The following is a 60,948-nucleotide window of genomic DNA, read 5'->3' on the forward strand; positions in this document are numbered from 1 at the left end:
TGTTGAATTAACAAAGGACTATAGCACGAATATCAATATGTTCTCTACGAGGAAGGAAATACCTTGACAACCCCTTTTAATGCATGACAAATTTACGGTTGTTATTGTTTTGAATTTCATTTAGCCTTCAATAACAAGACGCAATAATAATCAAGTAAACTATAAACCTGTAATTCATGTTAACATTGTATAACCATCGTGGACATATTCTTACACTTTACAGTAAATCTTTGTTTTTCAATTTAACATTTCATCTATCCTTTTCCCTGTTTTGTGACTTATTAAACGTAAATAAAAATAAAATAATGAAATTAACAGGATGAGTAATTGGAATGAGTGAATGACCACAATCATGAATACCGAAGAGCGCCTAGACTTATTAAACAAGTATGCGGAACATGTTCCGCGCACGAATAATATTTTATTGCGTTCTTGGCACGAGTAATCATATCACGATAACTAATTAAAAATCCTATTTATTGTATAGAGTTCCTCCATTATACGTTGCTATTTTCAAAATAAATGTCAAATATTGTAAACGGCGGATTGATATTCGTGTTTTGACATTTTGTCCGAAAAGAAAAGCCCGAGAGTGAAATTACCAAATTTAGTTAAGTCACTGCTATCTATATAATAATACTTTTTATGACAGTTTATAAAGTGTATTATATAACGATATCATGCAGTGTCTGAAAAACAAAAGATACAGAAGGCTTGAGAATCCTGATATCATATTGTTGAAAGTTAGCAAAACGATCGATCTTGAATGAAACGTTATTACATTCAGAGAATCGATACATTTCATAAGAAAATACCGAATGACATAATTACTATTCTGTTTGAATAAGATATGAAAAAAGGAAGAACAAATAAATCTTTTATATTTTACAGGAATGTCGGACAAAAAGGAACACGAGTCTTGTCAATGAAATGAAAGTGCATATATTTACAAGCCATGATGATATTTTACACATTTTTCATAATTGGCAGTATTGACCAAATCATTGGATTAACGTCCAATAGTTCTGGTAGGTATAACAATTTTGAATAATCTTACTGTTAACTATTCTCACGATTGAACATTCTTGAACGGTTGAGAAGTCAGTTTTATATCTTTTTCCCAAATCCATAGACAGAAAAATAGTTTGCTTGAAAAGTTCAATTCGATAACTGTATCCTTGCATCCTCTGCAGTGAGTGTTGTTCATAAATAGAAGTATGTTTTTTTTGCAATAACTCCTTGCAATTTTGGTATATAAAGAAGATATTTGAACACTCTATCACAATATATAAAACAGCCATTTGTGCATAGTTGTATACTTTTTGAAATATTCACCTAAAGAGTTTTTGCACAATTAATATGAAAACTTGTCAATATCCCGTCGCTTGTTTAAGATAAAAGTGTGTTTCTATTATCACTTTGAACTACCTACATTAGATTTGATTGATAACTTTGCTATTAGCGTAATTGTGCGAAAGTGTATAAAACAATTATTTCTAAGTGTTTGGTTTATACTTTTTATTGTCCATAAATTTCATGAGCAAAATTGAACAATTATACAAAGTTCAGTGGTCCTTTTCACAAAAAATCGTAAGGGTAAAATTAGTCATAAGTAATGACGTCATAGTAAATAAAAGTATTGTGACATCATAACTTACGACTTATTTTACTCTTACGAATGTTTGTGAAAAGGGCCACAGGTCTAATTTTTACCTGTTTCATAGTCAAGAATGCACCATGAACTAATTTACTTTTCAAATATAGATTATTTTGGAGTATCAGTGTTGAATAAAAAAAAAGGAAAAAAAATACGTACATATCTTTCCTTCCAAGTAACGAATATTAAATATGCGATTGTTAATTTGAATTAAAAAACCCAGGAAGGGAACCATGCAATATATCCTTGCATTGCAAAAAAAAACCTTGATAATCCTTTTTTCAAAAGATGTCCGAAATAAACTCCAATAGCAGTTTGAATTGTTATCAAGTGTAAAAATACAATCCATTTTAAGGATGAATTCCCAATATACCCAATACCCAATTTCGCCATCCCGATTCCTCATTGCCTTATGCCAAATGTACCCATGCCCCATGCCTCATTCCTCAAAGCCACATTCCCCGATGTTCAATGACCCATCCCCATTCCCAAAAAGAAACACAGTTAAGTTATTTTTTATTATAAACAAGTTATGCATCACGGGATGCGAAAAAAATATGCGGTGTAGTATTGATAAATCAATATCGCAATGAAAAGCTCGCAGCCGTTTTCGAGAATTACCGAAACCACTTGCATTGTGCATTATCGCTACTCAGAGCCGCATAATAATAATCTTGCAAAATAAACTATTGATATATGTATCAATTGTGAACTGATTCAATTTTTAAAATGATTTTATGGGAAAAACTCAATGGTCTCATATTATAGTTTAAAATATTAAATTTGTCTATTTAACTCTCATGTTGGTGGTTGTGATGCTTATATTTCAGTCCAAAATCTTCAACATGGTATATTTGTGCAAAGTGTATCATGCGAATATTTTCAATATACCTGTCAGCCTGAATCTATTGTATAGAATGTTAAAGTTGTCAATATAAGCGTAAGCATTATATGGATAGCTGCAAAACATGTACTTCAGACCATATTTTTGAAATAATGAAATCTTTCTTAAATTGTATGGGTGCGAACGCATTTAATTTCATTGATGGTATGATATTATTGTTTAAAATGTCAAATTTGATCATATAAGTGTCATGTGGGTGACCATGACAAATGCATTTCTGTTCAAGTTCTCAAAAATGACATATTTCTACAAATTGGATGTGCTCGAACACTTTTATTTCAATTGTTGTCCACCATTATGATATAGAATATTACAAATGGCAATATAAGTGTTGCGTTGGTGGTTGCGGCACGTATATTTAAGTCTAAAAGACATATTTATGCCTATGTAAAGTGTATATATTGTTCAATATGTTAAATGTTTGAACATTTATATTATGCGAGGGTCTATGAAACAAAATTCACCCAAAATTTTCAATAACAATACTTTTTTGAAAAAACATCAATAATCTATAATTAACAATTGTACTTAATATTTAAAATGTCAATGTATAATGAACTGCGACACTTGTACTCTATTGCAAATTCTTTCAATGACTGTTTTTTAAACTCTTCCAATTGCCGTCATAGGAATATAATAGGTCTGTTGCTTGCGGAAAATAACCATTTTCGATTGATCAATAAAAATTATTACCTCGCCCCATTCCGCACTGATCCATTCCTAATGCCTTATTCCCCATGCCCTATGGCCCATGCCTCAAAAAATGGGAAGTTTATCCCAAATAGGTATTGTATAATGGTGGATTGACGGGAGAGAAACCCGTTCAATGTTGGTTTTTAGATGTAGAAAAGGGAACAATACAAATTACAAGATTGATTGATTGATTGATTGATTGATTGATTAATTGTTGGGGTTTAACGCCCGAGCAATAATATATCATCTATAGTCAGGCGATGAACATGAAACTGATGATAAAATGAACATAAAATGATGATGATGAAATAAGAAAAGGGATTGGACACAAGGATTATAATTTTTTATTGCCACAAAATAAAAGGGAGGGATGAGTAGAGTCGGGCAATTTGGCCTCCTGTGTCGGAGCACAAAGGTTCCTACTCCTATCAAATACCACAGCAGTGTTCTTTAACGTGCGGGGAACGTGACATCTTTCCCAACACGGTGCACCACTATGGTTTGCAGTGAGGTTTTCCGTATTATAGCCTGACAACCCCAGCATGTAACACGCCAGGGGTACCCCATTCCACCACCTGGAGCACACAACCCAGTTGCTCTATAGGCAGAGTGCCTAGCCCCCGACTAGGTTTCTGAGCACTATTTAGTCGCCTTTTACGTCAAGATTAGTGAGGCTGCAGGCCTATTCTTTTTGACACCCGGACCTGCAGTGTTGTATATTATGGCAAAAATATACGATTTTAATTGTGTTTAAAAGAATGTTCATGATGCATAATTAATATAAATGGGTTGTTGGTAAAAAATATAAATTAGAATTTAACTGTACTTAAGGATAACTGCATTCATTGTATTGCACACGATTTCGAAAACATTCCAATCATTCAATTTCGTTCCACACTTTATTCCTGACAATTACACATCACGAATTCAGTGTTTAGTACATATTATGTAAATTACTTATTTCATGAAAACTTCATCGAGGGTTATTACAGTGTCCTGTGGTAATTAGAATTAAACATAAAAATCAATTTCTTTTACTATATGAACGCATGCGTTTAATTACGTCTAATTTCTCGGTAATTTTCTGTTTATTCGAATATCAATATTTAATGTGCATTTACTGATAATACTACTTGAAATTTCAAGAAATGTATTTCTAGCTAAAAACCTGAAATTTAAAACAGAATAATGGAAATTTAATTCATATTAAATGTCAAAATTAATGATATGTACTGTTTCTTCAAACATTTACATTAGTTGGTATGATTGGTAGTTATATTTGAGTATAAGTAGGTGTACAACTATTTGATGGCTTGTAGTTTATTAAGACGTTAAATTTTATTTAATATGCAACTTAATGAAATTTACTAGTACATAAAGTAATAAATATGTAATGACTTGAAAATATAGGACAGGCATGTATTATGAGTAAGGAACATATCTCTGTATATTTTATCGTTGATATATATATATATATTATTTGGAACATTACATGTACAAATTGATGAATATCACATGTCATATCCTTTTGCATATACGAATGTACTTAAATCCGTGAGTTAATTATTGTGCGTAGATATATCGGCTTCGGCGATACAAAACTGACAAACGTAATGACCTTAGCCGTCCAATATCTGATAGTCCATTTTGTATTTTACTTCCAAATACCTAGATAAATTGTCGATACTGCTGCATAATACATGTATGACTTCATTGTTAAGTCACAAATGTTTGCCAATTGTCACCATTTAGAACTTTTCCAGCCTTCTGGTTAGAATATACTGTTAAATGATCGTCTAACCGTTTATGTAAAGCATACGTGTATTTCTGATTTGTTTTATATAAAGTCACCATTTGATATATTTCGTATAAAAAATAAAACTTAGAAATGATTCCATGCTTAGCACTCCTCTGAATTGATGCAAGAAGTATCTTCACGAAGTACCGTCTAAATAATTACCATCTTCACTGATGTACCATAATAGAGTAATTAAAATTAAGTTCCTTTATTCTGTGATGAAGTACGGTTTTCATGCTTTGTCAGGTTCTTTATTATTGATTTAATTTGATTTACCGCTATAAAAAAGTTATGCTCATTTGAACTAGATATGACCCCCTCAAAGCGTAGGAACAAATCTTTAGTGAGTGCGCCAATTGAAGGACTTATTATGTCCACAACTGTTTCTTACTAGAGACATCGGAAAATGGACATATCTTAACATTACTTGACATTATCATTGTATTCTTATGTCGAAAAGTAATTTCAATTTATTTGATTTATCTCGCTTTACCCAGAAATAAAATTGTCAGTTTAGCATGCCAGTTTGGTTAAAATTATTTCACCTTTCTAATTAAGCTTGTATACCTGTGTTATGTACGTAAATGACTACTGATTTGTATATACTGTTTTAAACTTTTGAAAATAATGTTGATATGTAAAATGAAATAAAAGTAAAAATGATAATTTTGAATTTACCATAAACATAGCAGTTTATTTGCCAAATTCACACCTAGTAAACTAAGTCCAAATTTCATATACAATGCATTTTAAAATAGTATGTGGTCATTTCGACAAACCATCTCCAACCTATCAACAGCAGCAAGATGTTGCATTTATCAAATGCAAAATTTTATTTTGCACTGTAATCAAACGACTAAAGTATTATAAGGAAAGTTGGGAAATATACAACTCCGTATTTGTACTGTTGAAAGAAAATATAAATCGAAGTACTAATGTACTGAATCAATTTATATCGTTTGTTTGAAATAATTTACGTCTCATATAATCGGCAAAGTGAAAAAATTGGATTATTTCAGAAAAAAAGGAAAGAATTGGAATCGGCTTAAAAAATCTCATAGAACAAGCTTTTTGTTGTAAATTGCTAAAATTAAACTACTAAAATATTAAATAAAAATTACGTTGCATCTCACATGGGCAATTTGCAATTTTCCGTAAAACATAAAACTACCCGACATCCTGCAATATAATTCAATTACAAACTGCAGGTTGTTTTTTCCAGTCTCAATTTCAAAATAGCAACTGTCTGTCAAATCATTCAAACTTAAGCAACAATCGTAGACAGTGGCGGAACCAGGGAATTATCCAAAATAAGAGAGAAGGGGGACTAGGGGCACAACAAAATCCTTGATCAACACATTTTAATGTATACGTTTACACACAAAAATATGCTATCTTCATCTAAAATTTAAATCAATAAGGGGGCGGGCCCCAAGTTCCCCCTCGGATCCGCCTATGGTTGAAATCAATCCTATTCTTTAATAAATATACCTTTTCTAGCTTTAATATATTTCAGTTGATAAGCTATAGCTCAATTGCAAAAATATGTCAAAAAGACACCTGATATAGATTATTACAAATAACAATCGCATCAGACGGTTTTCAAAATTACTATGACACCGTTTAAGCAAGGTTCTTTTACTTGTTATTTTTTTCCGATGTCGTAATAAAATTCTGTTAAGATAAAAATGAGTACACATTTTTTTTTGAATTAACCTAGCAGTCAGGTTTTTTTTTGTTTGAATCGGCGTTATATTTTTTCGTTATACCAACTTTTGGCAGATGCATTTTATTACACTTAAACAATGTTTTTGGCTTTTTGTTTCTGCCTTTTTTTTTGTTTTCGTTTTTGTTTTTTTTTCATTTTGTAGACTTTCTGGCTCCCATTTTTTAATCACTGCTGAAATTTTCCAATTGATATTGATTTGTAAACTGAAGGCGGCAGACACTAAAGACATTGATCCATATTTACGAGCAATAGTAGATTAAATTAGAAAAGCAATCTTGTTTGCCACCTGTGTCACTGAATGAGAGTCTGTAAAGCAGGGGTATACGCAGGCTCCTTCATATCGAAAATAAGTCCGTTTGCAAACACCATTAGACATAAATGCACACGTCACTATGGCTCTGTTGGATATTTGTCAGTTTCCGTTTGGCAATTGTGTTGTGGAATCATCTTCACGACACCTGTGAATATTATACGGACATTAAGTTCAAGTGAAAAACAATGGTATTGATAATACATCCTCTGTACCAAAATGTTATAATCAATGAAATATAGATTCCCAGGAAGAGGTAGAAGAAAACCGACTGGCACCCAGTAACACTGAAGTATGTATATTTAATATGCTTTGATAGAATATATTTGGTAGTAAGGCAGCTGCAGTATCCACGCGCTGTACATAAACATGCATGCGTTTCTATATAACGGTGTTTTAGCAAATATTTCTTACGTAAAGTAGTAAAACTTTAAGGATATTTTTTTCTATATGTATTAAGATCTTAGATTTGAAACTAACAAAATAAATGTAAAATTTAAATATCATTCATTGAAACTTAATCATAATCGAAACTAGGAACATATTAAGAATTTTGCCTGAATAAACGAAACACAATAAAAAGCCTCATTATGTCAGTTTTATTGATGTCTTGAAAATGGAAATCAACGGAACCAGGATTCGAAATGCAATCAAAGGAATATAATACGAGGAAGAGGACTGGATATGGAAAATAGAAACACGAACAAAAAAAATGAATTAACATTATATACCTTAATCTGCCTAAACAGACAGACTGGATATGCATCTTGTTGTTTTTGTTTGCGACTTGAATTAGTTTTATTTTTTGCAAATGTATTTTTATAGAAATAAATCAAAATTTCGTTTCTAAGTTAATTTCGGTTTGTGCTCAGAAAACATAAATACATTACAATATGAGCTTGTACTGAAATAAAACATTAATTATCGTCGAAATAAGAAAATGGTTATTTAACAAATGTGCCAGCGCGTGTAGTTTGTGTGATACAGGTAGTCATTATGTTTATTCTTCAATTTTCTTTACCATTTTTTGTGGTCGTCAAACCAGACTTTGGATGCTTTGGAAAACAAAAGACGAGACTGAGAAAAAAGTTTGGGAAGCAGATAATATAATATAGTATAATAAGGGTAATAATTGGTCCAGCTATTACATTTTGCTAACAATGTATTGCATAAAATTATGTTCAAAAACTAAGAAATATTAAAATGGTACCTTCAACCAATTATTTTTTCCTGGAAATTAATTTGGCATTTCGGACAGTAAAACAATGATTATCACGAATTGTGAGGGGTTTTTTTTGTAAGTTTGGATATGCCCGGTTGTTTCTAAAACACAACTGAAAACTGTATCATTGATTATTTCTTCTTTGATGTTTCTAAATATGTCAAGATCATTATAGATAAAATATTAGAAATTCCTAATTGTGTAGATATAAAGATGTTTTTTTACCAAATTTACTAATACAAAACATTTTAAAGGTATAATAAACATAGATAATGAGCAGTATTTTTCATCATGTATGCATGTATGTTACAATGACAAAAAAAAACAAAAACAAACAATCAAACAAAAAAAAAAAAAAAAAATAGCTGATGAATACAAGTGATACATTTTATTTCATATGAAAATGACAATGTCTTTATGCATTTCCGTTTTTGTTTTTGTTTTTTTTTTTGTTTTTTTGTTTTTGTTTTTTTGTTTTTTTTGTTTATTAAACTGAAAACCATGATTTTTCATCCGGTTTATAGAAACCCAATAACTGAGAAAGCCGGAGAAGAGAAGACATCCATAAGTGCGGAAGAGTACCAAATCAAAAGATAGTGAAAACACCAATAACGTCCTCTGAGGATGCATGCGTGTTCATTGTATTATCCATTAATAGTATTCGAAGACAGACAATGATTTTTTTTCAGGAAAGAGGACAACACTCTTATAGGAGCAAAAACAATAAGTCTTTAAAATGTTTAAATGTTAATACGGCCTGAAACCTAGGACAAGTATAACATTGTTTTATATACTGATATATATCTTAAGAAAATTTCAATGTTATTTTATTAATTATGCTTAAATCTTTTTCATACCTTTTTCTTTTTCGTCATTCATTTATAATTAGATAAATACGCCATTATTTTGTACAACATGTACGTAATACTGCAATATAACAAACTAATGAAGGCGACACATTGTGTTTAATTGTAATATCATTTTTAAAGTATTATTTATATGATAGTTTTTGATCAACTGGTCAATATCTTTTTAGACTATCCACAGGACAGTGGTATTGACTGTTGCTCGGTCATTATCGCTTAGTCAATACCATTGTCCTACGAGCAGTGTAAATAACACGATATGACAACTGCTTGATTACAAATGCGTTTGAATAAGGGGATGTAACTCTAAACTCGTAACCGAGCATAACCACGATGCCATAATGCCCGAGGGCACTATTACATCGTGGTATTGACTGGTAACACTTTTTACAGCAAATTAATTAATACCACATGGAAAAAGATTTTATCCAAAAGAAATTATTAACTTTCACGGATATGAAATAGATTTATTTATTGAACATTAAGGTGAATTTATAAACATGATTATATATATATATATATATCTATGTACACCCCTTGCGACGTTTAGGTTTCCTGCAAGCACGATACCCAAACACACGCTAAACGCTCACCAAGCGCGCGATAAACGAACGCTGATATCGTGCGTTTAAACGCACGATAGACCAATGACGAAAAATAATAAAATTGATATATATAATGAAGACAGAAGAACATAGAAAATAAAATTAATGAAATTATATAAATCAATAACAGCAAAAAAAAATATACAAATAACAGTTAAATCAAGGAACTACTGAAAGTACAAAAATAAACAAACGCTTCTATCGTGCGTTTAAACGAACGCTTCTATCATGCGTTCAAACGAACGTTCGTATCGTGCGTTCCCACGAACCCTCCTATCGTGCGTTTAAACGAACGCTCCCAGTGTGCGTGTAAACGAACGCTTCTATCGTGCGTTTATCATGCGTTTAAACGAACGTAAAACGATGTGTAACGCACGATAAACGATGCAAGAACGCTGAAATGGGAAACGTGAACGTCTCAAGGAGTGTATATTTTTTAATTTTTGATGTAGAGTTAGGCTGAAATTACATGCGCAACAATTGTAACAACATGATATGTTTCTTTTTTTATGTTTGGATCTCTTTTAACCACCTCAAATAAAAAAAAGTAACCATGACACTGTTCTCCTGCTATGTCTGTTTGAAGAAAGTTTGTTTTTGTGGTAGATCCAAGGGGAATATCTTTGCGACAAAAGTGATGACTTTTCATTCAGAATTGTCAACTTTCCTTTCATCTGTGGCAACCTCCCTTCGGCTCCTGCGTATGGAGTGTTCATATCACAACTCATACGTTATGCCGGAGCTTGCCGAAACTACGCAGACTTTTTTTGTATCGCGGTAGAACTCTAACAAATAGGCTTCTGGAACAGGTTTATGTTGCTACAAGATTGAAGTCATCACTACAGAAGTTTTATGGTCGTCATCATGAACTCGAGGATTGCTATTGTGTATCCATCAGCACCATGAAAACTGATTTATTCAACGTGTCATAGTTTTCCTTTCCTCGTTTGTCTACCCCGGACTTGACTTTTTATTAGCAACTCGGCGGGTGTTTCTAGAAAAACAGAGAACGCTAAACCTACCGGTGCACCTGGTCCATGCTCCCTGTTTTAGTGGAGTCCGAGTTGCCCATTTACTTTTGTTACTTTGTTTGTATGATTTTAGTTACTTTATGTTCTTTGTTGTGTATGTCTATTTTCCTTATCTGGTCTTTGTCCCTGGATTACATTCTTTTGATTACCGCTATAACCTTGGTTCTCTTGCTTACTCTTTAGATTACAGTCGAAACTTATAATTATTATTGTTAACTAAACTAAACGATCCAAACAAACACAAATGAATTAGGAATGATATATAAATCGAAGTACTAATATATATATAAATTACCTTCAAATTGTTTTTGTACTAAGGCAATTGGAAGAAGTAATTTCAATTCAATCTTAAAAAACTAAGTATGTCCTGATGGCTACCTTGAATTCTTTTGTATTTTTTGGCTATACTTTCTATTTTTATGTTCCTCTGTATATTTTACTATTTGCCTGAACCTTATGAGTGTATTTTTTTTAAATGTCGTTGATTTAGCTAATTGACATTGACAACAGTTTTTTTGATTTTTTTTTACATATTGCATGTGCGGGATTTTTTTAAGAATCCTTTATATATGTATTTTTCATAAAAAAAGTATTGAAAATCTCGACTTGTAGGCATTCTGTTGAAATTACAATATTACATTATTATAATTATCTTAATGTCTTTTTTTTTAGATTATTTGTAGATTTATAGTAGTGATTATGTATGAAAAAAATGTTTTATTGAAATAAATCTTGTCTACTTTTAGCATTCAAATGCACTCTAAAACACATTTGGTCTCTGCAATTATAGTAATTTAATAGCGGCTCCAAGCATTGACTGATCGGAACAATTAGCAAGGCTAATTTCCATAATTTCCATAATTGATTATGAGAAAAAATATATATAATGTACCTTGTCAAATCGTCATAGGGTAAAGATAAACAAGTTTTCGCTACACTATCAAATTTAAAGTGCTTACTAAAATCGTACTTACCATACAAAGTCCAATAAATTTAAATAATTTTCCAATTAGTATACCGTAAAAAATACTCTATATTTAAAATAAAACTGAGTTTATTGGTTATTTGTTGTAGTCGACACATGTATTCGCACATAAACTCAAAGAAGAAGGTTTTGTTAATCTGGAGTAAATGTCGCATCAATTGACAAGTTGCAAATACATGATTTTACTGTATCCAGTAAATTAATACTAAACTACTATTAAATCTTGATTTTAATCTTTATTTAAAACTAAGTATTGAATTAAAAGTAATTAACAATTACTGTAAACTAAATGTTTAATGCAGGTTTTGGCTATTTGTCCCAAAAGAATTGATGTAAATGATAAAAATATCATTACTGCTAAAATGTTGAAAATGGGAATAATAATCAGATTTGACATGGCAATTTATAAAAAAGAAACAACTTTTGATCATTTCTGTAGATCAATATTTTACCATAGGGTTAAAGAAGAAACCATTAAGTATAAACAAGTACTATCGTTTAAAAAAATGCCAACGCATCAAAATTTTACGTCTAAGTTTCTACATTTCTTCAAGGAGTTATAGAAAATATTTATAAATCCTCGATTTCTTTCAAGAAAATATAACACGGCACGCAATTTCAATTTCTCGATACAGTTTTTATGAACGCCGCTAAGTTATTAGTTTTTGGCCAATCGGGAAAAAGAATTGCTATCGGGTGACTTGCGCAAGGGCAAAAAGCGAAACTATAACGACTGCGTCTGAAAGAGTGACTTGAATTAATAAAAAAAAGCATATGTGATTTATCCCCGATGCCCATGATCGACACATTTTTATTCTAAGATAAGAGTTAAGGTTACTAATTCGTTTAAAGTTTTCTGTGATATGTATACAGTCCTTGCATGGGATAAACTTGGAATTTGCCCAATTGTTCATATTTCTGCAAATTGAAACAGTTTTAGTTTCAGTAATGGTCCAAAACATTGTACAAAATATGAAAAATAGCAATATTAATATCCTGTTCGTGGTTGGGACACTAATAATATAATTCTGCCAATTGAAATGGAACCAACATTTTTAATTTAAAAAAAAAATATGATAGGTACATATGCTGAACATTTTTTTTCGATTGACTAATCAAAGTTATTCCGTCACCACTTTCCCCCTTGCTTTATCCAGATACACCCATTCCTCTTTCTCCATGCCTCATTCCCTATATCACATACCAAGTCCCTCATTCCTCATTGCCATATTCTCCATCCCCTATACCCCATAAAATGGAGAGATTGTCAAAAATAGGTACATGTACTGTAGGTATGTTGTTTTTTTTATCTGCAAAAGTTAGTTGTTTGTAATTCTTGACAAATTCTTTCGTGTTGTCCTGTTCATTGTATAAAGGTTCGTAACTCACTTAAATATATTTCGTTTTAACACAGGTATTATTGGTGAACCGAATCGTGTGTGTACAAATAATTGGACATTATTTGAGAGTTCCTGCTTTTATTTCAGCAATGTTACGAAAAACTTCTTAGACGCGCAGGTAGATATCTATTGCGTTAGTGTGACGATTTACTCCGGGCTCGATATTCCGGAAGACATATTCGTTTGACATGAAAATGAAACTGATTTAAAAAAAGCAACAATCCGTGAAGATATTTAATATCACACAAAGTCAAGCGCTGTTCGAACGTTTCTGGTGTGAATATATTGACACATTATATTTAAAATAATTTGTTCCATGATATCGGAATCTTCTTTCAGGCTGTGTACATTATATAGTCGATGTAAAACTTTACAAAAAATAGTACTTTTTGGAGGGATACTTTTTTTTGCGTTTCGACAACCAAACCAGGAAGTTGCTGAAGTTCATACTTCCTTTAGGCTCTTCATAACTTATCTTTTAAAATTCATACTAGCAAAATCGTTAATAAAGAAACTTTCGACGACGCTTGAAGTATATAAGATAAGCACCAATATCAGGTACTGTGAAGTGCTATATTGTTTTTTCGGGTACCGCATTTTCGTGGTAGGCCAAACCAAGAAATTTTGTTCCAAACGAATAGTAGATTCCCATTGATGTGAATACTGAAAGCTTCTAAACCACGGATTCAAGAATATACGAAATCATGTTTTTGCCTTGATTAACAATTAAAGTACTTTCACAGTAATTCTAATTGATATTGGACATTTTTTTTGTCAAAGGTGTTGCATGTATTTGTATATGTACAATGAAAAATAGCCATTAAGTATAATCTGTGTTATGAAATTAGACTACTCATTTTGGTTACAATGCCAAATATGATAAATTGATACTAGATTTCAAAAACAATTTGTATATTAAATCGTCTTCATAAACAAACAATAACTCGAGTGCCTCTTTTTTTACAACATAAGTTTTCTACAGCTAGCCCTGGATAAAGCGATAACTTGTGTAACCCAGATACTTTTCGAAGTCCTTTTGATATCGGTTTTCGTATTTTTTACGTTTGTTAACCGAATATCTGTCTTCATGAATAACTTTTGTTTAGTAGTTCGTTGATGTAATCATCCTTTTGTTGTCGTAATAACTATGATAATTTATATACCATAGCTTTATAATGAGTTATATATAATGCAGAGAAGCTGTCATAACTTTGGAGGAAATTTGGCCGAACCCAGAACCAGAGTTTCAATAGACTTTTTAAGAAACAGCACACAAAAACACTCTATTGGTACGTGTCAATCAAACATAGTATGTCAATCTATAACATATTTGCAAGTGGTGTTTTAAATATTGTTTGTATTTTCTTATATTTTGTTGCTTTTTTTAAAATATTCCGCATATCGTTTGTTTATGAAACTAACATGTGTTATAATGGTTAAAGTTGTATAAAAAGGAGGAGAAGGAAAAAGCCAGTCAGGGTTTATATTTTCATGAAATGTTACAGTCATATTGCACAGTTTTTTTCTGGACTCTTTGTTAACTTATTAATACTAACAATCATATCAACTTCGAACACTCTTGAGTACCATGAAAACAACAGGCCATAATTTGTGTTTCTAATATACCAATCTTTGCTATGAAAACGCACAAGTGACAAATTTGAATAAATGAAATATGATAAACTGCTATTCTAATTAATAACGAGATAGTCCAAAATTCCCCAAACCTGACTGGTTCCTTACAAATGTACCAGTTAAGTAAACATTCATAATACCTACTAAGCACAAGGTAATAATTTAGTATATTTTATTTCGTAGCTTATCTAAGAGTATACGGATATTGGATTGGTGGTCAGAGAAGTTCAGAAAACGTCACTAGGTACGTATAAATGAAAATTGAAAAAAATATCATACCAAGGTCAGTTGAAAAACATTATGTTTGTTTGAAGTTTTGCTGTTTACTAACAGGATGTGAGAATGTTAACGCGTTGCAGTGAAATATACTTAATCGTGAATCTCAATTAAAAGATAAGTGTCCAGAAGAACCATATTCTGCCTACTGAATTAATTGTAGAACAAAAATAATTTATTCGAAAGAAAACTTTAAAATAAGTTATATCGTAACGTTTTCTAATTGTTACATTAAGTATGTAATTTTCCAAATGCAGAAACAACCATTCGTCTGAGGGGCTATTCAGTACATTAGATAACACTGTTCATTCTTTTGAAACTTTTTTAGTGAAATCCCAGTGAAATTTCATACTTTAACATCATTGAAATTGAAGTATGAAATATAGTCATTCTATCTTTGGAAACGTGGATTTCATTCATGGATTACGCTGCATTTTGATGTCTATTTATAACATCAGGTCTAACTCCTAACGCAGGTTTTATTGTTCCATCGCCGGATTAAATGCTCTGATTTTCGCAAAAACGCGGAATTGTAAGTAAACAGCGGGTTTGGCGGTTTTGAATTATTGCAAAGACGGTTGCAACTGTATCATTTTGATACCGAATTAGGTACAGTCAATAAATTTGAAAAAAAAAAAAATTACAAAACGTTTCCGTTTTTTTTTTCTTTTTGTCCAATTAAGATTTACTAGTAATGCTCTAACTACACAGTTTTCACAAATGAGGTTTTTTTAACCATTCCTGATTTTTTTGTAGCAAAAATGCTCATCTATGGTTTAATGTTTCATATACCTGTCATGTTACATATGTTTCTGTTCCAATACTTTCTTTTCATTTATATAGAAATACTCAAACATCAGAGCTCTCACCCTTTGTTGAATCAGAGATCCAGTTTCCCGTTACGTTTTACTATAAATCGAAAATATCTTCTATACTCCGAAACCTCATGTATTCCCATAATCTTTTTTTTTTTTTTTTATAAAAATCAAGTGTATAGATACTAAGGTTTTGTCGCAAAAAGTAAAGCTAGTATATTGAATGAGACTGACGGACGCGCACAAATTTTACTGAGCATTGTCCACGTCCCCCAGCCGAGAACGAACATATTTCCGACAATATCAAAATTATGTTTTATACTGCATTGGAAAGGCGACAAAAATGTTTTAAATATAGGTAGAATTTATCTATTTATAAATTATTTCTATTGTGTCCTCTCCCGAACTGCATTAATATGTTATTGAAAACATGCAGATTACCCGGGTTCATGATAATCCTTAATACGGACATGGCAAAGCGACACCTTCTTTATGTACATGCAGGCGGTACTTACGGAACGTATGAAATTATATACACTTGATGTTAACTATAACTAAGATTTTTATTTATGTGACAAAATATAATAAATTACAGAATAAAACATATCACGAAACCTCATTGTTTATAAATGTTCTTGTGCAAGCGTTGATTCTAGGTCTGTGCATCATATATAGGACAATTTTTGTTAAACGTTTCAAATTATCTATTTAAGATAATTTTGGTATCAAAATGATACCGTTGCAACCTTCATTGCAAAAATGCAAAACCGTCAAACCCAGGATAAAAATCAAAATTCCGTATTCTTGCGAAAACGAAAGTATTTTTGAGAACACTGTAGACTAAGCGATGATAAAAGAAATGCCCAATATGCATTTGACGCATAATCATGAAAGGTCGTTTTGTGGTGAAGAAGCTATAAAACAAGACAAAATTAGCTTTGTTTACATTTGCTTTTCATGAATGATTGAAAAAAAAACGGTCCACTTTTACCTCTCTAAGCAGGCAACTGCTTTTAACTTGATTATTGTAACCACAAATGCTCATCTTACTATACCGATTAACTAAATCGTCATTCATATCATAGCAATTTACCAAGGCTACCCACATATTTACACAGAAAATGGCCATAAATGAAACAAATGTCGTTAGAAAAACCGTGGAGCCGGCACTGGAACCATACAACCTGTGTTAGGGGTTAAGTACGGTGAATTAAGACACGTTAATAAACCACACTTAAAATCTAACTGAGAACAATTCTACCTGTAGATGTATCATGTGACCTAGTTAAATATCACACAATGTAACACCTGGTCACTCGTGAAATCTTTCCCCGAAACCTTATAATTATTACATTGTAGCACACGGAGTAGAAATGATTGAAGTCGTAGAGCTTTTATAATTTTGTATTACCGTAAGCTTAAGAGTTGCAATTTTTATCAAATGAATATTTTATTCATCGATCTAATGTCGACTTTATTTGGCCAAGGATGTGCCTATGCGTATACGTACATGCACGCATTCATTTGGATAAGTGTCACTGTGCTTCACTTATTTAATAAAATTGATTTGATTTTTGAAAACTTTTATATTTGAGTTCAAAAGCTTTAATTTTTTTTTTATCCATATAAATCTCCACAGTGCATCTTCATTATAATTCATTTCTATGAAATTGGTTGATTGACTGATTGCTGGGGTTTAAAGTCCAAGAAGCAATATTTCAGCTATATTCAGACGATGAACATACAATGGATGACAAAATGAACATGATATGATGAAATGAAAGAAAGGGATGGGACACAAGGATAATAGGGTCGACAATTTTTTTTCCACTAGAAAAAGGGAGGGATAGGTAAGGTCGGGCAATTTAGCCTCCTGTGGCGGAGCGCAAAGGTTCTTACTCCTATCGAATACCACATCAGGGTTCTTTAACGTTCGAGGAACGTGACATCTTTCCCAACACAGTGCACCACTATGGTTCTCGGTCAGGTTTTCCGTATTATAGCCTGACAACCCCAGCATGTAACACCTTGGGCACACATCCCAGTTGCTCTGTGGGCAGAGCGCCTAGCCCCCAGCTAGGTTTCTGAGCACTATTTAGAAACCATTTATTTTGTTTACAATAAATGTTGCAATGCATTATATTTTTGAAAGATTTTTTAAAAATAATAAATAAGAAACATTTCATTTGAAGTAAAAATGTAAGTTATGAATATAGTACATCCCTCGAGAAATAATGACATCCATTGTCATTTCGATGATTATGTGTAAAAGATTCGGTACGATAAATTCGCTTGAATGTAAAAATTATGGTTCCATCTCTACGCCTGTGTTAAACACATATCAGGTGAGATTTTAACCTCTCGATATGCCTTTTTCTTCATGACACGTGGATAATGCCCAATCTAACATTCATTGCCTTCTACTTTATTGTATCTTTACTCATGGAAATAAATATTTGTGGAATTTTTAATTTCGTAGTTCTCTTAGCTAATAATACTTTATTTAACTGAGTTGACAAATGAATAATATGTGATTTTTTCATTTAAACTGGAGAGTTTTCCATTACTAATAAAAGAACTAGCTAAAATGTTAAAACGACATTTTAATGTCTAACATATTATGCTCCCTACCATTAATATTGTTATAATTTATGGGGTAAACAAGTCAAAGTAAATTACCAAATTACAATATGTTTTACACACAATAAAGGACGGTTTGCAGAACCAGTCAAACAACAAAATAGGCACAGAAGACACAAGCAATGGTAATATATACAATGTTGTTGAGACCAACACTCTTCTAGTTATTATAGAGATTACATTTTACGTGTATATCCACGCTTTACTACTTCATACGATGATGTAAGCTAAGCTGAGCAAAGATTGCATTTAATAATTTTCTAAAAACAAAATCATATTGACCACCTAAGAAATGTTCGAATTTTGTCAAATGGAGGTAAAAGGTACGGACCATTTTTATACTGAAGTGAAGGGTTTTGGTGGGATGGGTTGGAAGGAGGGGTAGGGCTGAGATTGGACAGAGAAAAAAAAATATATCTTATTTTTGATTCATCATTGCACCCATTACTTGATATTGTAGTTTTACAATAATTATTTAAATAATATTATTTTTGCGTACTTTTTTAAGCAATATATATATATACACAATAAACAAGAAAACTTCTGTGCCTGGCCATCCTGATGTATAGTTTGTTGTATGTCATCAGGTAGTTGTCGCTTGATTTTTTTTTTTTTTGTAGATTTACCCTAGATTGAACTACGCATGATTTTTGAATTTCAGCTCATGCATATAGGCCAAGTTAGGGGCCCATGGCGTCATACACACGATCCGGTTATATATATATATATATATATATATACATATATACAGTGTTATACGTGCAGGTGGTGAACCCATTTTTCCCTCGTTATGGTATATCCATCTGCACAACGAAAACTGATTTGCTTTCGTTCCTTTGTGTGTATGATTTTAGTTTCTTTATGTTCTTTGTTGTGTGCGTCTGTTTTCCATGTCTGGTCTTTATCCCTGGATTGCATTCTTTTGATTGCCGCTATAGCCTTGGTTCCCTTGATTACTCTTTCAAATGAATCCGATTAATCTCTATTTCAAATAGTTATAGTAGACGTGCCCATTTACCTTTGAAACTATAGTTACTGTAATCAATTATTGAGTTTTTTGTCCGTTTTTCTGCACTATCAACTTTTAATTCGGCGCCTTTCAAGAAACGGAGGTGGACGTTTGTTTTTGGATTCATTTATAAAAGAAATGTTTGACCTTTCTTTAGAAATAGCATATAAAATACGTACCTAGATAGAAATGACGTATAATCAAGTATAAAATCTTCACCAATAACATTGATACTGATACATTTGAAAAAAAACTGTATTCATTTCGAAGGCCGAAGCAAATGGATCGAGGCTGTTCTCTGTGTTCTCGGACTTGCCAAATGATCAGGGTGCCAGCTTTAGTCACTAGTTCAGTCATTTCCGCAGTGGGAAACGAGGAAATTGACTATAAGGGAATCTGAAAAGCGCAATATTGGCCACACCGACTAATTTGGCTTGCACTTTATAAAAACTGCTGTCAAAAGGAGACATAAATACTTCAATCGTGAACGAAAAGAACAACATAATTCCCGGCCACTAAACGTTTTATCAGAGAAGATTCGAGAGAGAAAAAGAGTGGTCACGCTTTTGGAAAACGGACAACCGGCGGCCAAGATATATAATCAAGAAATCAGAGAAAGATAAGTAACAGTAATCAACACAACGGCTTTAACGAAGTGTTAAAGTGGAGTTAACGTTAGAATAACATTAGATAGATGTTATATTTATGTTACTCTAAACATTGGTAGTTTGTGTTAGTCTAATGTTAAAAAGGAAACATAACATTTTAATAACTTTTAACATTTCTAGTTAACATTGGAGTAACAATAGTCTGATATCATAAAGAAACAATTTATTGAGGTGACTTTGAATGGTTTTTGATTTAACGTTAAACTATGTCGTTGTAAAATCAAGTTATTTGTATGTTTCCCTTAACGTTCTTAATAAATGTTAAAGTAATGTTAAACTTATATCGTAAAATTAAGTTACACGTCGGTTACTTAAACGTTTGTAGTAGATATTATAGTAACCTTTCTTTGTTTGTTTTTTTTTTTTGTTTTGTTTTTTTTTTTTTTTGTAAACGGTGAAGTAGAGCAGTCAAACATGAATAGATGCAATAATTGTGAAGATAAAGATGTGTAAAATGCATGCGGTAATCTGTCCGGAAAGATTTAGGTCCTCACCGAATTGGATTTTCTTCCCTGCACAAAAAAAAAAGAAAAAGAAAATTGCAAAGTTTCACGCGAACTAAAATTATTAAAATAATGAATAAATGAGCAGAAAAAGGTACACTTTTTATTTGTTTTTATTTACAATAATACCATACATATTTATACATTTATATAAAAATATAAATCTCCTTAACAGTTATTTAGATTCATATATATATATATATATATATATATATATATATATCATTTAGATGTTATTATGTAGGATAGAGGATCAAATTAATGATGCATGTCACAACAAATCAATATCATACAAACGTCTCAGAATGTGACGACTCTATTAACTACACAGCTCCATTGGATCAAATTGATACACGGAAGATATATAAACGTATAGAAAGGTCTCAAAAATTCCCAACGATGTTAGAACTGCCAAATTTCCGATGCAAATTTTGGTCGTTCCCTCCGCGGAACTCGAACTCGTACCGTTGTGACATCTATGGCAACACCGCCTGCACAAAGTCCAGCGCCCTAGACCACTCGGCCAGCTAGGCTATATAAAAATCACCGCCTGCACAAAGTCCAGCGCCCTAGACCACTCGGCCAGCTAGGCTATATAAAAATATAGCTTTCGCTGGCCGGGTCATTCCTCCTCGTAGGAATATATATATATATATATATGATAAGTTTCTAGACGTTATTAAAATGCATTTAACACCGAACACAGGCAAAGAACATTTTATGTATTTTCAGTCATTTGATTGTTAATGTAATAAATAATTTTGACAATAGAGACACAAGAAAATTCTTATTTTGTAGCTGTGGAAGATCAACTTATCTCACCCAGAGGTTGAGACGGAACATGTCAGATTTCCCGTAAAAAGGGACTCAAGAATGAGTAAATTATCATGTCGTGGTGGAATTCTTTTGAAGTTACACTTTTATCAAGAATTACCAGTGAGTAGTTATTGCTTGTTTGTTAATTGTAAATATCAATTGACTGTTTTGAAATTACCCTCAATTTTCACCTGTTCGCGACCTATCACTGGCTACACTGATACATCATACACAGCTGTTAAATGTACGTCATATGAATTCAAATATTTAATAAAAAAAAAACTTGAAGCGAGAAAAATTCAAATACGAGTTTTTTTTCAAAAAGAAGGAAATATCAGGCACATTTGGTTAAGATTCGATAGTTCTCTTACTCAAAAACGTATGTTTTGGCTAAAAACGATATATGTGCATAAATGACTGTTGGATAAGAAATTGTTAAGATCCGACAAAATTCTTATTAAAGAACAAAGTTCTGACGTTTTGTTGAACGATTGTTGTGTTTCGTTGAAACTGATCTATTTTTCCCATTTTACAGATGATAAAATAGTTTCTTTCAAAATACAATTTCTTTTTTCCCTATTTTTTCGCCATCAATCGTATTTTCATTACATTAAATCCACAGTGTAGTTTTTTGTGAACGTTTGGCTGCCAACCTGTTAATACAGGAAGTAAGTGAATTCGCACACTTGGGCTATGAAGGTTGTGCATAAGATAGTTAGAGCTTCCTTATTTTATATTTAATATCTGAAATTGAAAATAAAAAAAAATAAATAAAGCCTTTTGTAATTATTGAAAAAAAAAGGGAAGTGTTGCCGTATTTTATAATTTATAATAATTTTTTTTATGCTAAAATGAAACGATAAATGATACTTTATTTTAGATTTGCATATTTTGTAAGAAAGTTCGCATGGGACATACAATAACTGACTTGACTATGAAAACTGTTTAAATTCTATTTTAGCCATCATCTCAAAATAGACAAACAAAGTAAAATGTAAAGTCAGCTCTTTAACCAACAGAACGATTTTGATTTTTCGATCGTCACCTATCCTTTCTAAAGTATTTTAATTCCGTTTTCTCAAGCGTTTTCAATTAAAATAAAATAGTATGGGACACTATAATTTACCCCTCACTTTCAAAATTCAATTTTGTTCATATTATTTAAATGTCCAATTTCAAAAGGCAATTGCCATGAATAAGCTTGAAAATATATATATATATCTCGCATAATTTCTAAAATTTACTTATTGAAATTTTTTTTTTACTTTAGTATTTACTCTTTCGAATTATCTATATTTTAAACTTTTGGTTTTAAAGTTGCACGGCTGTGGGAAATCGTAACTGTATTTTTTAGGGTTCAAACAATGTTAGTTTTTATGTTAGCAGTGTCGTTGGTAAACATTTCGATCAATGCAATATGCGATCAACGTTTGCCCGTCAATAATTTGTTTGATTTTTAAAACATGTAGTTTCCCTCACGACCAAATGAAAAACTGACATAAATACAAAATACAAATAGCAATACCACTCCGACAAGTATTTTTGAAGTTTCTTGGTCCTTTTATTTGTGTGTTATTTTCCCTAAATGGCAGATAAGGCTTCTTATTACTTCCACCTTTATCTTGAATTTAATTAATTATTGATTCATTGATCTTTTTATGCATTGTATTTGTTTTAGGTGAAATATTTCTAAATCTTTTTATGTCCGAACTGCGTCTGTTGATTTACATTCGTTTGATTCCGCCGGAATCTTGGTTCTCCTGATTACTCTTATATCAGTTGATCTTATCTCAATCGAAGTATCCTAGAAACTATTCCTTGGAATTAAAGAATAGTACACCATGCATTTGTTTTGCAAGTTCTTTTTACTGCATTAAAAACGTTCACTAGGCTGCCATTTTCACAGACAAAAAAACAATCTATGACAGTAGATAAAGATATCGTAAAAAAGATAACAAGAAAATGGGCACGGACGGGTAAACTGACGACAGACAGACAGATAGACACACAGAATGGCAGACAAAAAAAAAGACAATCAGAAAGACGGATTATCTTGCATTGCTAATATGAAGCATATCTTAACACCTGCTTTAGGGATACAAAGTATTAAGGAGTAATCAAGGGAGCCGAGATTCTAGAGGAAATCCAAATTGTGTAATCCAGGGTCAACGACCAGACACAAAAAACAATCATATACAACAAAGTACACAAAATAATGAAAGCAATACACACAAAGTGACAAAAGTAAATAAATAACCCAAACTCCATCAAAAACTGGGTGCATGGACCAGGTGCACCGGTTGCGTTTTTCTAGATACACCCGCCGAGTTGGTCATAAAAAGTCCAGTCCAGGGTAGACGGAAGAAGGAAGGAAAACTATAACAAGTTGAACAAATCAGTTTTCATGGTGCAGATGAATACACCGTGACAATGTAAAATCACGGTAAAATACGCATTTTTAACATAGAGTAGGACTCTAAACTATAAGGAGCACTTTAAAATATAGATTGTGATTGCAAAATATTGAAGTTGAAAGACAACTTACCCGTAAGACAATGCATTATTACCTCGAATAATTGTTGCGTTATTTTCGAGATTTTGCTCGTAATATGTGCATTGTTGAACGTTATCTAGCTTTGTGAAATGCCTATATGCAGGGTATTGCTTCTGTGAGCTAGCATAATGAAGATACGACTCAGCTTGTCTGACTAGTACAAAAGTCTGTTCGATTGCCTACCGTCCGTTCTCTTTCAAGACATATGGCTTTAAACCATAATCAACCAATCAATCAGTAGATCAATCATTCAATAAATCAATTAAATACTTTAATTTTCCTTCAGTATTAAAATTTATGCTAGCTCTACGTTCGATGTTTGCTTTAAGATCGTCCATTACATCTCTCATTCTTACAAGCGATTTGCAAATTATTTGTTTTCATCTTTTCAATTCCTTACCAGAAGGTTCGCTCTACTCATAACAGTGTTATATGATTTTTATATAATATCAAGATGGTGATGGTCGTTTGTTTCACCAGCTGTCAATTTCAATTTTTCTCTTTTTCATTCACCACGACGGGTGGACAAAGAAACGATCGACGTTCAGGCAAACACAAGTTATTTGTACCAAATTTAATACTTGACGTTTAAAATGTTTGAAAGAAGATAAATTGAAGCTTTAAATAAATGAAGTGAATTGTTAAACGTAAAACATTATAACATTTTGAATCCATATTCTCTATTCTTAGTTAAGGAAACCAGTCTTAACCATTCGTTGTTGGACTACAAATTTATTGCTAAGACTTGATGTCAGTAATTAAAAAAAACATATATGGAATAGCACTAAGAATAAAAAAAAACACTTTTCAAAAATACATTTAATTTTATTTGACACCTATTTCATTTCAATTCAACATGACCACAAAATCAACAGTACAACAATATGTTTTAATTATTCTTTGAGTAGCGTTTCTGGTTATTTTTATTATTACCATTTTTAATAAAGCTCACTACCGTGGGGGTCCTTGTGGTCCGGGATGGTGTCTTCTTCCGGAATTCAGCATCTGGAAAAAGTCACACAATATTTTCTGAGCAAATTCCAACAATAAGGCCAAATATTAAAATAAATAAAATATTGTAAACATATTTATAAATATTCACCACTCATTTAAACATTCGTTATTCACAAATACATGTCGAATGTTCCTATGGAGCTAAATATATTATGAACAAAAAACAGGAGACTAATGTAATCGTTAGTCGACAAAATATTAATTTGAAGATAGTATACCAAAACTACAAAAAATGTATTTAACATGTTCAGAACTACCAAACACATGTATATAACTTTTTTTCCCATATCTTTAATAAACTTTTGCGCCTATGTTGATCGATTTTCTTTCATCATAATTAAATATATTTTGAATATCGATTTTATGTTGTGTTTAAATAATTGCATTCTTGTGGTTCACAGAAAACCATATAAAGTGGCAGTCTCTGTAAAAATCAGGCAGTGCGTTAAACATGGTATAAAAACACCTTACATTTTGAAAGTGTATTCTGACTTTTTGCGCAATCAGAATTAAAGAAAAAACTCAGGATTTATGGACCAGGTGCACCCTACCGGTGCACCTTGTCCATGCTCAAAGTTTTTAGTGGAGTCCGAGTTGCTCATTTGCTTTTGTTACTTTGTATGTACGATTTTAGTTACTGTATGTTCTTTGTTGTGTATGTCTGTTTTCCATGTCTGGTCTTTGTCCCTGGATTACATTCTTTTGATTACCGCTATAACCTTGGTTCCTCTTAGTACTCTTTCATATCATTTTGGCAAACTGAGTTATAATATTATTGAAATATATACTCAAAATGAACAATTTAAAGGCAAAAATCTCATTTTTCTTACATTCTAATGAAAGATTCTGAACGAATCCAATGATGCAGAAATACAAAAAATGGTCTTTCCAAAGTGATAAGTTATCCTTAAGCGAAGCGACATTGCCAGATCGGTGGATTTGAGACATGTATGTTTCTGTTTTTTTTCCATTTGACTTGATTGAACAAAATCTACGGTATTTTTGTATATACATTAATCTAAAGAGAAGAAATAAAAGACTTAAAAAGATAGAGGTGTAAAGCTTTGAAGCTGTGAAATGATTTTACACAGTGGAAACAGGAATAGCAGAAGAAACAGTCATACAATATGTAGCTGGCATTATCATGATAAATGCACTTCATACATGTAGGTGACATTGATGCCTCGAGCCACATATTCTGAAAGTCAATTTTCAAAGATGGTCAGTTGATTGATAAAACCTTCTAAAATGCAATTATTGTTATTATTTCATTGAAGAATATGACGCTGGTATTAAAATGTAATAACCATGGAAGTATAGCTCATTGTTGTCTCATATTGAATACTAACATTGTAAAGAATGCCAGCTCTGCTGTGTTCATCCTCTTTTTGTTGTTGGCCACGAACATTGTTTCCAGACATCTGCATTTAAATCAAGTATATGGTGACAGTAAACATCTTAGTTCTTATATTATGGTGATATCAAACATCATTTAACGAAAAAATGAATATTTATTTAAAAATTGACTGCTTTATTTTTTCGACCTACGACGAAATAACCTTAATCACGTGATGTACATTTTTGAATAATCTACCTAGCAGGTTACCTGTATGTGTGCACCACGGTCATTCAGAACGGAAAACGGCATTTTTGGTTTTGTATTTGTCTCATTATGTTTTTTGATTCATTTTATCAAACATGTATAAAGTTTTAAATGTAACCAATCTATAACTAATAAATGAATCCAAAATGAAAACACTTACTCTGTTTTGGTTTGGTTGGATATCCACTCTGTGCCAATCTGTTTCTTCTACATGGTCACGCGGGTTCTACAATAGAATAGAAATGAAAATAAATCTTCAAAACTGTACCCTAAATATAATAAGTAAATAAACCAATGTTTTGTGTTTTTTTTTTTTGTTTTTTTTTTGTTATTTTTATTATTTGTTTTCGTTTGTTTTATTGGTAAGTGACAAACACTTTCAACTGAAGGTCAATATAATCATTTTTAAAGCAATGCATATTTCCATTAGAGGTTCAAAAGATTAATGTTTGGTAAGTAGACAGTTTTAGAATATTGATATTAAAAGCAGTAGACTGACCTGTGGGGTATCTTTAGATCTGAGTTCTCCTTGCCTATCTCTTAATGGAATGTACTCGCCATACTGATCTGATGTCAAATTAGAAAAATGTATTAATACGAGTTTTTGGAAAAAAAATATGACACTTATATAAGCAACAATCGACTTGTTGCTATAAAAGTAACACTTTTCAGACGAAACAAGAACTTGAAAACAAGATGTACTATTATAGTATTGTGTAGTAAGATGCAGATTAATATATTTACCATTTTCATCGAAAGCTCTTTAGTCTTAATCACCTTGTGATAATAACACGACTTTAATTTTATGAAAATGATAAATGCAAAGTTAGCACTTACTTATGACACCAAGTGGTCCTCTTGGATCGGAAACTGACAAGTAGAGTTACAAAGACATTAAAACAATTGCCTAACAATTTATCAAACACAAACATGTTAAATCATATATGTGCAACATGTTATGCTCAATGGAATAAAAACTTGCTGCTGCATTGCACATCTAAAAAGCAGACAAAAATACTTCAATATTTAAAAGATGAAAAATAAACCATACCCTACTGGTGCACCTGGCCCATGCTCCTTTTATTTTGTTACTTTGTATGTATTATTTTATTTACTTTATATTCTTTGTTGCTTTGTTGTGATTGTCTGTTTTCCATGTCCATTCTTTGTCCCTGGATTACATTATTTTAATTTCAACCAGAATATTGGTTCCTTGATAACCCTTCAAATAATTTTCTTCAGAACTCGCGGTAAAATTATTTATTGCAAATAAAATACAACATTTATTTTTTTTATTTATATTCCTGTATATGTAAAGTATATAAATTGTATATCAAAAAATTGTTTTTTGTTACAGCAGCATTATATTATACTTACAAATGTGCTTTTTATTTGCTTCTGGCAGATCGTCAACTGTTAAAATTGAAAAGAAAAACATTTGAGATATATTAATGATATTTCCCCCTTCAGAAATGACACGTATTACCAACAGAACATCTTCAAGTTCTATCAGTTTTATCGCGGTAAAGCTTTGAAATGTACACTTTGATAAAAATAAAGTGGCTATGTACTAGACATAACCTAATCAATTACACTAAGAGATCGACGGTAAAGGAAAACTATTGATCACACTATACGCAAAATGCCATTACATTTCCTTTCATCCTTGGCAACATCCTTTAAGAACATGCGTATGGATTTTTCATATCACAACACTTCCTCTTTCGTCTACATCGACTTTTTTTTATCAGCTCAGCGGGTGTTTCGAGAAAGGAAGAAGACGCTTATCTTACCTGTGCACCTGGTCCGTGCACCCGGTTTTTGGTGGAGACTGAGTTGCATATTTTCATTTGCTACTTGGTGTATTGTTTTGGATACTTAATGTTTTTTTTTTGTTATGTTTTTCTGTCTTCCATGTCTGGTCTTTGTCCCTTGATTTACAGTATAGATTCCCATAGAATCCTGGTTTCCTTGATTACTCATTTTCATACAGTATTCCCTTTTATGTCCATGTAACTAAGAAAAAACATGTGATATCCCAGTCAAAATAATTCTTTCTGTGTTCCAGTGCAACCGTAGAAAGCCAAAGGAGGAGGGTCATTAAGGACCTCCATACGCCCAATTTTTATTAAAACAAAACGCTGTAATTCGTGATGGCAAACCGTTATATCCAAGGAGATGAATGTCTGATCTTACTGTGTACGATTACTTACATGTTGTAAACGCGGATCACTCGAATTATCGCTCTTTGAACGATCGCAGAATTCATTGATAAACATGTTTAGAAAGCATGTGATATAAAATTTCAACCTGGCAGGCCCAGTAGGTTACTGGCAGTAACTATTACTTGAGGTTTCTACCAAAGACCCATTCAGCTAATAAAAATGGATTAAAAAGCATTTTATGGACACCCATCACTTGTTTCCTATTCAAACAAACTTAAGCGAAACATTACCAGAGTGTGCACTGTTGCACATAGATATTTTTGTGTTGAAATTCAATGCTTTGACTTTAAGGGTGCTTGTGGAAAAATGCTATAACAAATAAGGTTTCACCCTCAAAAATAGGTAGAGTAGGGAAACAAGAACCATATAATTATTTTATTTTGTTTTCCCTTGTTGTATAAAAGCAATTTGTCATAATAAATAAAGTCTGTAGTTTTTGCGAGTTATGGCATAGCTCACAAGCTGTGAAATACGCATGCCTTAATATAGGCGGGCGCAGAAATTAGCATGTGCACAAAGTCAACAAATCATAATTCTTTAAGTCATAATTGCCCCCCCCCCCCTCCCCCTTGTGAATTTTTATGATGAAGCTTGTAATGTCCTATGACATTCTAACCCTTTGGATATCTCTTTTTGGCTGTATTTTCCATGTTATTCTAAAGAATTTTCTATAAAGCATTATTTTTTTGTATATATTGAACTTTTTATTATTTTTTGCCCCAGAAAGACTTTATTATGCATACTGGGTATATTTCCTATCATTTAAATGTAAAATGCATTATGAATTTAAATTCTGATATGTGGTTACAATCATTTTAAGTAACCAGGAGTTTTTATTAAAATTTCCCAAAAATCTTCATTTTTGTTGTATTTTTCATGTTTTTTTTTACCAAAAATAGCTAAAATAAATATATTTGATTTTATTTCTTTTCTCAAAATTATGAAGTACAGCATTATGCAATAAATCCATCATTTCAACCAAACCTATTATTATCTATTAATTGTTATTTCGAAATTCCCAAAATCACCATTTTTCTTGGTTTTTTTTTCATGTTTTTACCCAAAAATGGATATCATAATGCTCTTTTCAGTATTTTGTTTTAGTTCAAAGTATGACTAACATTGCTTTTTAACATTTCATTAATTATTAGGTTCGTACGATGAAAACTGAATTATTTATAAAAAAAAATTCAGAAATCCTTGATTTGTTTTGTTTTTTGCTAATTTTGGTCCAAAAATGAAAAAAATGCTTTGAATGATAAAAAATGGTTATTATAGTAATAAACAAGTTTCAATAAAGAGAAAACCATAAAATCATTTACTTCTAATATTGACAAAAATGGCCCTTAATGACCCTTCTCCTTCTCGCAAGATGTAAACATTTTGAGCCCCATTAGATGCGATACATGCACTATCTGAACATGAAGTAGCTAAATGATGTATATTTCTGATCCAATGGGTTAATAAGAAATGAACAGATGTGTAATTGGGTATAAACTGGAAAATACAGTATGATGTATAGGCAACGTGTTATGGGGTATAAGTATAGTATGGTATGGGAATTTCGTCTTTCAAAAATGGAATACTTCGGGTAGAAAGTTTGAATATGAAATTGCAAATAGAACATGGACTTATAAACAATATCATTTGCTAAGGAATGTCAAGTTATTAACTTAATGTTTACTTAGGAACAAATAAAAGAACAGCGCTCCAGTGTCCCGGCGTAAAAAGGTACATTTCAAACTTTGAATTCACTGAAATTATCCAAAGCCCATAACTTCTGTAAAAATTATTCAACCATAATCAGAGTCGAACTTAAACTGTAACTTCTCATAGTAAGACTGCATACAAAAGATAAAATCAATTGGTAAAAGCGTTACAAAAAAAGTGTGGAAACTTTAAAATTCACTGAAATTTTCTGAGTTCAAAGGCCGTAACTTCTATAAATATCATTCAACCTACTCCAGGGACAACATTTAGATCTAGAAGTAGACACATTCAACACAAATATGAAAACAAACAAAAAGCAAAATCAAAGGAAAACAAACAAAAACAAAACAAGAAATAAAAAAAAAACAAAATTAAACTCACAGGAAAACTGAATGAGCCACCCGGAGCGTGGTCCAGATATTATGCTTGTAGAAACACCAGCTGAATTGCACGAACACTTACAATATCACGTCTGGGGTAGAGAAAAGAAGAAAAATATAGAAAAAAAGATGGTTCACATGGTGCAGATGGATACAGTACACCATAGCGATTTGAGTTGATTAAAGACCATTAAACATTTGTTATTGATGACTTTAATCTTGTAATAACTCGGCATTGTATTGCATTTGCAATAGTTGATAAAACATGACATACCTTTATAATATTATTTCAGAAAAAAATATTCCGTTCTGAAAGTGACCAGTATGAACACTTTGCCACGATTACAATCGCATCGGAATTTTGCACAATGACCTTGAAGTTTTATCTTTGCATTTATTGTAAGATTTTAGCAGTCTTTCATGCAATAAAATTATTTTGATACCCAATACCTTTTCTTTTTAAATTTTGTTCTATAATATATCCATTTATAAGGGCATTTAGAAAACAAATTACAAAAACATCACCTTTTGTCAAGTGGGTTCTTAAGTACATTTAACAAATTATATACAAATGCTTAACTTAACAGTATGATTAAGTCATCGTCATATAACAAAGAACAGGAGAGATGAAAATGATTTCAGGGTCAACCAAGTCCACAATACAGATATATTGTCGATATTTATTTATCACCAAAAAAAATCTGTTTAAGTTAGAATTTTTTTGTCATTCGACGTTATGACAGTAACAAATAACCTTACCCTGCATGATATTTCCAAAATCTGTAACAGTAAATATGCATTAAGATTAACACGAACTATAAGTAAATAACACTTTTTTAAAACATAATATCGGCATTATTACCATGAATTATGATAAAACTTGGGATTACATTTCAATTAACGTGCTAATTGGACTGCAAAAAAATTATAATAAATAAATAATAATATTGATACTGCTTTGTTTCGACTCTAATATATTCATAATGTCTTTTGAAAATGATCACTGATATTGAATAGTTTATTTTAACAGCGTAACACATTTTAAGTATGAATAGACGATTAAATTGATAACCTGTTTAAAATGAGAATAATTACCAGGATTAGGTGGAAACACCAGCTGTTGTCCAGGACCTCCTATACTACCCGGTGGTCCGTTCGGAGACGGACGGCCTGTAACAAATTATTTAATTATTTATACACATAATAATGCTATTTATGTGCAATTGCAAACAAAACAAATAGGAAATACAATGCGGGAATAATATTTCATGTTGAGGTCAATACAACTTTTTGTGGAATAGTGCATTTTAATAAGTTATCATTGACGCATTAATGACACTTTAAAAGGTATTTGGGGATGATAACTCAATGAATAAAAACCCAAAATCACAAACAAACATATCGTGACCCCTAGTGAAGAAAGCCTTTTGTAAAAACGCCATTAACAATAACATTATTTCATTTTCATTAGAAAACTAATAAATATGGTCAGCCTTCTTTTAAGTGACAAATATATACTAAACGTCAAAAGACCTAAATTGGGACTTATTCATATAACACTTGTGGTAATTTGTTTTATGTTGCAGAATTTTTGTGCATAAAAGTCTTTTCTGAACAACACAACTTTTTGTTTATGTGTGAAGCATTGAATGTTAAATGTCTTTTATTTTCCAGAGAGAAAAACTGCAAAATACGTCTTTCGTTATACTGTTTATCATAAAGAGGAAACCATGATTTAAACTATACTTACGTTGAGAAGAACCCGGTGGACCTGCACCATGACAGTCTAAAAGTTAGAATTGAAGTACTTATAAGTTAATATGTTTTTTTTCTTTACACTTTTGTCATGTGTGAAAAGCACTTCTTTCGAAAAAATGTGTGTTAAAAGCGGAGACATATCAATCTACCAAAAGCATACCACATGTATGTGTACATTTAAAGAAGATTTAAATAGTATAAAGTTGAGAGCGAAAATCATAAAATATTTGAAAACAAGTTAAAATAACTTCACAAGAGAGAGAAAGAGAATGAAAGAGGGAGAGAGAGATATTTTTTACTCTTACACTTACATACTTACGCCAGCAGACTTACCTACATTACTTACAATCTAAAAGAAACAATGTAATCAATATATGTTATACAGCTTAGTGACCTCAACAGTAGATGATATGCTTTTATTTTCATGTACGTTTTTTGTTTAAACATGAATCAAAATCCGATTCAAAGCATAAAATGCAACAGATATACGTGTGCACAGAAAAAAGTGGTTGTTTTTTTTTATTTACTTTGCGTTAAAAGAATCTGTGTTAGAGTTAATTAGAAAAAACATGGATATCGTTGAGATTAAACATTTTGACAAAACAATGTAGAGCATTTAAATTTCGTCAGCAATTAATGCTTTTGATTGATACATAACAACGTTTATTTCTAACTAGTTTAGGTGAAAAGACCTTGAAGAACCTATAAGCATGCATGTCTTTTTAGTTGAAATATTTTATTTTGTTGTTGCTACCTATAATACACCAAAATACAACGATGTCTATTTACATGCATGATAGTAAAATGAAAATAGTATGTTAAAAGCAGAAATATAAATAAACTTACCCAAAGTAAACCTGTGACTATCACAAGATTCATCTCTTATAATCCAAAATAAAATACTTATTTCAGAAGACAGGCCTATAGCAATATATCATAACAACTTGTCATAGTTAGTAACGTTACACCTCTCTACTTCCTTCCTTTAAATTGGTTAAGAAGTGGTTCTACTTCATAATAATGTTCGTACATGGAGAAGCAAACTATTTGATGTGATTAACATAAGATGAATACTTGATAACGTACTCATAACCCAACCAGCTCACTTTGTTATTGACTTTTAAACACGCACAAAAATGTTTTTGTTCAATGTATGATGATGCATTCACCCACTTTGACACATTATAAAATTATGTCAAGTAGTTTGAAACAGAAATTATGATATCATCGTTATTGTATTTTAAATACGTTAAGATTTTGAAATAGAAATATACTTGTAACATTATTTATAGGACATGTAAATGCACTTGGATTTTCGAAATAGTAATTATACTTCTAAAATAATTTCTATCTCTATTTGAATTGTAACTATTATAACTCTTACAGACCGTTTTAAAAGTAAGTCAACAAACAACTCAACAACAAGATCTGTTTTTGTTTTTCTTCTTAAAGTTTGTTTCAGACATGTGTTATCATGTGTTTTTATATTATGGATTTTATTTGTCACATGATGGCAATAATGGTTAATCGAATGGTTCGTTTTTGCTAAAACAAGTCATAAAAATTTATAAATAAAACAAATTTAGAGTAAAATCACACAAAATAAATCCAATATAGACATAAATAAAAATAACATCCGCTATTTAAACAAATATTGACATCCTTTATTCGAACATACTTTTCGTGTATCGTTACAGTGTATCCTTCTGCATTGAAAACTGATTTGTTCAACGTGTCACAGTTTTCCTTTTCTCGTTCGTCTACACTGGACTTGACTTTTTATTGAGCAGCTCGGTGGATGGTTTAGAAAAGAAAAGGACGCGTATCCTACCGGTGCACCTGGTCCATGCTCCCAATTATTAATGGAGTCCGAGTTGTACAATTACTTTTTGGTACTTTTTATGTATTATTTAGTTATTTCATGTTCTTTGCTCTGATTGTCTGTCTTCCATGTCTGGTCTTTATCCCAGGATTAAATTCTTTTGATTTCCGCTAGAATCTTGGTTCCCTTGATTACTCTTTCACTTGAGTGGTATGGCTATAATTTACAATGGAAGGAATGTTAACACATCACATTTTTGAACATTGTACATGCCAAAGTATAAAGAGGGAGAGAAACATCTCATGACATACTTTGTTTTTTTCCAAACATAAATTCATGTTTTATTCTGAAAACATTTTCCAAATTCTGCATATTTCCCCCTATACTATCTTCAAGCTAGTATTAATGGCCGATGCTTATATGGAGGGTATTTCAGTTATAAACGTAACCAATGAATGAATGTTCAGGCTATCGAATATTTCTAACAATATATATTTTTGCTTCAATCGTACATAAGTGAAGACTTATCAGAAGGAAAGGACATATACTGAAATAAGAATAACGCTCCTATCTTAAGCGAGTGGCAAAATATACATCAGAATAACGCTCCTATCTTAAGCGAGTGGCAAAATATACATCCATTCATTCTCATATTTCAAGTATTCCTTTGTTTTGCAGGAGAGATAGATATGTTCACATTCTGCAAAATCTTTACTAAAATACTTCAGTAATCTTTGCTGTGGAAATTTTCATTCGGACAAAAAAAAATGTCTATACCTTGCATGTACACAATTTTAAATAATGCATCTTTAATAGAGAAGTTCTCTCGAAATTTGTTTACCCTAGTTTCACAATTGTTTCTTTTAAAGAGAAATTTCTTTAGACAACATTTTGGTTTTCTAATATAAATAAAAAAGTGATCAAAAAGTCACACGATTTTTAAAAAAATACTTTCCATCAGTTTTCAGCGTTGCGTAAAATAAGTTTCTGTTTCATATTTTTTCATACAATACGGCCTTCAGAAAATGCGAAGGAATATAATCCCCAATAAACTTGAATAGCTTTGAAAATATATTACCTATTGGCGTGCAGGCAAAGATACAAATCCAAACTAGAAGCTTTTGTTGAAGTTATATAAACATGTTTACTTATTAATAATATATATGTATGCATTATTTCACTGTTTAGTATTGTATTTTCAAACCTATATTTTGATACAAATTCACATACAAAACATACTAATAAACTACCAAAACAAACATTAATTTACTAAAACAGCAAATACACGTGTAACAACCTGACGGAATTACTTTTCTGGATACGAAGTTATGGTTTAAATAACAAAATTGTATTTTGATTTTCTCCATGACTTTGCCCTTTGAATAGTAAAGCGCTTATATAAGCAAAAATTGAACTAGCAATTAGCCGACAGTAAGGCCCTTGTGTTGAAGTCCTATGAACTGTTGCTTATCCATATCAGAAAGGATGATAAGAAGTGCAATATTTTTTTGTGATTCTGATTTTCAAGGTCAAACAAATTGGTAAGAATTAACGTGGCATTTCATTTTTTATCTGTATCCAATACTTTATTTAATGTATTTTATCAATGATTGATTTTCAATTGAATTTTCCCACTTTTTGAGAGAAAAACAACTGGAAAATATTTTCTATACAAGATTGGTTAAATTATTTAGTATCAAAAAATACTTTTTTGGAAATGAATTTAAATTGTTTATATCACCGAGGTTGAATACAGCAAGTGATATGAATAGGTAGATACCAAATACGTCCATTGTTTAGATAACAATACAATTTACCCAAGTTACAATCCACACAATTGAACAAAATATATAATATTTTTCAAACATTTTAGTTAGTATAAACGTGACCGTGGATAACCGGAACTTTACAACGATTTTTGGAGAACCTATAACTCTAAACTGTACAATTGAAAACGTTGAGGTTGACAGTTTTGTTAATTATGCGTTCTGGATTAAAACAATCAGTGGGAAGAATCAAACTTTATATAGTGGCCATCCGGGCACAAAGGGTATTGACAGACTCGACCCAAGTATGACTATCTTACGGCCGACATTCAAAGACAGTTGAATGTACATATGCGGAATTAATTGGAAAAAAATGAGGGAAGAACAGGATACGACTGAATCATTTTCGTTGAGTCAACAAATAAGCTTGGAGATACTAGGAGGTATTGTTTCTTTGTTATTATTAGTAATTAATTCCAAAAAAAATTAAATAAATAAAAACGTAAAAATAAACGTATAAAACAAGATCAATTAAAAAAGACATACACACATGCACAACTTCGTGTACATATTCGTTTAAGTACACACACATATATATATATATGAATATATGAAATCTGTCTTGTGTCATTTCTCCTCCCAAAAACACGACACCAAGAAATCTGAACGTTTCTGGTCGTAATGAAATACAACTAGCTTTAAGGACAATAATAGTGTTATTTTGCGATTCTTTTGAGTATAAATTCATGTAACTAATTAAGTTCTTAATATCAATGTTTAAAGAACTCATTATATAAATGAGTTGTATATAAATAATTCTTTTAAAATCTTATCTTACATTTTATGCTCATAACAAGTAATATCTTCGTTTTCGAGTGTAACTTCTTGCTACCATTGTGTATGTTATACCATTTAGAATAGTTTGACATTGATTGTGTTGTCTCATATAATTTATATCCCCACAACTGTAATTAAAAATATCGATTCAATCAACAGAATTAAGCGCCTATCTATTAATGTGAATACAGTGTGATATAAGGAATGTAAAAACAAGATATAAAAAAATTAACGCGAAACTAAAATTCATGTTTGAACAAATTAAAGCGGTTTAATGATGATTTAATTTAAGGGCGACCCTGACAAACAAATTAAATAATACAATAGCTTTCTCGGGACGCGTTTACATTGGATTTAAGTTTGACTTCGGAAATTATACCGACTTTGTTGTAAGAACTTGAATTGCAATTAGCACCTTTACAGTTTTGGACTTTAAATCAACTATCAATCATTCAGTGTCATATGTTTTTCTTTTTAGCTCCTCCTGTTGTTGACATGGGGCAAAGAAATTTCACAGCGGAAGTGGGAGAAGAAATCACCTTCAATTGCACTGTTAGTTCCCTGATTAAAGTGCAAGATGTTTGGTGGGACAGACCCTACTTTGTAAATTCTTTTCAACATGTAAATCAATTAGATAACACAGAACATACAACATATTTTCTCTACATTGACGAAGCAGACGTGAATCACACTGGTTCATACCAATGTTGTGCTAGAAATGAAATCGGAGATTCGTGTAGTGCTGCGACATACTTAGTTGTGTCAAGTAAGTAGTTTCAAATAATGGAAAAGGTCATATTTAAGAAGTCCAGTATCTAAGTACATATTGCAATTGTATTTATCGTTCACTGAAATAGTTATTAGCGTTCTGGAAGTAATCTGTTACTTCTATTTCCTGGAAAAGAACGGGTCTGTATTTCTTTTTACCATGTATTTTGCTCGTGTTTGAAAAGTAGCGTCAAGTTCAAGTTGATATTGTATAAATTGGTTTTTTATTGTTGATATGATGCAGATGTGGCCAGTAAGAGGACGAAGTTGAATAGTGGCATATTTCAAGAATAATCATGCCATATACAGTATTGAATTAACAAGGATTTATTTACTTTCCTAACTTTATAAATCCTGAATCCTATCACATTGTGTTCTTAAAGGAACGACTTTATATAGTCCCTGGTTAGAGATACGAAACTAGTAAGATCGTTATTCTGCATTAGGACCAGGATTTTACTATACGTATGTATTTTTGTTCCCCATTAAGGTTACTAGTATACCTTCTTAAGGTTAAAATCCAATTAGACTGAAATAATGCTATCATGATTTCGTCTTTAATGTATGCTTATGAAAAGAATACTACCATAACTACTCCTTTCATTGAGAAAGGGAACATGGACGGCATTGGCCAATCTCTTCTTTTTCCAACAACAAGAACAGAAAATACTGGGATGTACACCTGTAGCGCATTATGGCAATGGAGAAATATTAAAGTAGAGAAAAGTAAAGAAAATAAACTAGTCAATCTTACAGTTGTTGGAGGTAAATGATTTCAATCTGAACTTACATACAAATGAGTTGACAACAAGCAATGGCTGAAAAATGCGGGAAAAAATGTTAAGTAAACCGATATAAATCATACATTCAATTTTTTTTTTATTTTAAATTGGAACTGATTCAAAAGTTACAAATCAACCTATATGATTTAGTTAAGAGATTTAATAATTTTACAAGTATTTCATCTACTTCTCGAGTACATTTATAAAAAAAACATGTTTTTTTGTTTAAGGGAAACCTGTATTAAATATTGAGTTATCATTTAGAAACATAACCTTTGGTGAAACATATGTAATCAAATGCAATGTCGACTCCTTGCCTAACATAACGTATTCATGGTAGATGAAAAATGGTTTCAATCTTACTAAGACTGGGCCATCTATTCTAACATACGACATTGGAAATGCTAACTTTGATGACTCTGGACAGTATATCTGCTGTGCAGCCAACGTTGCTGGATCATCATGCAGCAACGGTATTACCATTAATGTTACAGGAGGCAAGTTTTTACCAACTATTTGATGTTTGTTGTCTATGGGAAATATCAAAAATCAAATTGCAAGTGCAAGTCATTTAAACGTCTATTCTGTTTGGAAAAGGTCTTGGTAGCTGTAGTTTTTATTTTTTTTAACTTGGAACTAAAACTAAATCCTCCATTTAGTGCAATTAACAATTTGTTATGCTTCAGTAAGTATAATTTATCATTAGCATGTAGTATGTATCATTTTTATTCTCACCAAAAGAATCTGAAAAACTAATATTGTCGACTGTTTTTAAATATAACTGTGATTATCATGTAAGAGCATGTAAGGTCAATACCTTCTTTCTCATCAAATCTGAAAATATAGAGTTGTACCTTCCAACTAAGAGTTTTATTATTTAGTCCTTGCCTTTATAGATTTACCAACAGTTATAAGCACAAATACAGCCTACCAAGTGGACATAGGTCATCGAATTACCTTGCAATGCATTGTTACTGCCTTCCCATGGATTAAACACGTTTGGTGGAATAAGGATAATTCTTCGTTGGAAGAACTAAGTTTGACTGACCGCACATCCGGGGGATCAGTTGAAAGTCCCCCATTGACAATATTGAAAGCAAAATTGAATGACACGGGCTCTTTCATTTGTTGTGCTTTCAATGATGTCAGATCATCTTGCAGCTACCCAAACTTTCTCAACGTTACCGGAGGTAATACATGCAATGCGTACGTTTATTTTCGTAATATCACCCTATAAAGAACAATTGCATATTGTGTAATAATGCATTTTCAAATTTCAACAATTGTCACTTGACATTCAACCCATTTTTATTAGAATGTTTACTTAAAGCACGAAGGAAATATTTATTTCGTTGCCGCCTGAAATGCTATTTGATTTTTAGCATAACGTCTAATTACCATTTATTCAATTTAGCTGAAATGTGATTTCCTCGCATTATAAGTCTGTGGTTTTAGATGAACGTGTTTTTAACAACTTAGCGATGAATTAATTCCTGTGCCATTTCATATTTCCCAAGGTCTCATTGACATTGAAAAAGCCAACTCCCTAGGCCTTTCGCATATTTTTGCTTTAAACTATGTTTAACATTCTTGTATCGCATCAGGTTACTTGCCAAAAATCTTTATTTCGAGTGGAGAAATTATTTGTAATACTCGTTTCTGAGGCAGAATCTATGAATCCCATCATTTGAATTTTGTTTCAAATGTTAATTTCAGTTAATATGAAGCTTAACAGGAAATTGTCGTTACAGATGAGCGAGCCCTAATATTAAATACCTACGTCGCAAGTCAACGCATCGATATATGGGAAAAATAGTAATAAAATGTAGCATGTTCACATCGGAATTATTCCCAGCGAATGAAGTATATTGGTTAAAAAATAACAGTGGTGTGATAAGTAAATTAACGTCTCAGATGGAATGTATTTCCGGAAGTTCAATACTGGATCCATCCCTTACCATCAAATCAGCTACTCTCTCGGAAAACGGAATATACACATGCCTGGCAGAAAATAACTTTGGCCTAGGCAGTAGTTAAAGGGTTTAAGTTACAGTAATTGGTGGTAAGACACCTTTGTAATTATTATAAATGCATAAATACAAATTACAAGTTCCATAATCGATTATTATAGTTTTTGCATATTTGTTTTATTTTTTATTGTTTATTTATTTATTCTTTTTTGGTTTGTTTTCAAATCAATTATCAATGAATTATTTGAATTTGAATATGGTACCATATTAGAAATTTGACAAATAACATAATTGTAGACAAGTCTAACCCGTAAATGGACTAAACTATACGCTTCAGATGCATATCAACAGATTGTCACTTTTTATAAATTCGATGATATCATAGGTCCTATTCCCGAATCCTATTTAAATTAGGGGTTTTGACTGCCAACAGCGTAGTTCTCTTATAAATATAAGTTTAAACTATAATTTTCCAAGTGCGCCTGTGTCCATGAATTGTATTACTTAAATCCAGGAAGGCCCAACTCTATGGCACATCAGAAACATTTAACAGATGTATGAATTTAGGTAATTATCAAGGTCACATAGATGTCTCGTTTCTTATTACGAACATACGCCTATTGAAGTATGCATGACAGTTGATTCTTAATGAACTATTCTGTCATTTCGACTGATTTATATACAGGAATCTTAGGTAGTTGCGCCAGGTCCTGTCAGACTGAATTCAGGCTTAGTTCTTCTAAGGTCGAAGATTAATTGTGTATTGATCCGACATCTATGAATTGGGGAATAGTTTTTGTGTCAAATTATAATGAAATATTTTGTCAGTAATAGGGCTGATGTAAGCATATTAATGGATTTGATATGTTTTCTTTAGATATTCCATATATAAGAGCACCATTTACTTATACATCCGTCACATATGGAAAAAGCGTCACTATTGAATGCGAGATCGATTCCACTCCACCAGTTTCAAGAGTGTACTGGATACATTCAAACGATGAGTTAAGTCAAATAATTAACTATGGTTCATTCGGGACGGAAGGTGTCTTGGGTGAACGTCCGTCATTAATTCTGACATACGCCACAAAGGCAAATGGTGGAAACTATACCTGCTATGCCACAAATGACATTGGGACAAGGAAGAGTAGCATTCCCCAGTAAGAAATAATTGGAGGTAACATTATATATATGTTAGAACTGTCCATTTTACGAAGCAAATTTGTTGTTGTTCCTCTGCAGGAATCGAACTCGTACCTCTGTGACATCTATGGCATCACCGCCAACACTGAGTCCAGCGCCCTAGTGCTAGGCTATATGACATATAGGTTTCTCTGGCCGGGTCATTTTTCCTCGTAGGATTAATATAGGACCGTTACTTAGTACACGATGTATGGTTGTACGCGACAGTTCATCTATGTGTTGTTATGTAGGATAGAGGATCAAATTAACGATAAATGCCACAACAAATCAATATTATTCATTGTATTATTATTATGAATATAATGCGTCTAAAAATTGTTGTTTCTATGACATTTGTTTTGTGCGTTTACCTCGTATATGATTCTCTGAACTCTTAGATTATAATTTCGGAACACAGTTTTTTGTCATGAAGTTCCTGGCATTATCATTGCATTAGTGTAAACAACTTTATAAATCAATTATAGAGCAGAAAAATCTACTTACACGTTTGTTTTATGAATAATGCAATAAGCAAATTTGTAAACATGACAATGTATTTGAAACAAATGTTTTATGTTCATTTAAGATGTGCCAAAAGTTACTGTTGGAATCGTTTCCGCTGAAGTAAAATTTGGAAATGCATTTATTCTACATTGTTCAGTCGATTCTTTGCCAAACCATTTTGATGTGTACTGACAAAAGCTGTCAAATGGAAGAGTATCACGATTAACACAGCATTCATCCGGAGTGTCATTAAATCCGTAAAACCTTCTCTCCATATGCTCTTCGCAACCACCACAGACGCAGGTCAATATCAGTGCATTGCAAAAAATATTGTTGGTTTAGGATTTAGCACTTTTACCAATATAACAGTCATTGGAGGTAAATAAACCGTATATAATGGATATAAGATTAGTTGAAAATCTTTTCAAATTGAAAAAAAAATTATCCTGCTATCTTTATACAAGTAAATATAAAATGGGAAAATAGTTCCTAAAGGAGGGAGGGTCAGTATTTTTTTTATAAATGTTATTATTTATTGAAAGATGTGTATTTAAAAAATGAGAAAAAAAAAATGCCAACTGTGGCTCCTAGTAATATCCTATTATTAGTTACAGGTAATTATACATGCGCTTATCAAAAAGGCTAAAAACCAGATGCAATTTTCAAAAGAAGAAAATGTTTTAAAATAAACCCAAAGCAAATGTAGATATTAAGATAAGACATTATAACAATGATGCCTATTTTGATAAGTTTTTCTAAGTGCTTGTACATAAAAAAATCAAATAACTGTTTTATAAGCCATATTTGATCTGCATTACCTTCTTAGGTAGGTTATTTCAAGGCTTTAAATCTGTTATGTATAGAACAACACGCTTAGGGTTATATACTTCTAAGTTTTCAGAAAAAAATATGATTTAATTCCGATAAATTATTTGCGTGAATGCTTTACTGCATCTGAAAAATTTACCACCAAACCTCTTTCAAAACTTTTAACTTCTATACTCACAACTGTCAAAGAGGGTCTACAGTCCTACCACAATACTTGTTACTCCCGTAGTGGTATTAATTCAATGTGGATCCTGGAAAATTCGAAAGATCTTTTGGAGACAATCAGTTCAAGACTATTATCTGAATATAATAGCATTAAAACCTATGATTTTTCAACACTGTATGCTTCTATTCCCCCATACTCAGTTAAAATCCCGACTTAAAAAACAGTATACATCGTTGTTTTTCCAAAAAAGATGGTACATCTAGATGCAAATATATAGTTCTTGGTAGATATCCCTCACTTTGTAAAAAATAATTCCAAATCATCTTCAAGATATACAGAGGAAGAGGATGTTTACAAAATGCTAGAATTTTTAATCGACAACTTATTTGTCCAGTGTGGTGGACGTGTTTTTTCAACAAACGGTCGGCATTCCAATGGGAACAAATTTATTGCTCCTTTATTGCTGACCTTTTCCTTCATTCTTATGAGGCTAACTTTATAGCTGATCTGATCCGAAAGAATGAATAGCGTTTAGCTAGATCCTTTCATTTCAGATTCCGCTATAAAGATAACGTATTATCTTTAAACAATCCTAATTTCGGGAATTTGATACATCGCATCTACCCCAAAAAAACTTGAGATAACGGATACAACAGACACTGTGAAGTCAGCCTCATATCTTGACCTACACTTAGAAATGATGGTAAAGGAAAACTATTGACCAAACCTTACGACAAACGTGATGACTTTTCATTCATAATTGTCAACTTTCCTTTCATCTACGGCAACATCCCTTCAGCACCTGCATATGGAGTGTTCATATCACAACTGATCCGTTATGCCAGAGCTTGCCGAAACTACGCAGACTTTTTTGTATCGCGCTAGAACTCTAACAAATAGGCTTCTGGAACAGGATTATGTTGCTACAAGATTGAAGTCATCACTACAGAAGTTGTATGGTCGTCATCATGAACTCCTTGTTCGTTATGGTGTATCCATCTGCACCATGAACACTGATTTATTCAACGGGTCATAGTTTTACTTTCCTCGTTTGTCTACCCCGGACTTTTTTATGAGCAACTCGGCGGGTGTTTCTAGAAAAGCAGAGGACGCTTACCCTACCGGTGCACCTGGTCCATGCTCCCAGTTTTTTAGTGGAGTCCGAGTTGCTCATTTGCTTTTGTTACTTTTTTATGTATGACTTTAGTTACTTCATGTTCTTTGTTGTGTACGTTTGTCTCTGGATTACATTCTTTTGATTAACCTATAACCTTGGTTCCCTCGATTACTCTTTAATCTGTGATCGTAGGTAATGAGTGTTAAAGTTAAATGTATTATGATACAACATCAATTTATGGCTATCATCTGAGTGTTAAGGACAAAATCAACATCTTTCACTGAAAAAAGAAAGTGGTGTAGTATAGAAATAATAACGTTGTTTCTCGGGTCTATAGAAATAAAGACTGCGTACAAGTTAAAAGTCCAGAAATCAAAATAGTGGAAAATATAAGTAAATGTAAACTTTGATGTAAAATAAGGTTTTATTTACCTATTTGAATATTTTGCATTTCATGAATTTCGAATTTCGTGTTGAAAGACCAGAAATAGTAGAAATATAAAAATAGAGAAGACCAGACCAGAAGTAAAAACATCAAAACATCTTAAAATGGTTAAATGTTTAAATGCAAACGAAATTCGCTGCATATTAATTGTTTTTTTAGAAACTTAAAATATACTACCATTAAGTCTTAGCAAAATTTGTTGGGGTTCAGGGAAGGTAAAGTGGCTGTCGCATCTTCTCCTAAACTTACATTATCATGTTACAGTTCTCACCATGAATCACTAATCCATTTTTTTTTATATTTAGTATAACACGATGCTTTAGTATTTAGAGCTAGACCTCTTACATTTAAGCTTCTGGAACAGGGTTAAATTGCTACAGAAGTTTTATGGTCGTCATCATAAACTCGTTTATTATGTGGATCGTTACGGTGCATCCATCTGCACCATGAAACTTCAACGTGTCATTTTTCCTAATGATTATGATTTTTTTTTTTTTACTTTCGTGAATTCTTGTTATGGTGGATTCATTTTAGCATCATATGTGAAATAAGTGTTAGGATCTGTAAGAAGCAGGACGTGGGTAAAGCATGGCGTGAATAAACCAACCTTATTTGTGTAATTTTACTGCTTGCATCATCAAAATCCAGAAAAAATTTTTCCTGATTTTTTTTTTGATTAATTGAGTAATACTTCAGTATATTGCAATGGATTAGAACAATTTTTGGACAGTTTTCTCTGTCAAAACCACTTTTTTCTAACGTTCTATTGACAAAAAATAAGAACAATTGCAGTGATCAAATAATGGTATTTTCAATACGAGGAATCACCGTGAAGTGAAATACGTTTTCACATGCATGTTTCAGATTGTTCCCATGTCTGATTCTTATAGAAACTTACATTTAAGTAGCTATCTTTAAGGCATGTGTTGCTCCTTTTGTGCTTTCCTTCAAGAATTTTTATTTGATTATCCTTGAGATATTGTGTATTTGTTTCCATAATTTCTGTTTTGCGACAAAAAACGTGTGCGATGGGTATTTTTCTTATTTATTTTAGATATACCAGTGGCAACAGCTATGTTAAAAATGCATAAAGCAAGATTACAAGAAAGAGTGTTACTTCCATGTGAAGTCAATGCAGAACCATTCCAAACAGAAGTCTACTGGTACAAAATTTACAACGGATTTAAACATATCATTACAGAAGGTTATAAGGGTACTGATGGCAGTACAACTAGGGCACCTTCATTGATAATGAAAATATAACAGGAGAATATATTTGTGTTGCTGTAAACAGAGATGGGATGGGTGAACATCGCCCGATTCGGGTAGTCGTTGACGCAGGTACCAATGCTTATTTAGCATACTGTTAAATACATTTAAGGATACCAAGCGTTTTGTATGTGTTTTACAATAAGAATATTCAATGCAGATTGTACTAGGTATCATAGTACAAATCAATTGAAAAATTTTACATCGAAAATGTATGTCTTTAGATAATTGCTCAAATTGTACACGAAGATCAAGAACGTGATGTTTTAATTAGAGTTATCGAAGGAACCATGATTCTAGTGGAAGTCAAAAGAATGTAATCCAGAGACAAAGGACAGAAATGGAAAACAGAAACATACAACAAATTTCATAAAATAATGAAATAATACATACAAAGTAACAAAAGTAAATGTACAACTGTGACTTCACTAAAATATGGTAGCATAGACCAGGTGCACCGGTAGCCTACGCATCCTCTGCGTTTCTAGAACACCCGCCGAGTTGCTCATAAAAAGTCAAGTCCAGGGTAGACGAAAGAGGAAAGGCAAATTATGACACGCCAGATAAATCAGTTAAAACGGTGAAGATGGATACGCTGTAACGATTTATAAGTTCAAATGAATTGAATTGAAATGATACAGTTATCGTTTGTACTAAATTTAGCTATTCCAGTAGTGCAAGTGGCATCGGAACAATTAATCACAGGTATAGGATTTTCTATAATTTCTATAACTATTCTATGTACAATTGTATCATCGACTCCGAAACCGACGATGATATTTTGGCAAAGATACAACAAAGGAATACAAAGCATAATTTCGTCTCGTTCTGTCGGTTACAGCGGAGTGACATTACAAAACCCGTCTTTAACAATCCTATATGCAACAGAATTGATGTCAGGGGAATATACTTGTTTTGCTACAAACTCCATAGGAACTGGAAAAAGCCAACCAGCAGTCTTAAAAGGTAAGTGTTTTATTTGCCTTAAGTGTCATTTCAAGCAACAAATTTACTACACACAACTTTCCGAAGTTCGTTCCGATGCAAACATAACACAAACAAACAATACAACAAAATAATCATTAACCATATTGCTCCGATTTCTACGACTATTACTATATATTCAATAAGAGAGAATAACATGCTTTGGAGAAACTTATAATGTCTAATTATCAACTCCATGTATGGCTTGATTTCAGGTATTTATCACTTTATGTATACGAGAATATATTATCAATCAGTGTATTTGCAAGATGGTACATGAGTACAAAAAAGTAACCAGTTAAAAGAATAATAAGGACGTATTATTACTAGTTATAGTATGTCTCAGTCATATAACAATACAAAGCCCATCGTACATCAAAACAGTCCGTGATAGCATATGCGAGCCAATTAAATGCATGATCGCGCATGCTGCAAAGCCTATAACATTCTGTCAAAAATATCCTTCTGAAATGTTTTTTTTTTTTGTTTATTTAACTAGTATTGTAGAAACAAAAACAAAAACAAAGAAAGGACTGTAAGGAAAATAATAGAACACAAAAAATCTTGATATAACTGATAAAATGTTTGGAGGAAATTCTGTATTTTTTTAATGTAATTTCCTACATCTTTATCAATATCTTATCCATATTGCCTTATAAGCGAAATTGTACGTATGTCATCTATCCTAACTAACATATTCAGCAGAACCATGAGGGTCAGTTAGGGGGTTATGTTTAATTTTTCTATCTGTCACGCCCCGTGCAGGTCTGGGTGTTAAAAGAATAAGCCTGCAGCAGCTCTAAGCTTGTAGTAAAAGGCAACTTATTAGTGCTCAGAACCTTAGCAGGGGGCTAGGGCGCTCTGCCCACAGAGCAATTGGGTTGTGTGCCCCAGGTGGTGGAATGGGGTACCCCTGGCGTGTTACATGCTGGGGTTGTCAGGCTATAATACGGAAAACCTGACCGCAAACCATAGTGGTGCACCGTGTCGGGAAAGATGCCACGTTCCTCGCACGTTAAACAACCCTACAGTAGGAACCATAGGGCTCCGCCACAAGAGGCTAAATTGCCCGACCCTACCCATCTCTCCCTATTTCTAGTGGCAATCAAAATTTGTCGACCCCATTGTCCTTGTGTCCCATCCCTTTTGCATTTCATCATCATTTCATGTTCATTCTATCATCAATTTCATGTTCATCGTCTGAATATAACTGAAATATTGCTGCTTGGACGTTAAACCCCAACAAACAAACAAACAAATCTATCTGTCACTTCGTTTTGTCTCCTCAATCTAACTCTAAATATTCACGATCTATAAATATGTTCTCATAAAACTGGATCCAGAATGTGTAAATAAATGGTAGGGTCTTAAATGTGTAATCAGTACAAAACAAAATGACAAAATGGCTAGGCTAGAATTTTGATTTATAAAATGCTTTTTTTCTTTAAAAAAAAGTTTTATTCGGTTATCTGCTTTTAAAATATCTGAAATGTGTACCCCAAAATTCCTGTATCCAAAAACAAAGTCTGGTAGTTTTGTTATTTGTACAATTTTAATACATATTTCACATTAGAATATCATAATTTTATCAAAATATCAATTGACGATAATTCAAAATCGCATAAGACTCTGTGTTTGAGACTTTTTTTCATCCTCGATCAGATCGTCTAGTACGAGCATTGACGCTAGATATGGTACGGAATTCAAACTCAATCACATCTTTTTAATACAATATCAAATCTTTCAAAAGTTTATCCAGAGCCTTCAATTGAAGTTTTAACCTCTTATTGTATTCAGGAAAAACTCAGACAGGAATGTGAGGAATAGTCAAGTATTAATTTGGTGAGATGACTTCCAGAACACATATTGTATCAGAAAACCGATCAAACAAGAAATATCTATTTGAAAATAGAATATCATTCTCTTGACCAGAATAAAATTAAAACGGGCTAGTGCACATCTCATGGAATTTTTAGTTCTTAACTTCGTAATTATAAAGATCTTAGCAAAACATTATTTGGATACGGAAATAAGTTGGTAGGTTACGAGTTACACATATTTAGGCCCTACCTACATAAACGTGTATATGCAGCTTACAAAAACTTTTTTCACCAGATTTGAAAACAAAACAAAAACAAAAAAACACTTTTTTTGCAAAATTCTTTCGTGAACAAAGAACATGGATAAAGAGACTTTTTCTGGAAGTTAAAAATGAGCATTGCCAAAAATGAAATTAAACGCAATTAGCCATTACAGTATCGTGCTTATACATTTTATATTGAACTAAAATACAAATTATGTATCAGAAGACACACTTAAAATAATAGTTCTATTGGTGAGTTTAAATATAAGGATGATCTCTACTTGGAATAGGAACAGATATTGTTTATACAACTAACAACTTATTATGGTAATTAAACATCGCTTACAGTAGAGCGGCAACCTAAGATAGACATCTGTTGATGATACAAGCAGCCTTAAACTTTGCATCATTCTTCTTTATGATGTACATGTAAAATTAAGACCTCGTGCTACGACAATTTTACAGTGTTCCTATAACTCTTCAACCAATCTGCTGATCTCTCTATTGATTATCTTTGTATGAACTTTGATGTTTGCGCTAGTCGGGTGTTGGTTTCCATTTGGAAAAAGAAGGCGGTACAGTCCCTGTATGGGATAAACTTCCCACTTACCCTATACCCCATTGCTCCATCCCCCATTCCTCATTGCCACATACCCCATTCCCCTTTGCCCCATGCTCCATTCCCCATATTGGAAAGATACCACGTTCCTCGCACGTTAAAGAAGCCTACTGTGGTATTCTCCCGGAGTAGGAACCATAGGGCTCCGCCACAGGGGGCTAAATTGCCCGATCCTACCCATCTCTCCCTATTTCCAGTGGCAATCAAAATTTGTCGACCCCATTGTCCGTGTGTCCCATCTCTTTTTAGTCATTTCATGTTCATTTTATCATCCATTTCATGTTCATTGTCTGAATATAGCTGAAATATTGCTGCTCTGACGTTAAACCCCAACAAACAAACAAACAAACCATTCCCCCATAGCCCTATCCCCCATTGTCCCATCCCCCATTGCCACATACCCCATTCCCATTTGCCCCATGCTCCTTTCCCTATAGCCCTACTCCCCATTGCTCCATACCCCATTCCCTATAGCCCTATTCCCCATTGCAATATCCCCCATTGTATTGACTTACTTCCTGCTGTCCAATGCCTTTTCCCCCAAAAGTAAAGTAAATGTTTTATTAAACACATGTAATGCATTAGGATGCAGAAATTTTTGTACAATCAATATTTATTTCAGAACTCGCAGGCGATATTTGCATTGTTTACATGTATTATCGCCACTCCGAGCTGCATGAGAAGTAACCATGCACCCTATTCTTAAAACTATATATATGTGTGTAACTTGTGAATAAATTTAATTTCTAAAATTATTCTTAAAAATGTTAAAATTGTCCAGATAAGGTTTTTGTTCATTGTTGTTATACATATATTTCAGACTAAATTCTTGAAAATTTCTTGCAAATTAAATGACAGCAAACACTTGAAATATTCTTAATGGTCTTATATAATTGTTTAAAATGCTAAAATTATCAAAGTAAACATCATATATGTGGCTGAGGAACTTTAAATTTCAATCAAATTTCTCAAAAATGACATATTTCTGCAGATTGTAAGAGTGCGAACAGTTTTAATTTCAATAATGGTCCAAAATTATTGTTGAAAATATTACGAATGGCAATATTAGTATCCGGTTGGTGGTTGCGACACTCATATTTCAGTCAAAAATCTTCAAAATGACATATTTTTGCAAAGTGTATGTGTGCGAACACATTTAATATAGCTGTTAGTCTAAAATTATTGTAAAAGATGTTAAAATTGTCTATATCATTATTATGTTGATCGCTGCGATACATATCTTTCAGACCAAATTCTTGAAATTGAGATATTTTTTTGCAAATTGAATGAGTGCGAACACTTGAAATTACCTCTTTGTTCTTATATTATTGCTTAAAACGTTAAAATTGTCAAAATAAGCATCATATGTTTTGGCTGCGACACATTGATTTCAGTTCAAATTCTCATAAATGACATATTTCTGCAGACTGTAAGGATGCGAACAATTCTAATTTCAATAATGGTCTATAATTCCTGTTGAAAATAAATTGGTAATATTATTATCCTTTTCGAGATTGCGACGAATGATATATTTCTACCAATTGAAAGGGAATCATTGAAATGATCGTTTTGTTGTTGCTCAATATGTTTAATTTGTCAATATTAAAATCATACGAGTGCCTCCGACATCATTTCAGTACAAATTTTCAAAAATGATAGAAATCGTATGAGCGCAAACATTTTCAATCTATAATTATCATAAATTAAATATTGTACAAATGTACTTCTGTTTATATTTAAAAAAAATGTCAATCAATTGCGACACCTGTAATAATTCAAAATTACTCTAAAACAAGCTTTTTTTTAACAAAATATATGTTCATTGCTGTCATAGAATTATGGTAGGTACGTTTCTTGCGAAATAAGGTAGAACAATTTGTTTGATTGACCAATCAAAATTATTCCCTCGCCCAAATCCCCATTGCCCTATTCATTTACCCCATTCCCAATGCCGGATTTCCAATCGCCCCATTCACCATTCCTCATGCCCCATTGCCCCATCCCCATTCCCCATTGCCCAATTCCCCATTCCTCATTGCCACATCCCCATTCCCCATTGCCAAATCCGTCATTCCCCATGCCTCATTGCCCCATATCCCATAAATTGTGAAGTTTATCCCATACTGGTACTGTATATTTGTGTAAGATTCGGTGAGATTCAATATTTTCTTCGATGTTTGTTGCTGGTGTTTCTCTATCGTCAGTGTCTGTACGATGTTGTTCGATGTGGCTGATAATTCCTATAACTCCTCAACCAATCTGCTGATCTCTGGTCTAGGATCCATCTTCTGAGAACTGAAGGATCTCCTGTTAAGCCTTAGACACCTCAAACCCTTTCACAACAGCATTATTTTAACCATTGGATTGAAACCTGCTCTCTTTTTAACATCGCTATACATTTCTGGCCATTTGCACTGGACAAACAATTCCTTACTCAAAATATTTTTCTATGACACCTAGCATTGTAGATATTTTCAACATACTGTCATATAAAATGCAAACACCTTGTTAAAATATAATAATTATGAAATTGCATTGCGTTTATTTGTCTTCCCGGACAAACTATACCGGACAAAAATAGTCTGTTCAGATTGCAAACAAAGGTTCACGGTCAGAGGAGTAATTTGTGGTAATTGAATAACAGTTACTTAGCAACTGAATTATCAGAATCCCTAAGTACTGTGAAAGTACCTATATTCCTGAGTATCAATATTCATGGTTAAAGGGAAAATAGGAACTTCATGGATTCTTCAATTCGTGGTTTTGATGATCCTGTCATACAATTTAAATTCTTTTCATTTGGAGGCAGATCTCGTGGTTAACCCACAAAGTCAACGTAAAAAGGAACCCCACGAACAATAGTACTTTCACAGTATCCGATTTTCAAGGTGGCATTTGACATCAGTTCTATATCTGAGCATTGTAACGCGTTCTAACAGTGAGCTTGGAGTAGCAACAGACAATGATTACTTGTTAAAACTACCAGTGAATTCGCTTTATTATATACAAAGCATCGGTATAGTAATGCTTGTCGGCACTACTTCCCGTACTAGATGGTACGCCTGCAGATCTGCAAATTACAAAAGAAAAACAATTTAGTTCTGTATATCAATAAAAATAAGCGCGCAATCGTCGTTCATGTAATAAGCTAAGACCTGCTAGGTTGAGAAAAAAATTCTCCCGGATTAGCCCTTTGGCTTTCAACTATGTGGGTTATTAGTTCTTGAAATGCTGGTTTGTCACCATACTCATCCTGCTTATCTTTTAAATAGCTATCTATGCTTCCTTAGAACACTTCTGCCTCTGTTGCAATTGTACAGTGCTGTTAAAAATTAGGGGGTATCTCAACTCTTCTGCTTCAATATCACATACCCTAAACTTTGCAAGCTATCTTGTAGTGTTAATGCACAACGGCATATCTTTAAGATTCGTGGTCATATTTTTTCTTATGTTTAATAAGTTAATTTTATCTTCACATGACAAATATACATTCTGCAATTTGTGCTTCTTTCATGTGCTGAGACCTCTCCTTTCTTATAGTCTTTGACGAACCACTTTCATCGTCAGTCGCAACAGTTCTCCTTTTGAAGCTTTTTCTTGTTAATATACTACTGGATATTATCTTGCAAGAATTATGGTATTTTGCTTTTTCAGCAAAGACTACAGCATGCATAGAAGTTGGGTCACCCCGTTCGTCTGTTCGTCCGACAGTCTGACACTTCAGCTTGTCATCGCGACTCCGATGAAACTACCCAATAAAGATTCCTGAAACGTTGTATGTAGCAAGAACACAATATGTAGTTGTGCAGATTATCATAAGATATTGATTTTCCAATTGTTTATGCGAGTTATGCTTATGAACTCAGATATTTCCATCGGATATCAGCATTTTATCACAACTCTTCTAAAACTACCTACATGTAGCTGAAAATTTCCAAATATTGGTTTGCAACAAGAACACTATATCTAGTTGTGCAAATTATTAGAAAATTGTGATTCTCAAGTTTTATGAAAATTATGTCCCGTAGTTCCGTACATCTGTACTTAACACCTTTTTTCGTTGAATTTTCCCAAGCAACTATAAATCACAGCTGCAGTGTAACGCAGCTGAAGATATCGAATGATTTGGCTAGTTCTTGATACGAGTTATGTTTATGCCCTGCAATCATCAATTTGTCGACTGTCTAAATGAACACGCATTTCATGCAAGCATTTGAACTCAGTATATTCTTTTCTAAAAGGGTAACCCCATTAACTTTGGTGCGAAAGAAACATCAACTCTTCATATTTTTGACATATCATACATTTTGACTTATTGGTTTCCCTGTTCTAATCGGAAAAATAATAAAAACAATTATTTTTACATTTCAAACATGTTAGTCACAAATAGGCTAGACTACGCAGTTGAAAGGCCGAACGGTTATACTTTTATCACCTTCAATTTGTAAATGCACATTGCTGTCTGTGATTCCACCAGGTTCGATGAGGATATTTCTACCTTTTCCCTGATTGTTAATTTAATGTGTTTCAACTTCTGTGCGATCTATTCCCCATCCAAAGGTCTATATCCCGTCCTTTTTGACTTGGCTCTACCGCATTAGCAGATTCCATTTACTTGGGTACGACAACTTGACCTTTAATTTATAGGAGGACTGATGTTGTATGGGAAACTTTAAACAGCTATCACTAAGCCACATGCAGAGTTTCAATGTAGTAATTTGCACCAATGTGCCCTAGTAGTTAAAACAATCAGACAGGAGGTTAATCATGCATATCAAAAAACCCAATAACTTCAGTTTATTTATTTTTTTTTTTGTACAGAAACCATCACTGATCAGATAACCAGTCTTAAGTTTTCATTTGGTTGTTGCCCTTTTGAGATAAAACATATATAGATTGTACATGATATTGGAATTGGCAAGAGTTATCGTCCTTGATTTTGTTTCCTTTTGTTGATTTTCGTGGCAGATGAATGTATTGTTTTTTGCAAAAGTGCAGACCAAAATACAATAAGGACTATCGTTATAAGAAAATATATCATATGTAAACTGAAAACACATCGTTTGTTTGGTGGGTTTTTGTACACCATGAACCGCCTCTACTATAGGCATTATCTGAAATATGTATGGACTGGTACTTTTATGTTTAAATGGTTTTCAGCAAGATTTCATCATCCAATTAAGACGGGAAAAAATAAACTTAAAGGTAACAGTGCTGCTGTTTTGAATTTACGGCTGTCATGTCAATTGTAAAAGTATAAAAATCCTACTGACACATATTCCACTATTTTCGTCAAATTTTAGGTTTAGCCGCCCCACTATTTAGGCAAGCATAATGAATTTGAGCAATGCTAAAAGTAGTTACCCGCCCTTCAAAAACAGTGAATTAAGAATATTGGAGTCTATTGTAGTACTACCAAGTTTTTAAAATGTATTATAATATTACTTAAAATTGTTATAATTTCAGATGACTTAATACAAAGTATAGTTATAGGAACTGTTAGTGCACTTGCTGCCATCGCTTTAGCAATTATTGCATATATAGGTATTAGACGTGAACGTAACAAATGTAAGTTTTACTTGAACTGTAACGGAAATAAAACGCTTAATGCTTAAGCATGAACGAAGCATAAGTTTGACACCTTAAATCAGCATAAAAATAAAGCAGTGCATTTAATGTTGGTGGTCTCACTTGAGATAGATCTAAATCTATTAATATCTAAAAACGTATGTTTCACATGTATCAAAAGTACTGTTTGTTGTAATATGTGTACATTTTCAGAATGATAATGTTATATATATATATATATATATATATAAAAGTCTGAAAAATTCTCAACGATGTTAGATGCAAATTTTTGGTCGGTATATATATATATATATATATATATATATATATATATATATATATATATATATATATATATATATATATATAATACTGTACTGATCATTATCGAATAAATCAAATCAAATCCGTTACTTGTATTTGTTAATTAAAACGCCCATTGCTGAGCAGTATAATTTCAGTGAGCATTTAACAAATATACACATCCAGTATAATGATTGCAAGTTTAAATCAACCCCTGGTGTTACAAACGATTTTGATTTAGTACAATTACTTCTATATGTATATAATAATGATGATCGAACCACATGTGATCATAGTTTTTGTCATTGACGTATCTCTATTCGTATACAAATCTAAAAGTAGACGGCTCGTTTTTTTTTTTTTTTTTTTTTTTTTTTTTTTTTTTATAAGTACGTTATTTTCAGATCACATTTTCCATATAAGCACAGATTTACCATCTCGACTTTTGAAAGTTTTTATTGAGTTTAATATCGTTGGTTATTTCCAGACTCTCTACTTATAAGCTGTTATATGTATTTATATTTCTATTTAGATATTTCAAAACTGTAAAGTATATCACCTTTAGCAATGGATATTTTCACACTTAAGTTAGAAAATCTATATAGGTAGAGCGTCTACCTCATTTCAAAGCAATTTCACCTCCATGTGATAAAATTGGTTTAACAGTTTCATTAAATATATCTAAGATTGTTTTTACATTTGGTTATAATGCATGCATTATACTGTGTCGTGGTACAATTATGTTGTGTCGAGGTTAATGTATAATTTGTACTTACCTGTTGCTTTTGGAACGTTTAAACACATTTTAGTTATTTGAATAATATAGGTGTGCCATATTTATAATCAACTTCTTACATTACAGGAGAAACAAATCCCTATACCAATTTTGAGAGTAAGTATATATTTGCACAAAAATGAGGCTACTACTGTATGTTGGACATGTATCAAATAACAGTTACTAAGGCCACTATTAAGACAGTCTTTTATAAAAGTTTATACTTTAACTGAAGTTTGGTTAAGAGTATGCAAAAATAACTTAGGAATAAAAGAGTAATCAAGGGGACTAAGGTTATAACAGTAATTAAAAAGTGTAATTTAGGGATCAGACATTATAAACAGACATACACAACAAAGAACATAAAGTAACTAAAATTATATATACAAAGTAACAAAAGCAAATGAGCAACTACAAACTGGGAGCATGGACAAGGTACACCGGTAGGGTAAACGACTTCTGCTTTTCTAGAATCGCTGAGTTGTTCATAAATAGTCATGTCCGGGGTAGACGAAAGAGGAAAGGAAAACTATCACACGTTGAACAAATCAGTTTTCATGGCGCAGATGGATACTCGAGTTCATGATGATGACCATGAAACTTTTGTAGCGAGGACTTCAATCTTGTAGCAACATAACCCGGTTTCAGAAGTCTATTTGTGAGAAGTCTAGCGCAATACAAAACGTCTGCGTAAATTCGGCAAGATCTGGCATAACGTATGAGTTGTGATATGAACACTCCATACGCAGGTGCTGAAGGGATGTTGCCACAGATGAAAAGGAATTAGGAATGTATTTGTCTAATTTAATTGATGTCATAATAGTTTATTTCATTTATGGAATAAAACTTTCGAAAATATATTTATTTATTATATATAGATTATATAAAGTCATGCGTGATATATTGAAAACATGATATACCCAGTTTCTCCACGACAACTACAGAAAAGGGATTTTAAACATTAATCACAAACTTTTAGCGACACTCGCATATCATTTTGGTTTTTTAATTACAATCATAACAGTTAATATAAATATAATATGTAGAATATCCCATAAGTGATTTAAGCATTCAGATGAAAAATCAAAATAAGAGGTGCACAATAGCACAGTGGTATAAATAATATGTAAAAGTAACATCAATTTCGGTTTCAGAAAAGTTGTGTATTAGAAGAGCCACCCTCTTCCCCCTTTTTGTTGACAAATGACAAAGTCCTAAATTTTCATCAATAAACCCCAAAGACATACAGATGAAAAAAATAAAAGCGATGTGCACACCTGCATCATGTAATAAATAGACTGTGCAAGTTTCATCAAATTCCATTCAGTGGTTTCTGTGGAGTTTCGAATTAGAATATGTGACGGAAGAACGGACAGACAGAACTAAAATCACTAGATATCACAAGGTTTTCAAATAGGAGGTATAAATATGAAAATCAATCAAAATATTGACATGTCATATAGCAACATTGCCAGATGAGATATTTGATGAAAGAAAAAGACATGATATTGTCTATCCTTACAGCTGTTGCCACATACAAAATAAGATATACATGCAAACTTAAAAATGTACCGTAAATATGACGAGATTAAAGAATGAATTATGGAATAGGGAAATCAAATCTCTATAAGTGAAACCGATTAGGTACATGTTGTGGATAAAACATGTTTTTATAGGAGAGACATCAAGACAACAAATAATTTTCAAACGTTAAAATTATATTTAGTATTTTTTCGTTCATTGTGATTTTTAAGTTTTCCTTTTTTTTTATCGGGTAACCTTAACTTTGAGTTGATTAATATTACACACCCATGTATTTAAGTTATAGTAATGAAAATGCCAATGTTTGAGCAAGAGTTCAATTCTACGTCCGATAAAAAATATCACATATTTTAACACATCTGAGTTCCTTGTTAAAACAAAACTAAAGAAACACATATAATTTTACACTGCAAAAGCACTACAATCAGTCAATAAGTTACTGACATAACACCTCCAGACATGCTTAAACATACAAAAAGTTACACCCCCATCGTATGTACTATCAATCCACATTATTCTCATGCAGGGTTGAGAACCAAGGTACGTCATAATTCATACAATACGGACCCAACCCATGTATTGCCCAAAACCGCCTTAAAATATAGAGTGGTAGTTTTTAATCAAAAGTAATATGAGCAAATAAATGTTGATACTAAGATTTTAATCTTAATAGCTTATCTGGGATCTAATAACGAAGGCCATGGTAAAACTGCTGATTCAACAGTTTAGCAACTTACTAGGTGAGTATGGAGACAGCTTGGAAATAGTGGACAAAATTAGATTAAGGCAACGAAAACTTCTTTGTATATACATTCACTTCACTTTTTTTTCTTTTTGTTTCCAAGGATCAAGTATTTGTGTTTTGACGATTTGGCAAGGATAAGTCCGAGAGTGCAGTAACCGAATATATTCTACATGTGAATAATCGAAATGTAATACACAAGGAACATTCGATTAAATTCTGTTTTCTATAAGATGCGCTTTTGTTATTTTCAGACTGGTTTTGCATTACAATTGAGCTATATAGTTACATATTTTCTTTCGGTAAAAATATACATGATGTGTATGCACAAAAATAACTTTCTTGACTTATTCGTGTGTTGTGTGCTGAATAATGTGAGTATTCCAATTTTATTTTTTCCTTTACAACCAATCTGCAATGAAATAAAGGTGCATTTCCTTAGGGTTTGGCTTTATAAACTGGGAATGTAAGGAAAATGCGAATTTCTGTTTATGAGCCTTTCACCTTTGCTTTTTCAGATATAAAAGCTTTTTTTTTAATTAGAAGACAGTCGCGGCACGAACAGTATGTTGAAGACTTAAGATAAATTATCAGGTTCATTTATCACTCTACTTGTTGTCGGATCGTATCAGGAAATAACATTGGACGTCCTAAGTGGGTCATTAATGACATCAATAAAACATGTCCATAGCGTGATCGGAAAGATATCATGGTGTACACTGTACTTCTAAACGTTTACTATATTATGTAATTACTTTCATTAGCATTAGGTCCAAGTTCAGAGTTAAAAGTCTTATTTGATTAAATTTAAAAGCCCATTGTGGATTCAATATCAATAGGGTTTGTAAAGTTTCGTTCTAGCCTCATCTTCCATTCCGGAATTTAGTCCAGTTGTTTTTATGTTTCTATGAACAGTTTTACAACATTTATATTTGGGCCTTGTACTGTTTGCTTTAAGGTACGGGTTTTGCAAATCACTGTCTTAAAATGTAGAAGTGTGATTATTCCTTACTTGACATTTGACTATTTCACTGGAAATCACACCACATATTCTCTTTTTATATTAACAAATACGAGTGGCATTTAAATCATATAAGTACCATAAAAAAACTTTGGTTCGAATTATGCACAACATAAAAAGGGCTGTTATATAAGTACGTGCACTTTTCGTCATGCAGCCAAACAATTTCCCCTTTGAAATTGACAATGTAAATGTATGTATATATATATATTTATATATATATATATATATATATATATATATATATATATATATATATATATATATATATAAACGTTTTTTCATCATTAAAAGCACATATCAGAGCGGTCATTCTAAGTTTCAAAGCAGTTTTTTTTCTGAGTTGGTTATTACATAATCATTGATATTAACATGACTAACAATAATTTAGGGTTAAACTTAATCCTAACACCAACTATGCCAAAGGCAATTTTCTTTTATGTAACCTTTCAGATTCACTGTGAGCACCTTTTCGTACTGGAAAATTATTATCAAGATTTTCTAATCGGTACAAATATATAAACATAAATTTGCAAGAAGTATGCAAAGGTCAGGTATAACAGAAAAAAAAACTTGTACATGTTCAAAGTACATATTATGTGCCGACAGATGTAACCATAATAATAAAATGGAAAACAACATGTAATAATGATTTCTTTGAATAGTTTATCCTTGTCTTCAGGTTACCGCTGCTGTTTTATACTATTTTCTAATACATGTCAATGTTTATACTTTAATGTTTATTTTTCTTTTTTTTTTGCCATCCTATATTATATGCACACTACTTCTAGTATTAAACAATTGAGAAAAAAAATGATTAAGTTCACTTTTTTGTAAATTTTGATTTGTGTGGTTTGGCTTGTTTAAATAATGCATGCTTCTTAGCAAGTGTTTTCAGTTTTTGTTTTTTTGTCGTTTGTTTTTGCTTTCTATAAGTAATAAAGTTTATTCCAATGAATCGTATTTGCCTTATTCTAACTTCAAAAACGGACAACATGGACTTCATTTTATAAATGATACGATATAGACAAAGTAGACAAACAAAACTA

General features: G+C 32.1%; 2 protein-coding genes across 2 annotated transcripts; one reads left to right on the plus strand and one right to left on the minus strand.

Annotated features, from left to right (window-relative positions):
* Nucleotides 1–24,920: 24,920 nt before the first annotated feature.
* On the minus strand, nt 24,921–33,811 carry LOC148607517 (uncharacterized). The gene is made up of 11 exons (XM_088545129.1): nt 33,653–33,811; nt 33,140–33,155; nt 32,799–32,834; nt 32,144–32,218; nt 31,808–31,828; nt 28,111–28,146; nt 27,571–27,603; nt 27,233–27,300; nt 26,894–26,959; nt 26,480–26,551; nt 24,921–25,121 (listed from the first exon to the last, which is right to left on the minus strand). Exons 1-11 carry the CDS (start codon nt 33,683–33,685, stop codon nt 25,068–25,070), a joined length of 510 nt encoding a protein of 169 aa, XP_088401255.1. The 5' UTR covers nt 33,686–33,811; the 3' UTR covers nt 24,921–25,067.
* Nucleotides 33,812–40,554: 6,743 nt separating this feature from the next.
* LOC148607518 (contactin-4-like) lies at nt 40,555–58,865 on the plus strand. Its single transcript, XM_088543539.1, has 5 exons — nt 40,555–40,816; nt 46,048–46,218; nt 47,109–47,228; nt 55,415–55,516; nt 58,810–58,865. The coding sequence occupies exons 1-5, from the start codon at nt 40,585–40,587 to the stop codon at nt 58,863–58,865; spliced, it is 681 nt and encodes a 226-aa protein (XP_088399665.1). The 5' UTR covers nt 40,555–40,584.
* Nucleotides 58,866–60,948: the final 2,083 nt, after the last annotated feature.

This window comes from Perna viridis, chromosome 9 (assembly GCF_037379345.1).
Source record: "Perna viridis isolate PV_CMFRI_1.1 ecotype Kerala chromosome 9, ASM3737934v1, whole genome shotgun sequence".
In the NCBI taxonomy this organism is placed as follows: Eukaryota; Metazoa; Mollusca; class Bivalvia; order Mytilida; family Mytilidae; genus Perna; species Perna viridis.

What these genes read in the sequence shown, in the direction of transcription:
- LOC148607517 (XM_088545129.1), bottom strand. Translation starts at nt 33,685, where the DNA reads ATGAATCTTGTGATAGTCACAGGTTTACTTTGG. An exon ending in AGCAAATAAAAAGCACATTT is followed by an intron (nt 27,604 to 28,110) that starts GTAAGTATAATA and finishes TCTACTTGTCAG; the next exon opens with TTTCCGATCCAAGAGGACCA. An exon ending in GAGCTGGCATTCTTTACAAT is followed by an intron (nt 25,122 to 26,479) that starts GTTAGTATTCAA and finishes GACTTTTTCCAG; the next exon opens with ATGCTGAATTCCGGAAGAAG.
- LOC148607518 (XM_088543539.1), top strand. Translation starts at nt 40,585, where the DNA reads ATGGGAAAAATAGTAATAAAATGTAGCATGTTCACATCGGAATTATTC. An exon ending in CTTTGGCCTAGGCAGTAGTT is followed by an intron (nt 40,817 to 46,047) that starts AAAGGGTTTAAG and finishes TATTTATTTTAG; the next exon opens with ATATACCAGTGGCAACAGCT. An exon ending in CCAACCAGCAGTCTTAAAAG is followed by an intron (nt 47,229 to 55,414) that starts GTAAGTGTTTTA and finishes TTATAATTTCAG; the next exon opens with ATGACTTAATACAAAGTATA.